This window comes from Pteronotus mesoamericanus, unplaced genomic scaffold (assembly GCF_021234165.1).
Source record: "Pteronotus mesoamericanus isolate MK-2021 breed Mesoamerican mustached bat unplaced genomic scaffold, CSHL_Meso_final contig_82, whole genome shotgun sequence".
NCBI classification, from domain to species: Eukaryota; Metazoa; Chordata; class Mammalia; order Chiroptera; family Mormoopidae; genus Pteronotus; species Pteronotus mesoamericanus.
The window spans coordinates 11,325,954-11,398,042 of NW_026555265.1; the positions used below are offsets into that span (position 1 = coordinate 11,325,954).

At 34.4% G+C, this 72,089-nt stretch overlaps 2 pseudogenes; both read left to right on the top strand.

Moving 5' to 3' along the window:
* The first annotated feature begins 21,911 nt into the window (after positions 1–21,911).
* Positions 21,912–49,450, top strand: LOC129079801 (cyclin-dependent kinase 4-like; annotated as a pseudogene).
* A 1,155-nt stretch (positions 49,451–50,605) lies between these two features.
* LOC129079802 (ADP/ATP translocase 3-like) lies at positions 50,606–57,163 on the top strand (annotated as a pseudogene).
* Positions 57,164–72,089: the final 14,926 nt, after the last annotated feature.

Below are 72,089 nucleotides of genomic sequence, written 5' to 3' on the forward strand. Positions count from 1 at the left end.
AAAATCTACAACAAAATGTTAGAAAACTGCATCCAGCAATATATTAAAAGAAAACTGCATCCAGCAATATATTAAAAAGCAACAGATCAAACATATGAATCCCATGATTGAATGGGATTCATCCCAGGGATGTAAGGATGGTAAAATATTCGCAAATCAATAAATGTAATACATCATGTAAACAAAACAAAAAACAAAAACCACATAATCATATCAATAAATGTGGAAAAAGCATTTAATAAGGTACAGAGCCCATTTATGATAAAAAAAACTCAGCAAAGTGGGAGTAAAAGGGGCATACTTCAATGTAATAAAGGCCATATATGGAAAACCTACAGCCAACATCATACTCAATGGGTAAAAACTAAAAGCTTTCCCACTAAGATCAGGAAAAAGACAAGGATGTCCACTTTTACCACTTCTTTTCAACATAATATTTGAAGTCTTAACCACAGTGATCAGACAAAAAAATATATAAAAGGCATCCAAATTGGAAAGAGGAAGTAAAACTGTCATTGTTTGCATATGACATGATAGTGTTCATAGAAAATCCTATAGATTCCACCTTTACTACTTTACTTAATAAATGAATTTGGCAAAACAGTGGGATACAAAGTCAATAATCAGAAATTAAAGGCATCTTTGTATACCAACAATGAACTATCAGGATCAGAAATCAGGAAAAAAGTCCCATTTGCTATAGTAACAAGAAAAATAAAGTACCTAGGAATAAACCTAACCAAGAAGGTAAAAGACCTATACTCAGAAAACTAACATAGATGAAAGAAATTAAGGAAGACACAAATAAATGGAAACTAGGCCATGTTCATGGATTGGAAGAATTAACATCATCAATATGTCCATATTACCCAAAGCAATTTTTATATATATATATGAAATCATATAAGTATATATGATTTTATTTATTTATTTTTAGAGAGAGGAGAAGGGAGGTAGAAAGAGGAGAGAAACATGAATGTGTGGTTGCCTCTAACATGCCCTTACTGGGGGCCTGGCCCACAACCCAGGCATGTGCCCTGACTGGAAATTAAACCCATGACCCTTTGGATCCCAGGCCAGCATTCAGTTTAGTGAGCCATACCAGCCAGGGCCCAAAGCAATTTATAGATTCAACGCAATCCTTATTAAAATACCAATGATATATTTCAAGGATACGGAACAAACGTTTCAAAAATTTATATGGGACCATAAACAACCCCAAATAGCTACACAAGTTTTGAGAAAGAATTACAAAGTAGGAGGGATCACAATACCTGATATCAAACTATATTACAAGGCCACTATAATTAAAACAGTCTGGTAGTGGCATAAGAACAGACACGAAGCTCAATGGAACAGAACAGCAAGCCCAGAAGTAAATCCATGTCTTTATGGTCAATTAACATTCGACAAATGGTGCAGAAACATAAAATAGAGTAAAAATAGTCTCTTCAACAAATGGTGCTGGAAAATCTGGGCAGATATATGCAAAAAATGAAATTCAATTACGAACTGACACCATACACAAAAATAAACTCAAGATGGATAAAAGAGTTAAATATAAGTTGCAACACCATAAAAGTCCACAAGGAGACCACGGGCAGGAAACTCTCAGATATTCCATGCAGCAATATTTTCACTGATATATCCCTTAGAGCAAGGGACATAAAAGAAAGAATAAACAAATGGAACTTTATCAAAGTAAGAGGCTTCTGCACAGCTAAAGAAAACATCAGAAAAATGAAAAGGGAACTGATCATATGGGAAATTATATTTGGCAATGATAACTTGGACATGGACTTGATCTCCAAAATATATAAAGAACTCACATGACTCTGCTCCAGGAAGACAAACAGTCCAATTAAAAAAGGGGCAAAGGACCTGAACAGACACCTCTCCAAGGAAGAAATACAGAGGGCCTAGGGGCGTATGAAAGGATGCTCAGCATCACTAGCCATCAGAGAAATGTAAATTAAAAGCAAATGAGATACTACTTCACATCTGTCACAATGGCCATCATAAACAAATCAACAAATAACAAGTGCTGGTGAGGTTGTGGAGAAAAGGGAACCCTAGTACACTGATGGTGGGAGTGCAGGCTGGTGCAACCACTGTGGAAAACAGTTTGGAATTTCCTGAAAAAGCTAAAAGAGGAACTGCCTTTTGACCCAGCAATTCCACTGCTGGGATTATACACTAAGAATCCTGAAACAACAATTCAAAAGAATTTACGAACCTCAATATTCATAGCAGCACAATTTACAATAGCCAAGTATTGGAAGCAACCTAAGTGCTCAATAGTAAATGAGTGGATCAAAAAACTATGATACATTCACACAATGAAATATTACATAGCAGAAAGAAAGAAGGATCTACTACTCTTTGTGACAGCATGGATATCTAGAGCATTATGCTAAGCAAAATAAGCCAGGCAGGGAAAGACAAATACCATATGATGTCACCAATAAGTGGAACCTAATCAACAAAACAAACAAGCAAGCAAAATACAACCAGCAACATTGAAATAAAAAACAAGCTGACAGTAACCAGAGAGGAGAAAGGAAGGTGATAATGGGAAAAGAAGGGGAAGAGTCAAGTCAAAGAACATGTATAAAGGACCCATGGACAAAGCCAAAGTGGGGAAGGATTGAGGGTAGGAGGTGGGGGTGAGGGGCAGGGGACGGTGGTGGCCGGAAAAGGGAAACAATTGCACTTAAACAATAATAAAAAATAAATTAAGCCAAATTTTTAAAGGATATATTGTTAGATTTTAATAGGTGTTAGTAAATTGTCTTCAAGGAAGTTTTATCAGAAATTAAAATATACCTTTTGGTGATATAAGTTTTAAAATTTCTAAGACCCAGAAACATATAAATAGTTTCATATATACTCTGACATATGAGCTACATTTTAAGAATCAATTATATATATAAAGGCTTTACAAAGTAAGGAGAGTCCATCTTTGTGTATATTGAGGATTATAAACTACGGCAAAACAAATTGACAGCAATCTGAGCAAATGCAGTTGAAACTGCTAATTAATGTAGTTGATAGAGGATATTGTAAAGGTTGACATTCATTCACTAGTGCCTCTAGAAACATGATGTAAAAATGATTATTATTTATTTATCCATTATCTCTACTTTTTAAGAATTCTATAGACTGTATCCATAAACTAAATGTTATACCAGTTTTCTCTTTATCATATTAATGAAAGCCATTGTTAAGGGCTGAAATGTATCCCCTGCACCTCAAATTCATATGTTGAAGCCCTAATACTCAGTACCTCAGAATGTGATTGTACTTCGAGTAGGGCCTTTTAAAATATGATTAAGTTAAAATGCAGGCATTAGAGTGGGCCATAATTCAATTGGACCCGTGTTCTTTGAAGAACGGAAAATTTGGACACACAGAGAGACCAGGGATGAATACAGGCAGAAAAAAAGACTATGGGAAGACACAGCAAGAAGGTGGCCATCTGCAAGGCAAGGACAGAGGCCTCATAAGAAACCAAACTTGCTAACATCTTGAGCTTAAATTTATAACCTCCAGAACCATGAGAAATTAAGTTTCTGCTATCTTAAGCCATACAGTCTTTGATATTTTATGGCAGCCTTAGCAAACTAATACAGTTTTTAAGAAGAATGAATTTAAGTGAAAATTATTTTTTGACTTGTTAATATTTTAGAAACTAGTGTTAACAATTTTAAAGCTAAATTAATTCAAATAAAATTTTATTTAATTATGTTATATTGTATTACAATATGACATAAAACTGTATTGCAATTTTTCAATTAGAGATTGTTGACCCTAAAATCATAATACTACATGTCTGCTAACGATGTTACTAAATTTCATTGTCTTAGATTTAAGAGCTGCAAATGATATTACAGATTATTTGGTCCATGTTAATCTATTTTGGGTTTTACAAGTCCTAAAACAGTTTTTATTTTTCTTATTAAAAATGAAAACACCAGGCAGTAATTAAATTGTTTCTTCAATTATAAAAACAAAACCACACATTAAAAATTATTTCCACCTGTAAAAAATAAAAGTTCTATTTAAAAATTATCTAATGATATCAAAATAGTTTTAAAATGATACACCTCTTAATAACTTTAAAGACTTCTATCATTTTATTTTATTTTTCAATAATAGTTGACATTTGATATTACTTTGTATTAGTGCCAGGTACAACATAGTGGTTAGACAATCATATAATTTACAGTGACCCCTCTGACATTTTAAGTACACACCTGACACCATACAAAATGATTACAATATTATTGACTACATTTCCTGTCTATGCTTTTCATCCTATGACTATTTGTAACTACCAAATGCGATAAAACTATACAATACAGTGCTTCACTCACTCGTCTTTTTTATCTATTATATTTTTTTCTATTCCCATTTATTCCCTGTATACCCACCTCCCTCCAGCAATCACCACACTGTTGTCCATGTCTATGAGTCTTTTTTCCTTTTTGCTCAATCCCTCCACCTGCCAAATTCTCCCTGCCACTAGCTGTCATCTCTTCTCCGTCTATGAGTCTGTCTTTATTTCACTTACTCTTTTTTTATTAAATTTATTGGGGAGACATTGATTAATAAGACTACATAGGTTTCAAGTGTATATTTCTATGATATGATCTGTATATTGCATTGGGTGCCCACCATCCATCTTTTGTCACCATACATGTAACACCCTTTACCTCTTTCTATCTTTTTCACCACTTTTCCTCTGGTAACCACTGTACTGTTATCTGTGTGTACGAGTTTTTGTTTGTTTGTTTTTCTTGTTTGTTCATTTGTTACTTTCAGTTTTATATCCTGCTTATGAGTGAGATTATGTGGTTCCCTAGAGCATTATTCACAATGGCCAAGACACGGAAACAACTAAAATGTTGTTTTTTTGTCCAAAAGATGATTGGATAAAGAAGATATGGTACATATATACAATAGAATACTATTCAGCCATAAGAAAGAATGACATTCTGCCATTTGGGACAACATGGATCGACCCTGAGAATATCATGCTAAGCCAGATAAGTCAGGCAGAAAAATCTTTGAAGTTTAAATTTTCAAGATAACACTATTTCAGTTTTTCAGCAAAATTTTCTTGATTTCTTAAATCATGTAGAGACATAACAAAATAGGAATATTAGTGCTAAACTGCAAGCTAATTAAATTGAGGATTCATATACTAGAAGAAGGTAAAGTACACTTAATGGGCTTTAGATTGTGGGTTATGGAGTCAGGCTGCCCAAGTTTTAACTAAAAAAAGTTAAAGTAAATTTCTGAAGATTCTGTAACCATTAGAAATTTACTTTAGTGTCTTTATGACTCAGTTGTTTCAAGAGGAAACTGGATAGTTAAAATAGCTCTTTTAAAGGATTAAATGTAGACCTATAAAGAGCTTAAAACAGTGACTTGTATGTGGTTAGCAGTTTATACATGTTTCCATGGTCATTATTTATATTAATGTGAAATGTATGGCATAGTTTAATCTAGACATAATGCTCATTTAAAAATGTTGAATGGATAACTTCCTCAATTTTAATAGGGTTGTATAATATGATACTGAATAGCAGGAGAGAATTACTTTGTTTTCATTAATTTTTAAATAGCATACAATGTTTATCTCATCTTGTTTCACTTAAAATTGACATTTTTCTATGAATAAGAACTATGTTTTTTTTTATTTTTATAAACTAGTTTCTAGCTTGGAGGCTCCTCATATATGGTAGGCTTCATACTTTTTTCAAATTTGCTAAATAAAATTAATTCCATGTACTTTGAAATAAAATTGACTATCACCAAATTCAAACATACTGTGAAAAATTATTTTCCATAAGTAAAGAAACACTACAGCTTTAATATAAATTCATTATAAACTATGAAATATATAATTGGGGAAAATGGAAAAGTAAATGTTTATTCAAAATTTGTATTTATGCTTCTTTTATCCTAATAAGAATGTCCTTTTCTATATTTATTAAAGAGCTTCTACCTTTATTGGAGAAAAATACATAAGCTCAGCTATTACCTAAAATGTTTTATCTGGCAGCTAATTAATATAGATAAAATATAAAGTAATTTTACAATATGTATGCTCCTTCTTCCAGGTACATTTTGTGATGAGACTTTGTGGTTCCAAGATGAAATCAAAATGCTATGACTGGATTCAAGGAAAAATTAAATGATTGCTGAAAATACCTCTAGTTTGCAAAGTAAGCATGATAAAGATTTAGATAATTAAATCTGTGGCTTAGGGCAGGAGATAACTAACTCTAGGAATAAGGAGAAAATAAGCTACATACTCATCGCACAGTTTCCTACTTCATAAAATAAAAACAAGCAGATACATTATGTATCTTAGGAGGTTATTTGTAGTAACAATACAAAAACAGTTTTATTGAAAAGGCAGAAGGGACACTGCACAATTCATTTTTTAAGCCAATATTACCTTGACACTAAAGACAGGTAAAGATACCGCAAAAAAAGCAAACAACGGACTGAAATTCTTCGTGAATATAGAAATAAAAAATTATAACAATGTATTATTAATACACTAAATCTAGCAAAATTTAAGATTACACATCAAGACCAAGTGGGATTTATCCTAGGAATTAAGTTTGCTTAATGTTTAAAATTTAATTAATTAAATACACTAAATTAGTAAAAAAAAAAGTCACAAAAATCTAAATATAGAGAATAAAGCATTTGATAAAATTCAGCATGCACTTATGATGAAGAAAACTCTCAATAATCTTAAAACAGAAAGATTTCTAAACCTGATAAAGGACTCTAAAAAAACTACATCTAAATTAATGGTGGAAGGCTGACTGCTTTCCTCTTAGGCAGGGAAGGAGTCTCAAGGATGTCTACTTTTGCTATTTCTTTTCAACTTTGTACCTGAAATTCTAGCCAGTGCAATCAGCCAATAAAATAGAATAAAATGTATTCAGTTTGGAAATGAAGAAGTAAAAAGCAAAGAAAAATTATCAAATGAATCAAATTTGTTTGGTTTTGTTCATTGTTTCAGGTTATGGGAATACATTATACTTAGTGTATAAAATGTGGAAGAACAAAAAATAAAAGTAACGGACATTGGTCCTGTCTCAAACACCCATAAAGACTTTTGGTTTCTGCCAAAAGATTTTTGATATAGGCAATACAACAACTACGTAATTGTTGAACCAATTATTTGTATAATAAAAAATAATAATATTTTTACTTGTTCATTCTGTAAACTCAAAGTATAAAAAAATGATATGGGTTATTTGCACCCAGGGACATTTTCTAAGCATGTTTTTTTTTTTTTTTTTATAGGATCAAATTTCAAGGACCTTCTTTGTTGCAGACCAAATTGGGTCCCTAGATGTTTTAGACAGGACCAAATGTCCAGCAAGAAAAAAGAATAATGAAGAAAAACAATCTATATTTATACTGCTCAGAATATGCCAAATTTAACATTGTGACATGACTTAATCTGTTCCAGCTGCTATAACAAAATACCACAGGTTAGAAGGATTAAAAACAACAGAAATTTGTTTCTCACAGTTCTGGAAGCTTAAAGTCCTAGACCTGGGTAACCCCATGGTTGCATGAGGACCCTCTTCTGAGTCACAGACTGCTTTGCATCCTCACTTCCCAAAGGACTCACATGCTAATACTATCACTTTGGGCTTCAGGATTTCAACATGTAAATTTTGGAGGAACAAAAATGTTTGGACCATAGTAGACATGGGTCAGGGCTCTTCAAAATTTTTTTTTCTGCACATTCAATATCATTATGATATATGTGCATTTTCCATACATAATAGTCAAAAGTATATTAAAAATGCAATTGTCAGTTTAGTAAATTCAAATATTCTATATTATTAGCCATTTGATTTCACATGCAACTTCTATAATCCATTTTTTACACAGTTTTATCATTTTGGATTAATTCCTTATGATTTCTAGAATGAAATTGGAACTAATATACAAAAGCATTTGCCAAATTATTATCCAGAATTTTTTTTTGGACCAGCATATTCATTAACAATATTTGATAATACTGATGCGCCATCAAACTATCTCCAATGTAGTGTGTAATTTAATTATTTCTAAGTTAAATACACAAAATGTCTACTTTGTATATTTTATCAATTTAATATTTTGATGACTAATGAGGCTGAAGTTTTAAAATACATGTATTAGAAATTTTTACATTTTAATTTTTGTGATATAACAAAGAGAAGTCCATAAAATTGGTAAAGTTTAATAAGTTATTATAAAGTGAACACACATGTAACCACCAGTCAGTCCAAGAATAAGAAATCACCAGCCCTCCAGAAGTTGTCCATCACAACGTCTTCCTTTCAGCCTAAGAATATCAACTAATCTGGTGGTTAAGGTGATTAATTCTTTTCTACTTTTCTTTATATTTTTAATATTTTTATCCTGGAATACGTATCACAAAAACTAAGGTTTAATTTGTTATGTTTTAGGTGGAACTCAACATACTGGGATTACACAATCTAATTTTTTATATTTGAGCTTCTTTCATAATGATTGTGAGAGTCATCCATATCATGCAATACTGTATTTTTATTCTTGTGTATAATTTTATTATATGTAGACATTATTTTTCTCTATTTCTACTGTTGATGGACATTTTAATAGTTCAAATTTTGACTTTTACAAATGAAGAAACTAGTAGTATTCTTGTAAATGTCTCTAGGTGCACAGATATTTTTCATACTAATATACATAAGTGTGGGATTGCTGAGTAGTAGTAGCTATACATGTTCATCTTTAGTAGATGATGCCAAACTTTTTTACAAAGTGAGTGTGTCGATTTTCTCTGCTTCCAGCAATATATGACTTTTCCTTGGTCTACATCCTTGCCCTGTTGGCTATTAATGACAGTACATTGTTGCTCTAATATACATTGTATGGGCTTACACATATTGGCTACTTGGCTATTCTTTTCTTATATAAACAAAATATAAAATCTTTGTTTCATGTGCTGCTAGTATCTTCTCCCATTCTATGACATATTTTCTGTCATTGAATTATATTTTTGATGTTATAATACTATCAAACATAACAGACTATTTCATTAAGATCAGTATTTATTGTTTTCCTTTAAGAAATCAATCCTACTAACAATCATAAAAATGTTTTTTATATAAAGTTACAAAATTATTATTGTTTTCCCATTTTTACTTGTTAAACAAGTTTTTAAATGCTACACAGAGGATTTAGAGCCTGAATGCACTGGTATAACTTTCAATTGCATGATTTTGCACAAGTAGGGTTTACGTTCTGATAGTTGATTGTTTGACACCAGTGTATTGTTCCCTTAATTTTTAACTTCCACAATTAATTAATAAAATTCCATTTGGTATCCTTCACTTTTTTTTTGGGGGGGGGGGGTGGATATTAAATCAGGAACAAGAAAGATGACTGAATATTTTCTGTGTGTGTGTGAAAATGTTTCTTAAGCAGTAAGAACACCTAAGGTTTAATGAAGTACAGTTCCAGGAAAGAATAAACCACTCTGTTATGCCGACACTCGTGCTGTATAATCAATGCCATCCATAATGAGCACAGACAGCAGTGTGAATGTCATACTGCAACACATGGCAGGGAGAACAATTTTTAAAAGAATACCCATTTTCTCTAATGTGTTTCTATAGAAACTAAAATTGGATGTCAGCCTGATTCCTGTAAATAAATTGTTTTTGAATATGAAGGTCTATTCTGGAAGGAGCCACCAGATCACAATCGTAAACAAATCATGCTGGAGCATGACTCATCATGGTCTAGTGATGAATTGATCTGTTTCTTGTACTTCAGAATCTAAAAACTATTGGAGCAACAATCATGATCAAATTTATAATTAAATATCTCTTTATTCAAGCCCCTGGTGCAGAAGTCACCTTATTTTTCAGTCAGGAACATAATCTGAATTTATTTATTTATTCATTCATCATCAAACATTCATTTAACGCTGCCTGCAGCCACCATGCTGTCCATGCGAGCTCCAGAAGCACGTGTTATTGCCTGTAAGGAACTCTTAGTTCACTATAAACATATCATATATTTTCCAAGCTAGAAAAATTATATTTTCAATAACCTGTCAGCAATTACATGTGTGTACACATGCATATGTTTTCTGATGATGGCCTGTCCGTATCTCTTGATATAACTAAGATTAGATTAATAATTGATTTTATTTTTCAGGCCATGTTGTATTTATATAAAATAATGTAGGACTTCATTTATTTTCAAAAGTGATTTTACAATAATTTCATTGTGCAAGATAAACCACCAGCCACTTTACAGATCTGAAAACATATATCGAAGGACTATATTAAATATTTTAATGTTATTAAACAAATTAAATATTTAAAACTCACTGAGGCGTCTGTGTCTAATCAAGCAAACTTATCCTTTCATTTTTTCATAACATAATTATACTATGTAAAATGACCTCTTGATACTCTAAAATATAAATTTTTCTGTGTGCTTCTGTGTGTATGTGTGTGTACTAGTCAATCGATAGCAAAAAGTAAAGAAACTTAAACCTAAATGTTCATTCAGATGATTGGATTTTTCATTTTTAATGTTCAAATTTTCTTTTTCTCTAAAAATGTCAGCACAATTCAATATAAAATGCTAATAATAATTTCAAATCAAGAAATGACAATTGTTTGAATTGATTGCAAATGTGTGATTTGTATTAGGTAACAAAGAACCAGGGTTGTAATTTTGGCTTTGTTACTGTGTACCTAATATTTGTCTTCCAGTTTGAAAGAGATATATATATATTTTATACACACACGCACACACACACACATATATATATATATATATATGTATAGAGAGAGACAGAGATTTTAAAAAAACTTATGTTTAGTGACACTGTAGGTTTATTTAATTTGAGATCATCACAGAGTGAGGCACAAGGCCTTGGAAGGACCCCATTTTCATAATGAGGGGTCCTGTACTTACCATTCTTGTAATTCCCTGATTATAAATAAATGGTAAGACTAAAAAGACAGAATCTTACTGACCTTGTGCTGTACTGAGATTTCTAAATATCTAAGAGTAAAATCCGAATGAATAAGGATTTGTTCAACCTATCTTATCTCATTAACAAATGAGTGGTTATCTGATTTTAGGCTTGTGTAAGTTACCTGGGCTGTTTATTAAAACTACTGTTTTGTCTAATATACAACTATTTTGATTCATCAAGTCTGCAGTGAATCTTGGAAATCTACAGTACTAATGAGCAATCCAGGTGATCATTAAAAGCAAGCAAGTGACTTGGAAATACTGCTTTATACAAAGGTTAGTAACTATTAGTCGAGCCGTACTAAACAATCCATTTGTGAAAGGTTTAAGTACATTCTCTGATTATAGATTTGTTGGTAGAATTTAAGAAATTTAGAAATGTTGGCCTGCAAGATAAATTTTTAACATCAACATCAATTTATTCTAAAAGTTAGTTCTAAAATCAACATGGACTCATCCAAAACAGGCCATTTAATGCAGGCCATTTAATGGTCTAATTTAGAAAACTGTTTTTCTTAAAATTTTGTACAACCCTACAACAACCCTGTTACTGTCTTCCAAGTCCACCCTAGGCCAAGTCTTCAATATATTTTGATTGGATTATTGAAATATCCTTCTGTTTTCCCTAGTCCTCTTTTTGCATTAATCTTCATCTTGCATAATATATACTTCACTTATTTATTGGATTTGTAGTCAGTCTCTTGTCCCCCATTAGAATGTTATTTTTACTGAAGCAGAGAATATTGTCTCTTCATGCACTGCACTTATAAAAATGGCTGGTAATAGTGAGAGCACATTCTGGTTTTAATTTGCATTTCTCTGATGATTGGTGACATTGAGAATCGATGTTAGCCATCTGTATGTCTTTTTTGGAAAAATGCCTATTAAATCCTTTGCCTGTTTTTTTTTTTAATCAGAATGTTTGTTTTTCTGTTATTTAGTTCTATGAGTTCTCCATATATTTTGTATATTAACCCCTTATTGGGTGTATTATTGGCAAAAATCTTCCATTCAGTAGGTTTTCTTTTCATTTTGTTGATGGATTTGTTCACTGTGCAAAAATGTTTAAGTTTGATGTAATCCTATTTGTTTAGTTTTTCTTTTGTTTCCTTTGCCTGAAGAAATATATTAAAAAAATATTACTAAGAGTGATGTCAAATAGTTTTTTTATCCCCACCCATGCATATTTTTTATTATCGATTTTAGAGAGAGAGGAGGGGAGTGAGAGAGAAAAACATTAATCAGTTGACTCCCATACACACCCGAACAAGTGACTGAATCTGCAACCTAGGTATATGCCCTGAGTGGGAATCAAACCTGCAACCTCCAACAAACTGAACACACCCAGCCAGGAAGATGTCAGATAATTTACTACCTATGTTTTCTTCTAGAAATTTCATAGTTTCAGGGCTTAGATTTAAGTCTTTAATCCATTTTGAGTTTGTTTTTTTATATGGTAAGAAAATGGTCTAGTTTAATTTTTTTTTTCATGTATCTCTTCAGTTTTCTTAAAACCATTTATTGAATAGATTGTCTTTACCCATTGTATATTCTTGTCTTCTTTGTCATAGATTAATTGACCATATTGACATGGGTTTATTTCTGGGCCCTCTATTCTGTTCCATTGATCAATAGGTCTGTTTTTATACTAGAACGATGTTGTTTTAATTACTATACCTTGGTATATTCTTTCATATCAGGTAATGCAATATCTCCAACTTTGTTATTATTTTCCAAGATTGCTGTGATTATTCAAGTTATTTTGTGCTTCTTACAAATTTTAGGATAATTTGTTTTAGTTCTAGAAAAAAATAGCATTAGTAATTTGATAGGGATTGCATTAAATCAACAGATTGCTTTGGGCAGTATGGACATTTTAATAATGTGTATTATTTCTAGTACAGTACATCCTTCCATCTAGTTGTATGTTCTTCAATTTCTTTCTTCAGTGACTAATTTTCTGATTACAGGTCTTTTATTTTCTTGGTTAAATTTATTACTAGGATTTAAAAATATTTTTATAGTTTTTACATAATTTTAAATTGGGGTTGCTTTCTTAATTTCTCTTTCTGATAGTTTTCATTGGTATATAAAAATGCAACTAATTTCTGAACATTAATTTGTACCCTGTCTTACTTTATTGCATTAATATATCAGTTCTAATAATTTTTTTGTGGAATCTTTAGGGATCTCTCTATATAGTATCAAGTCATATGCAAATAATTAGTTTTTCTTCTTCTTTTCTAATTTAGATGCTTTTTTGTGTGTCTATATCTTATCTGATTGCTGTAGCTAGGAATTCCAATATTATGTTGAATAAAAGTAGTGGTGAAAGTAAACATCTGTGTTTTATATCTGATCTGAAGAAAAATGCTTTTAACTTTTCACTGTTGAGTATGATATTAGCTGTGGGTTTGTCATATATGGCCTTTATTATGAGGTATGTTTCCTCTATTCCAACTTTGCTGAGAGTTTTTATCATAAATGGGTGCTGGTTTTTGTCAAATGCTTTTTCTGCATCCATTTATATGATCATGTGGTTTTCATCCTTCATTTCATTTATATGGTCCATCACGTTAATTGATTTGTGGCTATTGAACAAATTTTGCATGTATGATTTTTCAGTGTATTGCTGAATTCTGTTTGCTGATTTTTGTAAAGGAGTTTCGCATCTATGTATATCAGAAATATTTACCTAAATTTTCTTTTCCTTTATTTGTGGGTTATTTTTGGATTTGGAATCAGGGTAATGCTTTCTTGTAAAATGAGCCAGGGCATTTTCCCTCTTTTTAAATTTTTGAATAGTTTGAGAAAGATGGGTGTTAATTTTCCTTTGGATGTTTGGTAAAACTCACCTGTGAAACCATCTCGTCCAGGACTTGTTCGTTGGGGGATTTTTATTACTGCTTTAATTTTGTTGTTAGTAATTAATTTGTTCAGATTTTCTGTTTCTTCTTGAATCAGCCTTGGAATATTGTATATTACCAGAAATTTATTAATTTACTTCAGGTTTTCCAGCTTGTTGGCATATAATTGTTTGAAGTGTATACTTAAAATTTTTTGTGTCTGTGATGTCAGTCATCCTTTTGATTTCATTTGTGATTTTAATTAATTGGAACCTCTCTCTTTTTTCTCTGGAGAGTTGTTTAAAGCACTCGTTGTGCTTTATCAATCTTGTTTATATTTTCAAACAACTAACTCTTGATTTCATTATGTATTTTGTAGACTCTATCACATTTATTTCTGCTCTGATCTTTATTATTTCATTTTTCTATCCACTTTAAGCTTTGTTGTTCTTTTTTTCTTGTATCTTTAAGTGTAAAGCTAGATTATTTGAGATTTTTCTTGATTCTTGAGGTAGGCCTGTATTGCTGCGAAATTTCTCTCAGAACTACTTTTTCTGTGTTCCATAGATTTGAGGTGGTTGTATTTTCATGATCATTTGTCTAAAGGTATCTTTTGATTTCTTCCTTGATTTTATTGTTTACCCATTTATTTTTCAATAACATGTTATTTAACTTCTATGTGTTTTTGTGTTTCTTTTATTTTTCTTCTTATAATTGATTTCTAGTTTCATATCATTGTGATAAGAGAAATACTTGATATGATTTTGTTTCTTCTAAAATTTAATGAGGCATCTTTTGTGGCCTACCATGTGGCCTATCCTGGAAAATGTTTTATGTGCACATAAAAATAATTTTTATTATGCTACTTTGGGGTGAAATGTTCAGAAAATATCAATTAAATATATCTGGTTTAATGTGTCATTTAAGGCCAGTGTCCTTTTTTGCTCTTTTTGCTCTCTTATATTTTGATGACTTTCTGTAATATTGTCTTTAGATTCCTTTCTCTTTATTTCTTCTATATCTCTGGTAAAATTTTGGTTTGTGGTTACCAGGTGCATTATATATACCAAGCTATGCTTATATATAGCACTGTACTTTAGGTTGATGGTTTCTTAAGTTTGAACACAGTCTAAAATAACTACCATTTTTAATCACGTCCTTGACATTAAGGTTCATGTCATTTTTTTCCTTTTCTGTGTGCATATGTATGTGTGTATGGTTGTAATTACATATAATCTTCATCGTTGTGCTTTTTTAACAACTGTACTAACTTTAGTGTTGGTTGATCCACTGCTTTTAATAAGTGCTTGCCTTTGTCAGCAAGAGAGTTTCTCCCCCCTCTGTGACATTTTCTTATTTATATTTTTATCTTTTTCTTCTTCCTCTTTTTCTAAAAAAAAGTTCTTTTGACATTTCTTTTAATACACATTTGATGGTGGTAAACTCTAGCTTTTTCTTGTCTGTGAAACTCTTTATCTCTGCTTTAATTCTAGATGATAGCTTTGCTACATAGAGTAATCTTGGTTCTAAGTCCTTGCTTTTCATCACTTTGGAAGTTTTGTGCCAGTCCCTCCTGGTCCAAAAAGTTTTCTGTTGAGAAATCAATTGACAGTCCTTATAGGTAATGAATCGATTTTCTCTTCTTGTTTTTAAGATTCCTTTTAACTTTTGGCATTTTAATTATGATGTGTATTCATCTTGTTTGAGATTCTTTGCACTTCCTGAGCTTATATTTCCTTCACCAGGTCAGGGGGGTTTCCAGCAGCTAGGCTCCAGGCGGTTTTCAAGGGTGGCTGTCTTGTTGTATAATTTAGATTTAATTTTGATATGATTGTGGGAGAAGGTGTAAATTTACCTACTTCAACTTCTTGACTGGAAGTCCTCAGCAGTCTTTTCTTTAAAAAGGAGATGCTAAAAATCTTCGGAGAATTTCCATGATCATGAATTCAACTGGTCAGTATCTCATTTTTACTGTGGAGTGGTCAGAGAGTGAGAGCTGGACCATTCTGTTGAATTACCCTCAAACATCAATATCTTCAAACCTATTCTCTTGGGCCAGTTCCTTAAAGGATTCCTTAATGTTTGGCTTGATGAGAGTGAGGAAATGTAATTCTACCTTCTAGAATCTGCAACCAGTATGGAGAAAGCATGCTTGAAGGTCTCACTCTTCATTATCTAGACTTTCCATTAATCCCAGATTTTTCATAATGATAACCCACCTTGATTTGCCATGTGGAGTACCTGTCCCTAAATCCAGTCTATTTGGGTCAGTTTTTTCCAGAGAGTAGATTCCCATTGTGTCCTGGGTTGCAGTAGAGGTTTTTCCTCCTTGGGTGAAGTGGGAGGGTAAATCTGGAGATGATACTGCTTTTATACATACATTCAAGTAATCCATACATAGGTTTAACACCACTTCTCACCACACTTCAGAGTAGGTTGCAAATTTAGTATATAACATTAGAAGGTGCTGAGGTACATTTGAATTTCAGAGAAACAGCAAACGTTTTTAGAATAAGTATGTTCCATGCCATATATGGGACATATTTCTGACCAAAAAAAAATGTTAATTAATTTTCAAAATTAACTGAATGGTGCCTGTTTTACTTGGCAGCTCTACAAGAGGCATGGCACCTGTTGCCTTCTATTTTTAATCTCTTCGTGAATATATTCTGTTCATTTAATTGAGTTTTATTAGCTTCCCCTTCACCTGGCATCTAGATGTCAGCATTCTCTATTCTGAAAGTCAAATAGCATTCATCCATGCACTTTTCATCCCCATAAAATAATCATTGATATACCTCATATGTTTTACTTTCCATTCTGTTCTTATGTGTTCGAGAATGTGTTCCTGTTATTCATTTACTTTTTTGTTGTGAAATTTTTAGACAGAATGTTGAAAAACATGTATTTCATGACAGGTTTATCTGAAAGTCTTTGTAATTATTTTAAAACTTTAAGATTTTGTTTCCAAGATATTCCTTTACGTAATAGTTTGCATTTTTTTAAAATAGTTGTCTAGGAGTGAATAAGTAAACAGAACTAACATTTTTGATCCTATGTTAAAATATTTCTCTTGGTTTTAAATACAAATTGTAGAATAACTAAAGCCTATAGGAAGCTTTTGCTTTCACATCTAATTAAATTATTTAAGGTGAATAATTAAATACTTTGATTTGATGTTGTTTAAATAAATCTGATATTGATCACTAAATCATATGATGTACAATTGTGAAATACAGAAATTACTTTGGTTTGTGAGTCTCTTACCACAGAAATAAAGATGCAATCAACAGTTTCAAACCTAGACAATAATGTCAGGGTTGATTTTACACTGTCAAAGAGATTTTATCAACAGAAATAGATTTTCATATATTTGCACCTATTAAGCTCAAATATACAAGGTCTGTTGGAAAAAAAAATCAAACATTGTTAATATAAGGAGAATGATTTGTGCGACATCAGTATTATCTAACAGCCAAGGAGAGTGGACTGGAATGCACATGTGTGAATAATGATGACTTCACTGTACTAGTCAGTGGGGGCATTAGAGGGTATTGAGTAAGCATGTGTCCTGTGTGGCTGTTGCATTCAAAACTAATGAGTGAGTAGAGCAATGAGTCTGCATCAAATTTCACATTAAGCTTGAACATTCATTGGTGGAAGCTATTCAGATAATGCAGAAGGCCACAGATAATGGGCAACTGGTGTTTGACAGATTCATCATAACAACATGCTCTCTCATGCATCATGTCTCATGAAGAGTTTTTTGGTGGAATATCAAATCACCTACGTGACTTAGCCTTCCCTACAGTACAGATGGCATCCTGCAACTTCTGTCTTTTCTTAAAACTAAAATCACCTTTGAAAAAGAAGAGATTTCAGACTGTTAATGAGATTCGGGAAAATATGACAGGGCAGCTAATAGTGACTGGGAGAACTGTGTGAGGTCCCAAGATGCCTACTTTGAAGAGGACTGAGGTGTCACTGTCCTATGAACAATGTTCTGTGTATTTTGCATCTTCTTCAGTAAATGTCTCTATTTTTCATATTACATGGTTGGATATGTTTTGGACAGACCTCATACATGAGCATGTTTAGTGAGTTAAATGAAAAAATCATTTAATTTTCTTAAAAGAGATTATATTACATGTTCCAAATGATAAATGAAGAGAGTTGAAATACAACTCAAGACTGAGCATACGTTAAATTAAAAATGAATGCAGGAGACAGTAAATTGGATTTTTTTTTTACAATAACACATAGCCCCCTTCTGTGACTGTTGTGTTACATACTTTACACAATTATTGCAAATTATTTATCTATTTTTGTTGTTAAAACTTTAAAAATAAAATGGGACTTTATTGTTACTGTGCCACAAATCACTGTTAAGTGTCCAAAGTTTGTTTCTTTAAGGATATGTTTTTTCCACAGAGAAAAAATTAGCCATCACATGTCACCTCAGATATAAAATAGAAAGCATTTTGAGATTCAAGTTAGGCTCAAATGAGTATTATGTGTGATGTCAAGCCTGCTAGAGGTGTTAGTCATTTCTCAGAGCCTGGCAATTCCAACAACAGGGAGAGGTGCAGCTTGGATATTTCACTATATATTTTTTTCAGACACTAAAGAATAAATGTAAGAATGAGGAAAATAATAAAAATCCCTCTTTCATCAAATGACAGAAATTATCTCCTAACTCAGATGATGTGTAAGAATAAATTACAGTTAAGTAAAAAAAAAAAAAGAAAAAGAAAAAGAAAAGAAAAGAAAAAAGCCTTTCTCCAGAGTTTTCGTAAAATTTATTGTAATTTTTGGTGTTTGAGAAAGAGAATGAACTGACCTGATCAATGATGGAAAATATCTGAAGACTCTCACCTCTCCTTCAAGAGAGAGAACATGCAGTTTTCTTGGTACTGCATTCTTATTTAATGAGGTATTTTTTGCACAGAATTCTAAAAGTTATCATAGCACCCAGTGCTAAAAGTAAAAAGCATACATTTGTACGGGATTATTTGCCTTTTTAGAGAGGAAGCATAGTATGTTTATTGAGCTTATACTGTGATGTAAAGTGTAATTTTCTGGTTATTTCATTTTATTTAACTCTCACAATACTCCACACAAGGGGAGTATTTTTTACTGCTATTCTACAGACCAGAACAATGAGATTTAGAAGTGCTGCAGAAGGGATTGGAGCCAAGACATCCTGACTAGAAAAGCATGCTTGTCTACTGTAATATAGAGAGTCACATTTAGAACATGGAACCATCAATTATCCATTCACCCATTTCTAAAAAAAGACAAATAAACCAGTATTTATATAACCACCTGTCTGATGATTAATAAGGATACTTTTATATTTATCTGAAAACTTTTGAGGTATTAGTTTTGATGATTGGAATTTTAAGATATTTTAAAAGATCCTGAAGGGGAAAAAAATGTACCCATTTATTGAGAAACTAAGTCATAATATGTAGGAGAGAGAGAGTCAAACAGATAGACAGACAGACAGATAGATGCACAGAGAGAGAGAGATGATATTTGGAGTGACTGTTATGAGGATTTTAGAGACATGTTCATGAAAAACAATTGCTCACATGGTGCCTCTTCCAGAAACTTCAGTAAAGAATTAAATCACTTTATAACATTAATTATTTTTAAGTAATTCATAAGGAAGCACCAATTTTATTAAGGTAATATTGAGTGCTTTTTATATTCCAAGGATGATCTTAGATGCTAGGTATGCAAAGGAAAATAATAACCCTTAATCCTTGCTTTCATGAAAATTTCAGTTTAGTAAGGGAGACATGTACAGTAAATAATCATGCAAAAAACAATAAAGTCACAATTTTAATAAGGCTTGTGAAGGAAAAAAATGACAGCACATTTTAAGTAAAGATAGTGCAAAGGGAGTTATTTTAGGTTAACAATGCAAATGCCATTAAGGAAATTACATTTCAACACAAAACTGGAAGGGTATAAAGAGTTACAGGGAGTAGGAAGAGGATCCTGGGCCAAAGAAATTGTTTGTGCAAAAGTCCCTGAGATAAGAGGCTGAAGAGTAGTCAAGTATAGATGGAATGTAAGCAGCAAGGAGGGTGCGTCAATAAAAGAAGCTGCTTACTGGGGTAGAAGTCAAATACAGCAGATCCTGGAATTTATTCACAGGCTTTCTTCCTCTTCTACCCCTTATTTTCCAAACACTGCTCCAGGTGCTAGGAATATAACAGTAAACATACAAAGTGCCTGCCCTCATGGGGCTTCTAGTGCAGGGGGAAAAAGCCAATAAAATATATGAAGAATATGAATATGAATATGAGTCAATATAAAATTGGTGATGAAGAAAACTACAGCCAGAGACTGGACTGGATTGGGGCAGAAGTGTGGCCAAATGTCAGCCAAAGGAGCAAATGTGGCTTACAGCCTGAGTCTGTGTAACCTGCAAGCTAAGAACGCTTTCTATATTTTAAACATGTTGTAAACATCGTCCTGGCTGGTGTAGCTCAGTGGACTGAGCAGTAGCCTGGGAACCAAAGGATCGCAGGTTCAATTCCCAGTCAGAGCACACACCTGGGTTGCAGGGGAAGTCCCCTGTAGGGGATGAATGAGAAGCAACCACACACTGGTGTTTCTTTCCCTCTCATTCTCCCTCCCTTCCCAAGTCTCTAAAAATAAATAAATGAAATCTTTTTAAAAAAGTGCTATATAATAAACAAAAAATAATGCAACAAAGACTTGTGTGGCCTGTAATATCTCAAAAATTTACTACCTTGCCCTTATAAACAATATTTACCAACTCAACTCCTGGATTACAAAGAGGCAGGGGGTAATTGCATGGTGAGAGAAGTCCTCCCTGATGTTTGAGTCTTCACACTAAGAAACAGAGAGAAGAGCAAATATGAAGACGCTGAGATGGAAACAGGATTCTGTACACCAGAAAAGTTAATGAACCAATGACAGTGGAACAGAGAGTGATAGATGATTTCAGAGATGAGGCCAACAATAATATTATGTTGGGCTTTATCAGGACTTTGGATATTATTCCTAGTGTGACGGGAAGCCTTTGGATGGTGGATAAAAGGAAACTCATAGGATCTAATTAAATTTTTAGTTGTCTGTGGATAAGAGGCTCTAGGGGCCAGGAAGGAAAGAAGAAGACTAGATATGGGGCTGCTATGATTTTGAAAAGAGAGGTGATGGTGGCTGTCCCTAACCTGGTAACAGCAAAAAAAAGCTAGGAGGTAAAAAGTGGTTGGTCCATGCTATATATTTTAATTAAACATGGTAGAATTTTATTATAAATTAAGTGGGGGGGCACGAGAGAAAATGTAGTATGTATCAAAAGTATGGGAAGGGAAGCAGAAAAATATGGCAATGACTCTAAGGGGATGTGTGACTGTGGATATTTTATTTTCTTTAAGAGGAAAGCTATTAAGCATGTTTTTCAGCTGGTGAGAATGTATACAGAGGAGAAAAAATGAATTTAAAAGAGAGAATGGAAATAATTTTTAGGACATGCATTTTTCAGTAGGTAGGAGGAGACAGGATGCATTTAAAAATTGGTGAAGTTCATCTTAAATGGTAGCATAAGCAGTCCATCTGTTTTAATTGAAGAGAAGGGAGATACATATGTGCATGTGTTACTAGTGGATGGTAGGTCAGGGCCAGGGAGTCTCCCCCTGGCCAAGATGGTGGTGGCAGTGGTTCTTACACTGAGCATGAAAAAACCCTTCCTCCTCCCCCCCATATCTGATTGGGGGCAGGACCAAGAGAAGGCAGCCACATGTGTCATGGATGTCAAAGTTGTGCAAGGAGAGGTGTTGGACCAAAGAAGCTTGTCAGTGTAGCCTGGAAAAAGAAAGGATAAATAGGAGGTGGACCTACCTGAAGTGTGCAGAAGTTTAAGAAGTTGATTGATCATCTTGGGAAAGCACTTGGTCCATCCCACACCCAAGCTAATATAAACCCAGTGTAACAAAGAAGGTTGTCGTACTCATGGCTCTCCAGCTGATGACCTGCATTGGCACCGTGCATTGGCCTGTTCTCTCCATGGACCATGCAGAGGCCATGTGGCCTGTGACCTCCAGGAGGGAGCTTCTCTTGCTTTCTTATCCACCTGGTGATGCAAAGTCTGGTATGTTCAAATGCTCTCTCATCTGGGAGTACATGACCTTCCAGTCCTAGCAGCCACATTGCCCATGGACTCCAAGAGGGAACCTGAAATAGACAGCAGCACAGAATAAGCTAAACTACCTGGAAGGGGAATATACTTAGCGGCTGCCCACAGGCTCCAAAAGACTACACTTTAAATTTAAGCGGGAACTCTGGACACTGCCTTTTGTTTTGTTCTTGCTAAAGAAATGGGCACTGAGACAAGAGTCCACCATTCTGCAAGATCTCACAGCATCTGAATAAAACCTCTTTCCTTTTTCACCAGCAACTGCCTCAAGAGTTTGGCTTTGTGGCAGCAGGCAGATAACCCCCTTTTTTTTCTTTGATAACACATGTGATTATTGATAGTGAGAGGATGGACAAGGGAACATATTGATATTGTATTTCTATGAATTATTAAGCAAGGTCATTAACAGAATGGTGTGTGAAGGTAGTGCTAGCATTAAAGGCAGTAAAAAATATGAAATGTATAGTCTGGAGTAGAGTAGAATGAATTTGCTAGCAGCACAGAGTAAGATTAACTGTAAGGATATCAGGAATATTTTTCTGAGCTGACATAACAAAACATCTGTTCCCCACCAAGTTTAAATTTGTAACTCTAACACTCGATGTAAACTATCTTTCTCATAAAGTGATATAGTAGGTGGTAGCTATATGTAGCTACTGAACACTTGAAATGTGACTAGCACATGTTATGACTGTAGGGAAGGGAAGATTTCAGGCATATTGTATATAGTATGTATGTTGCATTTAATTCTCAATTGCATATGCCAGGTTACTTTGCACCAAAGTAAAACTTTAGAGACACAGTGTGTAGGAGCACATATACAGGGGAATAGAGAAAAGGAGATGAACTGACATCGATACACTTACTGAGTGCTTACAATATGTCAGGTGCTTTATGAGTGGTGTGTTTCATTTAGTTCTCACAAAACCCCTAAAATAGGAGTTGTTATTCCTTTTTTTAATTGATTTTAGAGAGGGGGGAAAAATAAGGAGGGGAGAGAGAGAAAGAAACATTGATTTGTTGTTCCCCTTATTTATGCATCCATTGGTTGATTCTTGTATGTGTCCTGACAGGAGATGAACCCACAACCTTGACATATGGGGACACAGCATTCTACCAACTGAGCGCTGATCAGGGTCTGTTATTCCCTCTTTTAAAAGCACAAGAAAACTGCAGTTTAAGAGCATAGAGCTAGTAAAATGGCAGATCCAACATTCAAAATCTGTCTTTCTCCAAACACTCTATGCTTTTCAACTATTTCATGCTGCAAAATTATGTTCCATAAAGACAAATGTTAAATGTGTCTAGATGCAAAAGCTCCCCCAAAGCCCAGGTTCTCCATGCATAAGGAGCACCAGTCTCACTTGGGGGCCCCAAATTTTGCCCACATGGTTACTCAATGTCACTTTTTCCTATGACCTCTATTAAAAAGTAAAGAAAATGCACAATTTGATTTCAGAACTGTCTCTGGGCACATGCACAAAATGAATAATATTGAGGGTAAAGGGAAGGTCTTGTTAGAACCATTCCCGCCCCTTGCCATGGGCTTCCCTGGGAGGCTGGGTTTTGAACTAGGTGAAACTCCACATCAAGTTCAAAACAATTGTTCTTTGAAGTTGTGTGTGTACAGGAACATGTCTTTCTTCCTTGATAGGCTTACAGAAATGAAAATCTGTTGGATGACACGCAACCTGCCGTTTCAAAACTTCTCAAGAACCCTGGGGATTTTGCAGCCATCTGGAATTTGTTGTCATGCTATGATTTCTGCAGGTTTATTTAACTTTTAATCTTTCCAGTCACATCCTTTATTGTTTGCTCTATGCATAATTTTTGCATTATATAGTCTTAAAAAAGAACAGTGGGCTAAAACTGCTCAACTTAATCACAAACATGACTGAAAGAATCCAATGTCTTAAAATTATTTCCCTCTTTCCTCACATTAAAACAAATGTTTTGGCTGCAACATATTTGTTGTTCAGAAATTAAATCCTATCCTCTGGAGGAACACAGTATAAAGCAGGTTTGAATGAAGGCTACATACTTTCAGGATTCATTATTAGCAGTGATGGTAACTGTAGTTTGTGTTTAGTTGCTATGTATTTTCCTAGGTGTTAATCTCCTTGGATTTTAGCTGTTTCTCATGTTTCTAAACCATAGAATGTTAAGATCAGAAAGAGAAATTCTGATTATGTAATTACGAACAGGATAGCTGACCTAAAAATGAGTTTGCTACAGCTTAATTTAGTATGAGATAACGTTTGCCTAAAATTCAATCTTTTTTGAATACTGTTGTATTTTATTTCCTGTTTTCTTAATAATAATTTTTATTTTAATACTTATGAGTCTGGGGCAGTTTCTAGTTTCTCCACAGAGGTTCCTGTGGTCTCTGACACATCCTGCCACTGTGAGGGGCCTGTGCTGAGTGCTGCTGCCTTATGTCTCACACAGGCAGCTCTGCTGAACCCCTAACCCCATGAGCTGCACACTAACTCATGGTCTTTTCTGCAACGATTGTTATGTTTGCCTGAGTTCTATAACTAGGTGTCTCACTACTTTGTTTCCTTGTACTCTGAGTCTCTCAGAATGCTGTTCATAGCCTCACAATAGAATTCTTAGGGATGGATACTAACTTGTAATGCAAGCCATGAGTAGAATGCTACTCCAAGCTGAATAGAACATCCAAAGTCACCATTCTGGGGTCCGTCTTAGTTAAAGTATTTTTTTTATGTCTTAGAATTGTGTTTTTTTCCCTCATCTGCAAGATATTTCCAGTAGTTATTATTATGGCATGTCCCACTTCTTTCCCAGTTACTTTTATTTATTTTTCTGTCACCTGCACCAGTGAACACCCTGATCATGGCAGACAGTAGGTGCTTCAACTTTGTTGCTCCCTAGTCTGTACTCCCACTGAGTTACTTGTTCATCAATTATCTTTGAAGGCCAACTATGCACTGAGCACTTTGTGATACTAAGATGGACTACACAATTTGTAGATATATAAAAAAATTAAATGAAGAAAATATATAATTTTGAGATTAAAATTCAAAAAGTCAAACACATGAGTGAAAACTTCCGTAAATTTTGTTATATCAACTTCGCAAATATTTTATATGATGAAGAAAACCCAAACTTACTATCATAACAGTTATAGGACAAAAGAAAGCCTGAGAATATATTTATATCAAACATATGATTAGTTAAAAAACAAAAAGAGAAATCTACAAGCAAATAAGGAAAAGATTAATAATTGAGTAAGTACAAGGAAAGACTACAAACAATACAAAAACGTTTGAAAAGATACATTTACTTATTCATTTATCATATGTTTATTAGTTTATGCATGATGTGTCAGGGACTATGAAAACACTGATAAACAATAGTGGGGGAAAAAAACAACAAAAAAAATTCATACTCTCCTGTAGGGCAGCAAAAAGAAATAAACAAAAGTTAAAAGCAAAAATGAATTGAAAGGGAACACAGTGGATCAGTTTTTGTTTTTTAATCAGGAAAAAAGACCTTACCCAAACGAGCTTAACTTAATATTACTATTATTTGAGCAATACAAATTAAAACAATGAGGGTAACTTTTTAATCCACCAGACTGGGGTAGAGAAATTATGTCAAAATGTGGGGAGTATAATTTTGTATCCCAGAACACATGTTGGAGTCCTAATCCTCAGTACTTCAGAATGTGGTATTATTTGGAAATAAGTCTACATAGAGGTAATCAAGTTAAAATTAGATCATTAGGTCAAATTCAATGCAACTTGTAAAAAGGATAGATTTGAAAACAGAATAGGTATGCATTGAAGGAAGGCAATGTGAAGACACAAAAAGAGGAAATGGCCCATAGGAGGGATGGCCACATGTCTGGAATGATACATTTATAAGCTTAAAATAACATAAATTTATTTTCTTACATTCTGTATGCTGAAAGTCCAGTTTGAGTCTCACCACTTCTAAAACTGAGGTGTCAAAAATACTGGATTTCTTTCTTGATGTTCCAGGGGAAAATCTGGTTCTGTGTGTTTTCCAACCTTTTAGGTGCTATCTGAATTTCTTGGCTTATGACCCCTTCCTCCATCTTCGGATCCCTCAACAGTGAGTAGAGTCTCTCTCACACCACATCGCTCTGACCTCTTCTGTTTTCTGCTTCCACTTTTAAGAAACCGTGCCATTACCTTGGGCCTACTCAGAATGTGTAGGACAATTTCTCTATTGCAATGTTGATTGACAACCTTAATATCTGCAACCTTAACTCACCTTTGCCATATATTATATTATTAACAAATTCCTGGGATTAGAAGGTGAACTTCTTTAGTGGGCCATTATTTTGCCTACTGCCTTAGTTTTGACTCGGTGGTTTAAACAACACACATTAATTTCTCATAGCTCTGGAGGCTGGAATCTGACATATCTTCTAGATTTTTTCTTTTCATTTCACTCTGATTAAGAAATATGTATTTAATCACTTCCAAGTGGGCAAAACATATCAGCTATTCAAAAACCATCTTGTCTCCCTTTATGTCCCTGAGTAGGACAATCGCACATAGAGGTGTTTCCCAGTTAGGCTAACAACCAGTCCGAGACATTGTCCCATGTGTCACGGTCCTGCCAAGATCCACTGCAGAATATCTTATACTCCTTATTCAGTATGTCTGTGAAAATCTCTTGATAATAATTTAACACACTTTTTAATATTCTTATTTTTTTGACTATTTAATCTACCCATCTTTTATGTAAGCACTTTTTAAAGTTCTCTCAGATTTCAAGGGTTTGTTTACCAATTGCTCTCATTATTTACTTGATACATTAATTGAATCTGGGATCGCTCTAGATAAATCATTCCATCCTGACTCACTTCGTTTTTTTCAATAATTACCCTTTTGGTTCTGGTGATACCTAAAACATCTTTCTTTTGAAATCTTCTCTTTAAAAGCACTCAGACTCAGCTTCATTTCTTTTTTACTTTCATACCTGCCTATTTGGTTCTCTAAGATCTTAAATGTTCTCTTAAATTCTCTCTCTTCTTCCAGTTTAACAAGCTTGTTTCTCTTTATAATTCTTCCATACCCACACTGCTTCACACTTCTGTTTTGAAAGTAAATCTAAAGAAACATGTCTTTAAAGCAAATTCAAATATTCTTTGATTTCATATGAAAATCTGATTTATGGAAAAGAGAGTCTACCAGGCACATATGTTTCAAATTATTTTCATTGCCTTTGGTTTACAATGACTTCAAGAATTTTTTTTCATTACTGTATCCAAGAAGATGGCATGTTACCTTTATAATTAGGAGCCCCGGTTCTTTTATGTAGGTTTTCCTTTTTAAACTTTACCATATATGTAGTAGTCACAGCCTAGGTCTCTGAAATCTAAATTCAAGAATAGAGCCTGTATGATTAATATATGCAGAGCCAAGTGAAATCCTTGTGGTGGATGGCAGACCATCAGCCATGGGCCAACTGCAGGAATCCCAGTTTAGTCCACATGGTTTAGTTCCCTCACTTGGAAATAAATGAACTAAAAACAACAGAAAGGAAAATATAAATTTAGATAGGAACCTAATGTTTCTCATTAATTATAGAATCTCTTATTTAGAGGCACAGATGACATGGTTAATTATTAGCACATTTTATTTCAAGGCATAAATCCATGCAGCATTTAGTTCAGTCCTGGCCTTCTACCTGGCTGAAAAATGCAATAAGAACAACAGCAAAAAAATTATTCTCCCCAAAGAACACATCAGTTAATGAGAAGTTGGGGAAACTGAGTATAGCAGTGCATTCCCATCATAGAAATGACAGATGACAAGTTGCTGCATTTAAATAAACATAATTCATCTGAAACAATGCAGCATGGCTGGACTGTGGATTGCATGTAAAGAAATAAAGTGAAAGCAAGGAGAGAGGACAGCAGAGGAAATATCACCGAGGTCTTATAATTCATGATAAGCTATTTGTTCTTAAATCCAATCTCAAGAACATGATTACTGACATATTTTAAAAAAGAAAGGAATATAAGACACTCATTTTAGAAAGATCACTCAGGCTGCACCATGAGAAATATATTGAACACATACAATCCATGAGTCAAGAAGTTCCACTGAGGAAACATCAGAGTCATCCAAGTAAGAAATGACTGTGGTCTGCTTTTTTAAAACATGTAGTAAAGATGGAAAATAACTGAATGCACTTGGGAGATATTAAATAAATGGAATCCACAGGGTCTGTTAAAGTACTGGACTATCACAGCACTGAATCATAATGCAATATAATTATTTTTTGTAATCATACCCTTCATTAGACTGAAAGCTATGTGATAGCAAAGGAGCAGGTATCAGGGATAATTTTATCTGATTAAAATTAAAAAGCAAGTATAATGTAAATAAAGTCAGTGAGAGAGGTAGAAGTAAGGGACTTGGAGTCAGAACATGCAATGTTTGTAATTTCACTGATGAGATTTTTTTGTCATAAATTCTAGATTATGATTCTGGTATGGTATTGATATACACTAAAGTTGACAATTTTTGGAGTTGAAAGACTAAATAAATTTGAGATTGATTTGCTAAATAAGGTATACAGATAGACAGATACACATGTATGTATATGTATATCTTTTATGGTAATGGTAGGAATTAGAGTAAGGTGGAGAGCTTGAAGTTCATCACACAATTCCTCAGTGAATGAACAGTGAGACAGAGGTGATGAGTAGGCAGCAATGAGGAGTACTCCTGTATGCACAGTACTAGAAATAAAGATCTACAATATTGTAAAGAAAGATAATCAAAGAAGTAGATATTTAAATATGGAATAGAAAAGTAATAGTATAAAAAGGTCAATAAACATTAAAGGATCATACCATTACATATGATCTTGGGAGTATAAATAGTCAATTAGTAAGATAAATTTCTGGGGAAAGTTTTTCCTCAGCAAAGCACTAGATATCAGATAGATCCTTAATGCTTTTGCAGATAAAGCTCTGAAGATTCCACAGATGTTGATACAGATGAATGAAGGACCATGAATGAAATAACAGGGATTACTTGGATTAACAAAATTGGTTATAGACTGTAGCAGTAGAGACATGAAAGGGTTAAAGAAAGGACACAGTGATGGACCAGGGAAAAATATTGTTAAAAAGAGTTCATATCTCCAGAGCATAATTTTTGCTGAATTTATCTAAAAATATTTCAAGAATAAACTCTGAACCAAATCACTCCCAAGAGTCATGAAATATATATATGGATATTTGTCTTACAGAATGTGTATCTGAAATAACAGACTAAAAAGCACCAAGTGTATTCTGTCCCTACACAAACACAGAAACACAGAAAAACACACAAGCTCAGACAGAATCAAATGACATACAAGTACTTCAGAATGAGAAGAGTATATTCTCCTTATCCAAGTGCTTTGAATAGTTACTTCAAGAACATTTAATGAAATAAAAAAAAATTTGATCAGTTTCAACATTTCCACAAGCCATTTTGTTCTAAAAATATTATTTTAGTCATTTGAATAATTTTACCTATTCTACTCAATAAAATAGTCCTTCTATCAAGAGTCCAGCAGTACACATTCATTTTCATTTTTGTAGCGTGAAGATAGCTGATATCAAGATTGCTTTAGTTTAGAGAGCACCCAAGATAATATCTTTTTTTGCAAGCCAATCAACTGTCTTCATTGGTATGTGTCAAACTGTATTTCTTCTAAATGATTTTTAAAAATTGGTTCATTAACTTGTTTTTGGAAATTGTGTATGGAACATTGTGATATCAATGACTTAGAAATGCTCACTTGGTTCATTAGCATGAGCCAAGTTGAATGAGAAAGTTAAATTGCAGTAAATGAAATGGCTTTTTGTTCAGCTCTCCTTAAGGCTCAGTGTGTGTGTGAGTACACATTAATTTAAATTTTGCCAATATCTTGAGTCCATTGTGTTGCCTTTCATCTCATTTATGATTTTGATACATCATTTTTGGTTTATAGTGGTTCTAAAGGGCAAGGGAGATATAAATAGTGGCAATTCTTGGAGAGTGAAGATGGGAGGAAGCTGATATGATTAAGTGGGGAATAAGTGAGATTGTTTACTACCATAATCATGAGGTGGGGCTCAACAGATTAATACCAAAATTATTTGATACAATTTTGGTTTTATTCATAATAAATAAAATGATATGATGTAAAAGTTTGTACCCCACCAAAATTCATATATGGAAATACGAACCCCCCTAGGTGATGGTATTAGGAAGTAAGGCCTTTGGGAGGTGATTTGGTTGATCTTATGAATGGGATGAGTGCTCTTATAATGGGGGCCCTGTGGAGCTCTTCAGCCCCTCCACCACGTGAGCACACAGTGAGAAGACCATGTCAATGGGGAAGCAAGCTCTCACCAGATGACGAATATGGGCCTTGATCTTGGATTTCCCAGACTCCAAAACTACAAGAGGATTGTCTCACATGACTATAGGAAATACAGAGTTCCACAATCTTCTCTCTGCAAACAAGAGATCAAGGGAAGCCAGTAGTATATTTCCAGTATGATTCAAAAGACCTGGGAAACAGGGTAGCTGAAGGCATAAATTCGAGTCCAAGAGTAAGAGAAAACTGAAGTCCTCCAGCTCAGGCAGGCAGATGTGCAAGAAAGGGGACAAACTCAGTTTTGTTCTAATCAAGCACTTAACAAATTAGATGAGGCCAACCCACAATGCGAAGGACAATCTACTTTATTGAGTCTATGGAGTCAAATGCTAATCTCAGAAGCACCCTCACAGACTACCCAGAAACAATGTTTAATCTGGGTAGTTTATGTCCCAGTCAAAAGTGACACGTGAAATTAGCCCTCACAGCTTCTGAATGATTTACTGAATTAATTGGTTTAGCTTCTGTCTTCATTTTAGGATTTGGTCTTTAGCACTATAAAGTATCTTTTTTGTGTCTCACAATGCTTTTTGTCTCACTTAATGATTTGAAGTCTACCTTGGATCTGTCAACCTAAGAAACATTCCAAACCTGTAGAAAAATTTTATGAGTTTATTTGAGCCAAACTGATTACAATTATCAGGAAGGAATATCTCAGTAGATTGAAAAAATGCTCCAGACAATGGCATTTTTACCACTTATTTTATATATTAGAATCAAAGGAGCAGGTATAAGTAGCTTTATATAAAATCCATTGGTGGTAGATTAGGGAGGTGAGAGAAAGATTAGGGAAATCCCTGAGAATGGATAAAAGTAAAATGATACACAAACACTCCTTTTACATTGGTGGGTACAGGATAGTTAACAATTAACATATACAGCACATAGAGATGGTATGCTGGAGAACAAGATAACAATGAGGGATTTTGTGGTTTCCTGTTCTGCTGAGAGACTGTGCCCTGAGGGGCCTGGAAAAAGGGAATTACTCTGACATTCTAAAGGTATGATATTGTAGATGCAAAAAGACAGTAGACAGGCTCTAATAAAGAGGAAGACACTGTTCCAGGTCAGCATCTTCCCAGACAAATGTTTACCTTTACCTTACCTGAGTCTGTCTATTGTCTTTTTACATCTACAATAACATATCTTTAGAATGTCGGAGTAATTCCCTTTTTCCAGGCCCCTCAGGGCACAGTCTCTCAGCAGAACAGGAAACCACAAAATCCCTCATTGTTATCTTGTTCTCCAGCATACCATCTCTATGACTACCCACTCTCACTCACTCTTTGTTAGGAAGTTTCATTCCAGATCATCCTACATGTTTACTTCAGGTCTTTGAGTTTGTAGGGCACCGTGCAGGCCTCTCTGAACTTGTTGGATTTAGTATGAGGCCGCTTTCTCATCCACACATGAGATGTGTAAGTTCTGTTTTCATTTTGTAAGCTTTATTCATTTTGTTATTTTCAGCTTAATTTAAATTACTGCATTTTAAGTGTGCTTCTTATACATGGCTTAGAGTTACATTTTTTTGAAGGATCAATTTTAAAATATTTTTCTTTAAATAGACAAGTAAAACCCATTTCTATTTGTTCACATGAGTCATGTTCAGACCCAATTTTGTCACATTATCCTATGTTCTAAATTCTGTTGGTATTTCATATTTACTGTGTTTATCTGTTTGGTTGTCTTCTTTTTCTCTAATTTTTTACTGGCTTTTAGAAAAGCTTGTCTTTCCATTCTAGCATTTGTTTCTTAAAATACTATTTGCAGAAACTTAAAACACTTTTTCTTATTTAAACTTTTACTTTCTGAAAGCTTTCAACAATATCCTTTGAATTCCATCTATTTCACCTCTTGTTTTCTCTCCTTCCATTTGATTTCTTGTGTTTTTTTCTTTTTGTCCTACAAAATAAAAAATGCTATTAATAGTGGCACATTATTATTTAATCCAAGAGCCCACCCTTTCTTAAATTTTAGCTCTGCAATTAAATGTATGAAATACTTAGTAAGTATTTCTTTACATGGTTTTCAGTTATCATTTGGTTGGTTGAAGCATGTCTTTTAGTAAATTTCTTGTACACATTTGTAAAGTCTTTCCAAAGTTCTGGCATATTCAACACTGGTTTTATGCCCTTGAAATTTGAAAGAGAGCTTAGTCTGCACTTTAAGTTGTTTTTCTTTTTATTTTTTAAGTTTTTACTTTATTGTCTAAAGTTTCTTAAAAATTCTATTCCTTATTTCCTCTCAGTGCATGTTTTTCAAAGAATAGGATGTCATTTTGGCTCTTTTGCCTTTGCAATCTATTTTATCTCTTTGCCTGAGGCCTTGTGATTTTCTTTTAACTTTTAAAGACTTTTAATTTCACTGTAATAAATGAGGTCTGCTAAGGAGGTATGCAGCCACGTAATATGAAAAATAGAGACATTTACTGAAGACGATACAAGATACAAGAAACATTGTACATATTAAAATGACCCCTCAGTCCCCTTCAAAGTAGGCACCTTGGGACCCAACACAGTTCTCCCAATTGGTAGCAGCTGCCCCAACAGTATTTCACTGAATGTCATCAGTGGTCTGAACCTCATCAGTGGTCTGAACTCTCTTTCCTCTCAAAGGTGACTTTAGTTTTAGGAAAAGAAAAAAGTCACAGAGCGCCAAATTCTGGACTATAGGGAGGCTGAGTCACGTGGGTGCTTTGAGGTTTCACCCAAAACACTCTGCACAAGACGTGATGCCTGAGTAGGTGCATTGTTTTGACGAACATGCCAATCACCAGTTGCCCATAGCTGTGGCCTTCTGAATCATATGAATAATTTCTATGGTGGAATGTTCAAGCTTAATGCAAAATTTGATGCAGATTTATTGCTCTACTCACTCAGTCATTTTTTAATGCTATAGCTACATAGGACACGTGTTCACTCAATGGTGTTTACTGCCCCTACTGACTAGAGTAGTGAAGTTGTCACTGTTCATGCAAGCGCATTCCAGTCCTCTCTCCTTGGCTGCCAGGTTACTTAGATGTCTCACAAACTGTTCTCTTTATATTAACAATGGTTGAACTTTTTCTGGACATATCTCGTGTCTTAAAGTGGTGTGTTCGTAGTCAATTTCCCTAGTAACCAGTCGGATTTTTCAAAATGGAGATTAATATTGACTTTTTTCTGGAAAATTTTCTTGAATTTTATTTTTTCAGTATTATTTCTATTATATTGTTTTGACTTTGTTCATCATAGTCACTATTTTGCATGTCTTCAACCTGATCTGCCCATATTCCTTTTCAACCACTTTTACTTCGGATTGTTTTGTTTCTTTATCTCATTTTTATTTTTTTGGCTGATTTCCTGTTCTTATTCCAAGTCTTTTATTAAGTTTTTGTTTGAATCCACCCCAACACTCTGCTACTTGGGAACCTTCTAATTAAATCTTTATTTCTGAAATGATTTTGTCTTTTTCTTATTTCGTTTCCTAAGTTCATTCAAATCATGTTTCAATTATTCTTGGTTTTTTTCCCACTTTTGTCTCTGCATTTTAAGCTCTGATTTAAAATTGTTTTTAATATTCTCAAATTATTAAATATTTTTAATATTTTAAAGTCTTATTTGAGATAATTATTTCATTTTGGAATATACTATTATCATTATTTTCAGTTTTACTGATAGCATTTTGCCAAGATTTTTCATCAGTAGAAAAGTTTTTATTCATATATTTTGCTTTTTGTCAGTATTGTTTGTTAATGATTTCAGTCTGCTTGTTCCTACTCCTATTTTTTTCATAGTCTCTGGTTTGGGAGTGTTCATTTAGTCCAGCTCAAGGATCTTCTGTGTGGGTTCTTATGGAGAGTTCGCGATAATGGTAGGGAGTGTCTGGTTCCTGTTTCATTGCTGCAGAATGGATCTTTAATTTTTGTCTCTTATATGCTTCTTACGTTTATTGCCTCATCTTTAAGATGCACATCATTGTTGTTTTTTATTTAATATTCACCTCTCAACATCTCATTCTTTCCCAGAAGCAATACTTCTAGGAAGCTGTCACTTCCAGTGCTGAACACTTCATGTTCTGGTGGTTTGTTTGTGTTTCTTTACGTCCTCTGTCTCCACTGTAATTCACTGAGTTTTTAAAGACTCCTCTATCTTTCTTGCTGCACTTATGGGTTTTCAATAAATGAAAGACAGAGGGTTGCAGGGTATATTAAAATTTATTTTTTTCTTTATTTATAAGTAGTTTGAATGTTCTCTGCCTCCTGGTATAGATAAAGTTACTGCCTATGATGTTACTTGTTCTTATTGATTTTACATTTTGGGGGCATAATAAGGAAGATATTAAGAATTAGATTTACACCAATTTTCATCAAACCCCAAAATCCTTATAATAAAAAAATGTAAACATTGCAAAGAAGGTAAAGTCTCATTTGGTTTCCCTACTGCTAATTCTCTTTCTTTGCACTCCCTAGGCAAATATAACTACTGTTCTTAGGTTGCTATATTAGAGTCCAGAATTGTGTTTTAAGATGTGGAGAAAAAAGTAATATTTTAAATATATAAAAGACACCATACATATGCTTTACTATTAACTTTCACGTAACAATGTCTCTTAAAGAACTTCTCTTAATATACAGATCTATATCATTCTTTTAAAAAGTCCCATGCTACCTCATCATGTTTACATGACACTAGATATGCCTCAATAGCAAAGCATTTAGTTTGTTTCAAAGTTTTCACTAGTACAATAATTCAATAAAGATTATATTTATAAATCCTTAAGAACCTAATATTGTAGATGATCCAGATCTATGAGTGTGGTTCTGGTTTAGATGATTTTAAAAATATAAAAGAATTGCTGAGGTATGGAGAATGTCTATTTCTAAATTTAGCGGACACAACCAAATTTCCATAGGACATCTTAGCTGTAGCAGTCTGTACTCCCTTTACCAGTAGACATGCACACACTTGAAAACATCTGGCATTTTTTTATCCTCACCTAAGGACATCTTTCACTGCTTTTAGAAAGGAAGGAAGGAGTAGGGCAATAGGGAGAGAGAAACATCCATGTGAAAGAGAAACATTGATTGGTTGCCTCTTGCAGGCCCCCTGACCAGGGATTGAACCCACAATCTAGGTATGTGCCCTGACCAGAAACTAAACTCACAACATTTTTGTGTACAGTACAACACTCTAACCAACTGAGCTACACCAGCCAAGGCAGTTTTTGACATTATTCACCTTAGAACTATTCATCCACCTAATGGGTGATATATATCCTACTCATATTTTAATTTTTGTCTCTCATGTTACTACTTTAAATATGTTCCTTTTGTAGCTCATTTTCAATTTTTATCTCCTTTCCTAGGTACTGTTTCTGTATCCTAAATCATTTTCTGTTTAAAATTTATTCTTTGGTATAAAGCAATTCTTTTATATATTCAGAATAGTAAATTTTGGTCAGCAATATGACTTGGCATATTTTCTCCTCCTATTTTTCTGTCAAAGTTGAATTTTATTTTGTCAAAGATAAATTCTAAATACATTGCTAATAACCTTTATCAAATGTTCCCATTTTTGATATTTATTTGTGTGTTCCAGTATATGTGTGTATGTAATCATCAAAGAAATCTTTCAACTGAAGTTTGTAAATGTAGAATCCTATTTTTTAAAAATAATTTCTTAGCTTTGTTTTACATAGAGAGGTCTTTAGTCCAAGTAGATATTTATTAATGTGTGTAATTGGTACCAAATAATGACACGAGATTATTTTCTTTCTTTAATTTCTAAATAGTCAAATTCTTCAAAACTCTTCATTGAGTAGACTGTTCTTTCTCAACTGATTTTAAATGTCACCTTGATCATGAAATTCACCCTCAGATATGTTTGCTTTTCTTTCTTAGCCTTTTATTTGGTTCTATAATTAATAACATTTGATATCGTAATAATCAATTAGTTACATTAGATTTTGTTTATGGTTCAGGTGGACAAATTCTCTTTCTTTTTCAGCATACTTTGATTATCCTTATTCCTTTATTTTTCTGTATTAAGATTAGATATTTCAAGGTTAATTTTGTTGAGATTTTCATTGAGATGCATTAAATTAACAGATTATTTTGAGGGGAAAATTCACATCTTCAAAACATTTATTCAGTGTACTTGTGAACATAAATCTTCATTTATATCTACATATATAATTTATTAAATGTATACATTTGCTTTTTGATGAAGGTTTTATGCATTTTATTAGATTTACTGATACACATTTTTTTAAAGATCATTTTTTTCCCTAGATTTTATTTATTCATTTTTAGACAGAGGGGAAGGGAGGGAGAAAGCGAGAGAAAAAAACATCAATGTGTGGTTGCCTGTCATGTGCCCCTTACTAGGGACCTGGCCCTCAACCCAGGCATGCGCCCTGACTGGGAATCGAACTGACAGCCCTTTGGTTTGTAGGTCAGCACTCAGTCCACTGAGCCACACCAGCCAGGGCTGATAAATATTTTTAATAGTTTTGTTACCTTGAATATGTTTTTACCCTTTGGCAAATTATATTTGTTCCTTTTCTGGTGTATAGAAAAGCTATTTTTATATGTTTCTATTGTATTTAAATTCAAATACATTTTTTTAAAATTCCAGGGGCAAGTCAAGGAATATATAGCAAGGACTCATGGACAAAGGCAAAGTGGGGAAGGATTGAGGGAGCGAGAGCGGGGAGGAGGGCTGTGGAAAGTGGTGGGGGGAAAGCAGAGACAAATGTATTTGGGGAAAAAAATATAAATAAATAAATAAATAAATAAATAAAAATGAAATTCCTAATACTTGATCAAATGTATCTCTTAAATTCATGTATATATATAATCAAAACTTCTGACAAGAGCGTTAATTTGTCTCTTTCAATTTTTTTTATTTCCCATTTTAATAGTTTATTTTTATTGTATTTTATTTCACTTACTATTTATCAACCTCCACCCACCACTCCCCCCAACCCTGCAATCACCACACTGTTGTCCGTTTCTACGAGTTCTTTTTCTTTTTTGCTTGATACGTCCAACCCATTACCCCCTTTCGTGTCAGCCTGCTCTCTATAAGTCTTTCTTTATTTTACTTGTTAGTTCAGTCTGTTCATTAGATTCCACATTTGAGTGAAATCAAATGGTATTTGACTTATTTCACATAGCATAATTTGAAAGAAAATAAGATTTGTCCAGAAGACCAGCCATTGTTGATATAATGAGAATGGTTTGCACAACATCATTGCAACCTGGCAGACAAGGAGAGCAGACTGGGATGCACATGTGTGAATAATGAGAATTTCACTGTACTAGTCAGTGGTGGTGGTAGATGCTGTTGAGTGAGTATGCGTCCTGTGTGATGATCACATTCAAAATGACTGAACAAGCCTTGGTTGGTGTGGCTCAGTGGGTTGAGCACTGGCCTGTGAACCAAAGGGTCGCTGGTTCGATTCCCAGTCTAGGGCATATGCCTGGGTTGCAGACCAGGTCCCTGGTGGGGGGAACACGAGAGGCAACCACACAGTGATGTTTCTCTCCCTCTCTTTCTCCATCCCTTCCCCTCTCTCTAAAAATAAATAAATAAAATATTTTAAAAACCCAAAATGACTGAATGAGTAGAGCAACAAATCTGCATTAAATTTTGCATTAAGCTTGAACATTCCAAGGTGGAAACTATTCAGATGATTCTGAAGGCTTTCAGGGAAGATGCAATGAGTGCAGTTCAAATAAAAATGTGGCACAAATGCTTCAAAGATGGTCGAGAATCTGTTAAAAGTGATCCACATATGGAAGGCTTGCAACAAGCAGAACACCTGAGGATGTTTAAAGTATATGGAATGCAATCAACAAAGATTGGTTATTGACAGTGTGAGACCTGGAAGCTGATCTGGGGATTCCAAAAACTACCATATCCCATATTTTGAAGCAGGATCTTGGAATTAAATGAGTCATGGCAAAATTTGTTCCCTGGCTTCTGCTACCAGAGGAGAAGGAACATCATGGTGTAGTTGCTAATGATTTGATTCAAACTGCTACCAATGAACCAGATTTCCCCAAGAAGGTCATGACCAGAGATGAATCGGGGGTCTATAGCTATGATCTGGAAATGAAGGCCCAGTCATCGCAATGGAAGTCACCTGGTTCTCCATGCCTGAAGAAGACATGGCAAAGCTGCAGCAATATCAAGGCCATGTTAACTGTGTTTTTTGATTGGGAAAGTGTTGTCCATCATGACTATGCCCTTCCAGGCCAAACAATTAATAAGAAATACTACTTCAATGTTCTTCGTCATTTGAGAGATGCCATATGACAAAAATGGCTGCAGCTATGAGCAACTGATGATTGGCAGATTCATCACTACAATGTGCTCTCTTACGCATCACATCTCATGCAGAGTTTTTTGGTGAAACATCAAATTACCCAGGTGACTCAGCCCCCTTACATCCCAAATTTGTCACCCTGTGACTTCTGGCTTTTCCAAAACTCAATTTACCTTTGAAAAGGAAGAGATTTCAGACCATTGATAAGATTCAAGAAAATATGACAGGGCACTTGATGGCAAATCTAACAAAGGCTTTTGTAGAGTGTTTTGAACAGTGGAAGCAACACTGGGAGAACTGCGTGAGGTCCCAAGGTGCCTGCTTTGAAGGGCACTGAGGCATTATTATCCTGCATACAATGTTTCTTGTGTCTTGTATATTCTTCAATAAATATTTCTATTTTTAATATTACATGGCTGGATACATTCTAGACAGACCTCCTCATATATGTACCCCTATATTTAATTTTATTTCTTAAATTGCTATATAATCCACATGGTTTTAGGATCATTTTATCCTGCCCTTAGATGAAGATAGCACAATCATTTATTTGTCCTACTTTTAATAAATATTGAAAGATATGACTGAAGGTCATTACATCTGAACACATACAGCTTACGAGTAATAGCAAAGGACTAATTTCACATGGTCCTTGATCTCAAAGATATCCAAGGCTTAATTATTTGTTTCTTTTTATTCTTCTTTTTTTTTTTTGTTTTTTTCCTCTGATTTCTTTATCATTCTATCTGTGTAAAACCAGTGTCATGTAGGGCAATTAGAGAACACTGCTGAGAAAAAAAAAAACCCAAAAAGTAAACAGTACCTCTTTTAATTTTCCTGCCAATATCTAATCAAGGATGAGAAGACATAAACTATTATTCTTCAAATTTTTCCATAGATAAAGATCGAAAATATAACATTCCCTCTCAGAAAGCAACAATGGTTTACCCTTTGAGTTAATATGTTGGAGAGCCTTTCTTTGACTGCTCTAGAAACTACAGCAGCTGCTTTTCTTTGCTGTTTTGGGATTCTTTGATGATTTCTTGCTCTCTTCTTAGAACACTCTAAATTGTAAGTTGTTGAAATAATTATAATGATGTTTATACATGGATAATGTTAAAATGTAGCCTTTGAATATATTCTGACCCATGTGACTCCCCTGTTTCTGATCTGAAAATTTAATGCCATATACTCAGGAAAATAAGAAAAAGCCTTCCTCTGGAAGAAAAAATAATTCTTTCCCTTTAATATTTACCAAAAAACATATAAATAGTGTTCATTAAATTTTCAGAAAGGTAGAATATTGATTTTAAAAATCATTGCACAGAATTAGACTTGTATTTTTTATGAAAAATTTTTAAAGTACCATTGTACATGAACACTATTGAGTTTTTTATTTCTAAAATGTTCATAAGAGTGAATTACAAATATGAGAAAATCCAATATATAATGATTTCTAAAAAATTATCAAGGTTAAAGAACAAAGGCAGAAATAATTTTTAAAATGAAAAAAAGATGGAACTATTCTTTAAAGAACTAAAAGACTGGACTTGAAGAGCCCTTTGAAATAGTGTCTTATCAGGACCTTAAGTCAGGTGACTTGATGAATGAATTAGAATGATCTTGAGTGAAAATGTCATTTTGCAATCTGGAATAACAATGACAGAGACAAACTGAGAAGAATAAACCTCCCAAAGAAGGGCACATAGAAAAAAATTAGTTCAATGTCTATTTAATCCATTATATCAAGTCTTTCATTTGCCAAGACAATTAAGAGAATTTATGAAATAGCGAAATTGTGACCCTACATCATATAATGATTTTTCCTAATGAAAATGACAACTGATTATTCATCAAACAAATCAGATAAGGATAATTCTCTATAACTGACTTCTGAGGAAGAAATATTTCTCTCAAAAACCTGACCTTACTAATTATGAAAATGTCCACAAAGTGAAGAAAATCCATCAATCTTATAGGTATGGTAATGGTTTTATATAGAGTTTAGGTCTTCACAGCCAGTGAAGAAAACACGGAGGGGAAGAATCCTTACGTATGTGGTACCCGCTTAAGTAATAGAGCATCACTTAATAGATACAAAAGAATCCCTGCAGGAGAGAAACTTTATAAATATTAGGCCCTTCGGCTTTCATAGAGAGCTTTTAAGTGAGTAATCCCACCTGTTAGTGTTTGTAATAATTTCTTCCACTATAGTTTAACTCTTTACCCCACCAAAGTCCACTCAAGAAGAAAACTGTACCAAAATTATTGATATTAAAAAGTGTTCCATGAGAGATCAACCTTTGCATCCATCAGGATATCTCTATAATTTAGATACAAATAGATGCATTGAAAGTAAAAAATTCAAATATATAAGTGTTTAGTAAAGAAATATTGTATGTTACCTTTAGCGTGCTAAGAAATATTTACCATCATCCTTCTGAAAAGTGTAATTTTGGGTCTTAGGTGATTATGCTTTCCTGTCACTGAGTAGAAAACCTCTTTAAACATACATCAAAGCTAAATGTCAGATTTTATTCAAGGAGGTGCATATATCTTATTATACCTTTCCTATATCTTTCTAATTAAAAATGTTACTTGTAGAATCTGAGGTTCTGAGGTCTTCTTTTATATAAAATTTTATTGCATAGTTGGCTATAGAAGAGAGAAAAAGTTGAAATATAATTAATAGATTGATTAATTCAGGAAAGATGAGTTTCATTGACAACTCTATTGATATCTATAGATGCCCATTCACTTACTACTTGACATCTCCAAACTCAGTTTTCTGGCAACAAAGTTGTCATTACACCAAATAACCTCCCAATATTCTTCCCAGTTCTATATTTCATATTTTTATAAAAAACTATCATTTTATTATTTTTCCCTTAGAAGACTAAGACTAATACTAATATGGCTATTCTAACATTGTCATGAATGAGTGGAATGGGATATTCTCAGAAAGTTCCACAAAGTGGTGAGCCTGGTGGGAGTGCAGATGGATTTAGATAAAGAACACTAAGGAACAATTAAAACTTCAATAAACCTCCAAGTGTGCATAACCAAGTTCAATAAACTTCATGTCAATTTCTTTTAGAAAGTAGTTTTATTTAGCATCATTTGACAAGGCAGTGTCAGTGGAATAGACACCTATTTAAAAATTCTGCCTTCCAGGGTAGAGGTCACTTACAAAAAAATTTATATACATATATAAAATCACCAATACAATCTCAATGATGTTTGTACTTATGTTTATCACTTATCTATCACTTATTTATCTATATCTATGGTCTAATTATTATAAAGACCACAAGTTCAAACTGATTTGTCAAATTCTAATAATCCACAGGTTTATTCTAGCTGCCCTCTTGTTGTTATGTGTAAGAATTTCTTTGGTAGAAGAAGAAAGAAAACATAACAGGCTTGCTCATTCATGCCCCCAACAGAGTTTATTAACTAATATATTCTTCTTAGTTTTAGCCTAGACAAAATGCTATTTTTTAAGTTACATAAGTTGGTTCTTTTGTTCTCCATCTCTAGAGAACCCTGATTAATACACTGTGCAGTCTATTTTGGTTTTGTTCACATCTTGCTGATTTTAATTATGTATTTGTATTTTGGGGTATGTGAAACTATCAAAAGCTACTTAAAGTTACTCTCAAAGAAACATTTTTTTTCTTTTTTCCTTAACCACCTTATTTCTCCTGGTTCTACTTTTTCACACCCACTTTATTATAGGTAACTAATCTTGTAGGTTATATTTTCTGTAATTCTTTTGCACCAATGAACAAATACATCTTTGTTTTCCTCTACCCCCCTTACTTTTCATGAAAATTATACATATTCTTTTGCACTATAGCTTTTCACTTAATAGTATATTCTGGAAATCGCTCTAAAGCAATTCTTAGAGGCTTTTCTTATTCTTTTTATAGCCACATAGCATTGCATTCTGTGGGAGTAGCATACTTCCTTCACTATTCTTCTACTTAAGTGTATTTATGCTGTATGCAATATTTTCCAATTACAAACAACACTAAAATAAATAACCTGGCTCATATTTTTTCTATATTCTTGGTGGTGCATCTTTAGAGTATTAGATGTGGGATTGTTGGGTCAAAATATTAGCCCATATGGCTTTGTTTTTGACAAATTCCCATGTAGAAACATGATATCAATGTGCGTTCCCACTTGCATTATATGGGAGTTTTCGTTTCCCCATAGCGTTGCCAACAAAATTTGTTAATACTTTGATTTTCCCAACCTGATATATGAGAAATAGTAGTTCAGTGTTATTTTCATTTTATTTATCTATGAATGAGATTACATGTTTTTTATATGCTTTATATGTATTTATATACACATACCATATACATATATTACTATTTGCATCTTTTCCCAATTTTTCTATTGGGAAGTGGTAGCAATTTGGGGAAAAAAGATGAAATTAGATCTATACACACATCATACATACTAACAAACTCTAAATTGGTTGGATACCTAAATACAAATAAACAAATAAATAAAAAGAAAGAAAGGATGGAAGAAAAGAATCTATGGAAACACTAGAAGGAAAAATATGGGTAAATTTTTCTTTAATCTTGGTGTAGGGAAAGACTTTCTAACTATAAATGAAAATTCAGAGGAAATTAAAAAATAATAAATTTGATTATATAAAAATAGAACACTTTTGCATAACAAATTTCACCACAAAAAATCTAAGGACAACTGATGAAATAAGAGAGAGTATTTGCAATATATATCAAATAATTTCGTGGGCTGTGAATTTATTTGCTCTTCTGTTTTGATGGTGAAGAAGGGTTGTGAACCCTTTTATTTTATCTTCACCACCCAACTGCCACTTTTCCTCTCTTTAAGCTCATTTTTCTCCCTTAGGAGTTATGCATTTCTAACTGATCCTTTCCATATGGCTGTTCTGTAAATCATGCCTGCTTCTACTTGGTGTCTGCTTCTGCAAGTGGCACCTGCTCCTTTATACCACACACACATTGTAACCTCCTTATAGAATCTATGCTCTGATAAGTCTGAAAACCTCACCAACAATAATAGGTAGGGGATGAACTTTATATTTCTGTGGAGCATGCCAAATCACCCTTTCCTAGCCTTCATTTTCTATCTTCCCCAGTTTTCCTCCTGTGGTTCTCTCTCTTCTTAGCCTTGTGCCTCAGCACAGGTAAGGAAGTAGCATTAGACATTTCATGCTGGGATCAGAGATTTTTCTTTTCACTCACCATTGGTTTGTACTTTCAGCTTTTTCTTTCTTTCAGTTGTTCTGAGGGCATGATTTTGTATAGAATGTACTTACCTTTTCTTATTTTCTTATTTGTTTTGAAGAGGAAGTTTAGGGATGCAGATGGCTATGTCTGATGAATTTTTATTTGATTTAATCAAAGAAAGTCAGATCCACACAGAAGTAAAAGTGGTGAAGATTGACTTGATTAATAAAAGCTATTGTAATAAAGGAAAAGAGACCTCAGTATAATACTGGGCTCAATTCCAAATACAATAAGATAGAAACCATTCCCTAAGATGGGGGTGACAGTGGATGGAAATTTACTAAAGGAAAACTTAGGGGTTAAAGGGGATTCTGGTTAAACTAACTTAACAGGATCCTTGACACAGGCAGATAGGATGATTGGATACCAAGGATGAGGGATGAGGAAATCGATCAAGTATCTAGAGAGTGTGAGAATTCTTGTTAAACTGACAAAGTAGGGTTCTTATTAGAACTGGACTTCTCAAGGAAAGATGCAGAAGCCCAGTATATCAGGACTAGTCAAAACAAGAGCTCAGATGAGTCAAGTTGATCAAGGAGATACTCTTACCAGTTTCCAAATATTATTAATTTTACATAAGTCAATGGGGAATTTTATTTCGTTTATTTAAACAATGTGGACCTGTGTTCTTTCACACAAGTAAGTAATTTGAGATCACTTTGCTCCTTTGAAAGGTTTTTGACTCAAGTGAATACAAAGCTATCTTAATGTGTTGTGATTTTTATCACCACCAATAAGATGAAACCGTTGGAGGTTTCTATCTAATACAGTGTGTATAACTAGATCTTAGCACTCTCTGTCGACTCAGGTATTTGCCTCCTTAACTGCTAGACTGTGTTTCTACTGCCCTTCCTGAGCTACAACTTGAAACTTTTCTCTAGGAAGTGAAATGGTACAGTCACAGTCCACCTTTGGTTTCCTTCTTTCAGGGGTCAAAGCCTTCTTCTGGCTATTGGGTCATATCAAAAAACAGTTGTTTCATATATTTTGTTTGCTTGTCTAGTTACTTATACAAAGAGAGGAATTTCTATAGCAGATACTCCTTCAATAAGAGATGTGACCATCTTGAATCTTACTATAATATTCATTTTGATCATATGCACTGTTGTTTTTCAAAACTTGTGACAACAGTGGACATGGCTAAAGGAATTCATATATCTTTAAATTATAATTTTGTTTTATATTATTTTTAAGTAGAGTATGTGCCTTATATCCAGCTGTCCCAATATTCTTCAAGATAACACATAAGAAATAGAAGAAAATGGCCATATCTATCATATATAGTATATTTTTCTTCCTTTGCCCTTATTTGAAAGTAGAATATACTTTCAAAAAATGATGATTAAAAATTGATAAATTTTTAAATTTCCAAATGCTGAATTTTTTAAAAGATCCAAAACCCTGAAGCACATTTTATTTTCAAATAATTAATAACTACCACCTGGAAAATACAATTTTTATAATGTACAGAATATATTTAAAATATAGAGTATAAAACATGTAGATTTTAGAATATACAAAATAAAGCATATCTCATTTCTTCCTGAAAAAACACATCATGACTTTTATCTAATGGCATTGATTTAAAACTCGTTAACTGAGTCTTCACATAGAGTAATATATGTGAAATAACATGAAGGGTATGATGCTTCTAGTCAAAGAGATGGAATTAATATGTACCATTAAAAATATATGAGGTATAAAGTACAATAACTTTTTTGACAGTAAGTCAAAAGGACTTAGTGAGCCTCAAAATTGTGGAAAGATACCACAGATTTCTCAATTTTCTTTTTTTATAGTTTGAAATTTTATGAGAATCCACATCATTTATTTTAATTCCTTAACTATCCTATCCTTTTATTAACTTAAAATTTTAAAAAATGAGAATAGAACTGTCGAAATGACCATGAAAGTACTTAGTCTTTGTACAAATATATTACTTCTATGTGATTCTATCTCTAAATTATTGATGGGTTACTTTCCAAATTGCAACTTCTTTGTCCCTAACATACACTTATACACAAATGAAGACACTGATTCACAATCTAAAATGTATGCATTTTTACCAATTAATATGATCAGGGCAGTATAGCATGCAGATTGAATATATAAATGTTGACATGTATTAGATCCTGCCTATTAATAGAGTTAGTTAATAGTTAAAGTAGTACAAACTGAACATATTGTACATTGTATTACCCACAGATTTCATATAATTGTATAAGTCAGTTTGAGGAGAACACATCACACTTTAAAACTACTTGAAAGTATTATTTTTGATAAAATAAAGTATAGAAATAAGTTGGCGATATGTAATAGTATACCTTTATTTCAAGATATGAAAGGATAAAAATGTTACATATTACCCATACAACTAATTTTATAAAATAATTTGGTGTCTGTGGTAATTTAGCTATTTTAAAGAATAATTGCTTTGAGATAATATCATTGGTAAATGTAAGTTAATTTTTAAAAAGGAAATTTAAAACCTTTCAGAAATACATATCTTCTGACTCCCATGTTTCCATATTGAAACAATTTCTATATAGTTGTTATTTGTTTATAATTATATGAATTCAACCCTATCTTTAATATCTATCTGATTATTTGGCTATTTACACACACACACATCCATGAAAATAAAGCAATATAGGTACAGGATGGGGCAATCGTACAGTTAGAGTTATGTGTTTGGAAACAGAGTTTATTCTTGTATTATTACTTATTAATTTTTATATTATTTTCCATAATAACAACTGTAAACTTACTTTTGCCCCACCCTGAACAACCTTACCTATGTTTTAAAAATCCTGATTATTTTAGCTGGTTTAAAGCAGTTTTATGTTCAATAGCTGAAGGACAGATCTTTGTTGTATTGTTTGAGAATATTTTAGCAAGGAAAAATTGATGAATTTCATAAGCTGTGTTAAGTATAGATAAGAAGTCAGAATGTAGAGCATGTGTGAGTTAAACATAAAGAGGATGGAAAGACTAAGAACACTGATTATTCACAAGGTACTAAATATGCATGCGGTACCAGAGGCACTAAATAACAAGATACATTAAATATACATAAGACATATAAAGCACTCATTATTCATGAAGTCTTAATTGAGGCACCCATTGATAATACCCATTTTGGTCTTGAGTGTTTTTGCCCATGAAACTCATACAAACCCATCATTTTTTAGCAAGTTAAAAGGCAAACTACAGCTATAAGCCAGGCAAACTTGCCCTGTGTCTGTCTGATAAAGCAAGAGTGTGTCATTTGCCCCAGGCATCTTTGCAGAGTAAGCTCCCTTGCTTGAAATTCACCTCTCATTCTGGTAATCGTGTCCTCACTGGAAAAGCAAAGAGACAGGACAATTAAACATTGCATAACACAGATTCAGGTAGTATAGTCCTTCCAACTCAACACAGATTCAGGTAGTATAGTCTCTCCAACTCATTTGTACTTTTTACTAAATGTTAACTTACTCCATCTCTTCCCCATTGCTTCATGCTGTGTATATTAAATGTACTTAGGAAACTTGGTGATTGGGATATTTTAATTTTGTCTGTGAATCTTTCTGTTTCATGATCAGGGGAAAAGTTTCCTTGTTAGTGTAGTTGGAGTTTACTATTGCAGCAAGCAAGTACCCCCACGCAACAAGGGAAATAAGCCCTACTTAGTTATTTCGTTGGTAGAGAATGAAAGCAATATTACTTTCAGGTGAATGCATACTGCAGTTATTAACTCTTCATCTTCACAGAAAATCAACCTGATTTTTCAAATGCCAATAATTTTGATATGTACATAGATTTCCCCACTATCTGAAAGCAGAGCATTTCTATAAAACCTTTCAAACCCAAATGGTGGAAAGTAAGAAGGTTAGGATACATCTTGTTAATGAATGCACGAAATAAATAGAAATAAAGCATAAACACATATAGACATGGTTGAAAGTTATGGGATCTTGATGCTGAGAAGTTGAGTGCAGTTCCCTAGCACAGAGCTTGGCAATGCCACTCTTACTACTCAGGGTGGGTACCACATCTATAATGATTCTCTGCAAAACAAACTCTGAATATTATTGATACTTTTTGTCTTTTTTCATAAAAGTGAAAATTCTCTTTGGATTTATTTTGACTACCAAGGCAGATACTAATGTAGGCATTTCATAAAGTGTCATTGTTAGTACATGTAAACCTAGGGGAAAGCCCCAAAACTGAAATCTAACTCCATAAGTGGAAAACAAGGTAAAACTGAAGAAAGAGGCCAGCCATTTCTGTCTGGAAATTAACACAGTTTACTAAGGAAAACTTACATATGAGACACTTCTTGGGTTGCTTTAAGACAGTGGATATCCCCCATGCCACTTGGTAAGAGCCAAAGAAATATATAAGATAAAAGGGGGAAGAGTCACAGGTACTAGTGCATGAATGCTTCCAGGTATGAGAAATCACTAACTGAAGTCCTATAACTAAGGATATAAAGAAAAAGCTTTGTTAAGACTCGTAGCAGACCCACTGCCCCACCCCCCACTTAAGGGGTTTCCATGAACCTCTTTGGAAGCTGGTCACATGGTGGGGATGGGGGAAAGGAGGATGCTTCAGCTTGTGGCCTGTGTCTGTGATCAGGCCTGTAACATCTAGCTGCTTTGAACAGACCTCGAAGGGTGAAGCTGATGGGTGTCTGTGAAACTGCCCAAACTGACTAGGAGACCAAAGTGACCCTGGTGTTTGAGCACATGGACCAAGACTTAAGGACGTAGCTAAACAGGGCACTTCCACCAGGCTTTCCAGTAGAGACCATCAAGGATCTTATGTGCCAGTTTCTAAGAGGCCTGGATTTCCTTCATGCCAACTGCATTGTTCACCGAGAACATTCTGGTGGCAAGTCGTGGGACAGTCAAGCTGGCTGCCTTTGGCCTGACCAGAATCTGCAGCTACCAGGTGGTACTTACACTCTGGTACTGTGCTCCAGAAGTTCTTCTATAGTCTACAAATGCAACGCTTCTGGACTTGCGGGGTGTTGGCTGTATCTTTGCAGAGATGTTTCGTTGAAAATCTCTTCTGTGGAGTCTCTGAAGCTAACCAACTAGGCAAAATCTTTGACCTGATTGGGCTGCCCCCAGAGGATGACTGGCCCCGAGATGTCTCTACCCTGAGGAGCCTTTTCCCCCAGAGGGCCCTGCTGAGGGCAGTCCATGATACCCGAGATGGAGGAGTCTGGAGCAGAGCTGCTGCTGGGAATGCTCACTTTTAACACACGTAGGTGAATCTCTGCCTTCTGAGCCCTGCAGCGCTCTTACCTACAAAAGGCAGAAGATAACCCCGAATGAGCAATGGGGTGGCTCCACTAGAACCAAAAGAAGAGAAGCTGTCATTTACCTTCCTTTGAAAACTTGAGTGGAGTGGAAACTCCTGTAGAATCAGCACACATGTCAAGAAACAGACTACCACAACCTTAGAAACCTCCCTCATGCCTGTTTTCCACAAAGGTATCCTGACTTCTAATAATATGTTAGTTTTACCTGCTTCTTTGTTAGTTTTTTCTTTGTATCCTCTTAAAAGACCCACACACAGAGTTGTCCACAGGCACTCACACTAGGCTCTGGTGAAAGGATAGTGGGTCTAAGGGCGCCAGACAAATACAAGGAAACCTTTAGTTGTGTGGCTCCAAGGCAAGGCCTGAAAGGACAGCTTCCATTGTCCCTCTGTTAAGTTCGCCACCCACACAACCAAATCTGCATCTACATTAACCTGGTAAACACCTTTTGCTCCACCCTGGTGAGGCCCTGGGACACTGCCTCACCCATTTCACACAGTGCTTGAGGTTCTTTCAGTGGCTGAGTCTTATGGACAGCCTGCAGGAATTAAATAAAAAATGTCTATTATTTAAAAGGAACCAAGAAAAAGAAATAGTTATCTCCATCCTTGTGTCGTTGCTCTGTACCAGAGTGATGCACAGCACTGTTGCTGCCATAAGGGGCCTGGAAGGGAAGTTCACAGTACACCAAATGAGGCAGATTAGTTAAAAAAATAATAATAAAATCATCTTTTCACCTTCTCTTCATCCTTCTTTCTACCCACTTATTTATTTCAAGACAATATTGAACATAGCCCGGGTCTTAGTGCCAAATGATTAATATAGTACAATATTGAAATGAAAATCTCTTAGTATTAAACTATGCAATATATAAATTATTATAAAAAAATCTCTGCATCTATTATAGCGATGATATTTTAGTAAATTTTTAATAAAATGAAAACGGTATTTCTTTAAAATGTAATATTTTAATTATTATTTATAATATTGTTATTTTATATTTCTTTATTCAAATTTCAAGTGTACTTTAATACTATATTCAGGAAAAGTGAGAGGATAAAAATTTGTGAGAGTCAAGTTTAATTTAAAAATCTTGTAAATTATATATGCTTTTTAAAAATTTTAAATTTTACCCTTTTCTATTGCTGACTAAAAAGGACTCAAGGGCATGGACAGCAATGTGGGGATTGCTGGGGTATTCACAAGAAAAGATGGGTGTATTTTAGAGGTACAACCAACAGGATTTTCTGATGAAGTTGATTTTGGGTGTGAGAAAGATCAGAGATGTCTCCAAAGTTTCTGGCCTGAGCAAATGGAAGAATGAGTTTCCCACTAAATGGTATATGAAAAGCTGTGCTTGTAGCAGGAGAGGAGGTGGGAAGACCAGAACATCAGCTTTGGACAGCTTGAGTCTCTGAGAGAGCTTAGTAAGATGCTAGGAGAATTCCTTGACATGTGGAATGAGGAAATCCAAGAGAGTTAAACTTAGAAGGTGGTTTACATGTTCCACACCAGGCCAGGGCCAACCCGCGTTGGTTCTGGTCCCTCTTGGTGACATTCTTTGAAGGTAAACCTGACCAGAAAATGGCCCTGGTCTCTCTCTATGCTCACTTTGATGAACCGACATATCAAAGGACACACTTGGAAAGCTAATGAATATTCTAATTAAATCCTCCCCTAATACCTCCCCTAAAATTCCCACCTTCAGAAAACAGGTAAAAACCTCCAAGATAAAGAACCTAGTACATGCTCTCTCTAGTAAAACCACAAATTCATTTTAATTGTTAATTCTGTGTTGACTAGTGCATATAGTATTCAAGTTGTTAATCTTTGCTGAAATTCTCTTGTCTGTTTCCAAAATTTTAGTTGTCTCAAACATATAAGGGTAAAAGTACTTCTTAATATCATCAGACAATATGCTTGCTCCTGTTTGTTTGTTTTTCCCCAGAACATATATGTTGCATTTTCCATTGTTAAACATACTTTTCAACCTTAATTGGAAATTTACGTTTTTAATCATTTTCAGAGTATAGGATTATGATTATTTATATGTAATTGAAATTTTACCTGTAACCACTGGTAAATCTCACTTTAATTTTCTTTCAAATTGACTGATTTCCTTTCTTTCCTGGCAGCAGCATCGCTGAGGGAGCAAACCCTGCCCTCCGCCCCTCTCTTCCCCTCTCCACTGGGCTCTGAGCCCACTGCGGTTCCCCTCCCACTGCACCACTAGGACTGAATGGGCCACCTCCTTTGCCAAAGACATCCCGACCCTGAGGCATTGCTGCCTTGATCTCCAAGACAGCCCTGGCCCCAATCCAGTGGTCAAGCTGCTGATACAGGGTACAACATGCCTGTAAGCAGATCACGGCCAACAAGCAGTACAGGGGCATCATAGATTGTATCATGGGCATTGTAGATTGTATCATTCACATGGACAAGGAGCAAGGCGTGCTGTCTTTCAGAAGAGACAACCTGGCCAAAGTCATCTGCTGCTTCTCCACACAAGCCCGCAACTTCACCTTCAAGAAGTGCAAGCAGGTCTTTGTGGGGGCCGTGGACAAGCACAGGCAGTTCTGGAGGTAAATATTTCACTGGCAACCTGGTCTCCAATGGTGCAGCTAGGTCCTTCCTTCTGCTTTATCTACCCCCTGGATTTTGCCAAAATTCACCTGGTGGCCGATGTGTGGAAATTGGACACCAAGCTGGAGTTCCAAGGCCTGGGAGACTGTCTGGGGAAGGTCACCAAGTCTGACGGTTCCTGGTTCCTATACCAGGGCATCATCATCTACGAGGCCACTGACTTCGCCTGTACCACACGGTCAAAGGCATACCCTGACCCCAAGAACACCCACATCATGGTGAGCTGGATGATCACCCAGTGACGATAGCGGCCAGCCGGTCCTCCTATCCCTTTGACACTGTGAGGCAGCTGATGATGATGCAGTCAGAGCACAAGGGAGCTGACAATATCTACAGGGGTCCATACACTGCCAGAGGAAGATCTTCAAGGATGAGGGGGAAAAGCTTTCTTCAAAAGTGCCTGGTCCAATATCCTCAGCGGTGTGAGCGGTGTCTTCCTGCTGGTCGTGTATGAGGACCTGAAGAAAGTCATCCAGGTACGTACTCTTGGTCCCCTCACCTAGACGGAGGACCAGGAGAGTTCTGTAGAATATTTAACTGTTAGGAACCAATGTTCTTCCAGAAATTCCAATATCCTTGTCCAACCAAATCTTCTGTAGAAGGCTGGGTTGGGGGGCTCTAGAATGGGCTGATTGGGATCCCAACCCCTGACATCCTCATTCCATGCGTTGACTAGGGAGAAGGGAAATCCTGGCATTTTTCTGGGCTACAGGCAGGGCAGCTTGCTACACAGACCTATACTTAGGTGCCTGAAGGATCAAGCTGTGTTTAAGTATTTACTGAGAGGAAATCATGTCCCCTATTTGTACCTAAGCACTGTCCTCTTTTTGCACAGCCAAGTATTTGCGATTACATTCTATGTTTGACATTATGCTGCAAAGAAAACCAGACACACGGGGCGGGGGGGTGGGGGGAAGATTGATCTAATGTTTTATTCAACTTTGTTTAGTAATACTTCAGTTTAACATGTTCAACATGAATTGTGAAGTTGATATAAGCTAGTATTTATATAATTGTTTCTAGTGTTTTCTTGAGTACATGTTTACACCCATCTTATTTATACATACCAAAGTACACATATTTATATGCATAAACATGAAATCCTTCCAAGTCACATCTCCTCTGTCCACAGAGGTAACTAACTGGACTTTTTTTGTTTCAGTTCCTTGCTTTTCCTACTATTTTTTATACAAATGAATGTCTTCTTAAACATTATATTTATTCCTGTTAATTTTAAAATGTATCAGTGCTGGTTAAATGGAAAACCAGATATGCCCATATTTTGGGCATCAGTTAATAACCATTATCCATCCTTTATTTTTCAATATAATCTGAATTGGGTTGCTTAGGTCAGCATTTTTTCTTCCTGTGCTAAACTGTCCTTGAAAAATTGCAGGTTCTGTTAACAGCTTAATTAAAAAATCATTGCAATATATATAGAAAATATCTCTTCTTTGTTTTTAACTACAAGAAAAAAAATAGTATGTAGCATCATAAACCTGTCTTTATAATGCTTATAAAAAAAACTTGTAAAAACTAAGAACTGTAAAAGTAATTCAAAGTTTTTAAGGGCTTTCTAACTGATTCTTTTACTTAATAATAATATTATCAATAGTGTGTCAATTGACATATCATTCAGGGTCCAATTAGGAAGACCAGTAATATTTAAAATAAATCTGTCAGTGATTTGAAGCACTCCTGGGCTAGCAGCAGTGGGAAACTGTTAATATCCAGTGGAGAAAAGGAAGAAAAGGGAGAAAAAATGGAGAGGGAGCTACAGCTGTAAATGGGACTGACATTTTGACTGTTGGTAATGAAACTCTATCATCAATCTGTCTTGACAGGAAAAGAGCCATGATATTAAATATACTAATTACACTGTCCTCCTATTCTCTATTTTGTATCAATGTGTCTATATTTTTTAATCTAATACAAGTCAGGGAGTAAAATAACCTAATAATTGTTGCCCATATGGTTCAGCTTCCTAGAAAGAACTAGGGTAGAAGTTATAACTTAAGAGGCAAAAAGAGATTATCTGAGGAAAAAAAAAAGGTAATATTGTTTGTACAAAGATATACATATATAAAAATTCTCTTTATTCAGTTCCAGCAATTTATTTAGCCAAATTCTCAAGTTCCTTGGGTATATTTCTATATTTCAAATTACCGCAAGCAGCAGTTTTAACAATTTTTCCACTGCTATAGACTATACATGGTCATTTTTGCAGCCTAATATAGCAGTCTTATTGCCACTTTTCTAATTATTTCTATGAACAATTTTCTTGCTGCTTTTCCAGATATTATCAACTCACAAACTCCAAAATACAATGGTTTAGGTTTTTATTACAGCAGGGCCCTATTCCTAGATAGGAGTTCATATAACAGTTAGATTTTGCTGTGTAAAAAAAAAATAAATAAATCTAAAATTTAAAAACTTAAAAAATGTATTTGGTTCAATGAAAAAAGCAAATTATCTCATTTAGCTCATGTTTTTTGTACTGGCTAGGTGGTTCTTCTGATCTGAGGGAATCATAGACAGCTGGCTTGTAATCTAGATGATCAAAAAATGACTGCCTCTTATCTCTGGAAGTTAGCGTATTGTGACATAGGGTGCTTACTTCTCTTTCTTGTGTCCCCTTGTCTTTTAGTACAGCATCACGGGCTTGTTTATATAGTTTACTTAAGATTTCAAATACAGCAAGCAAGGGAAAACCCCTATGATTCGTTGTTTCAAGTCTTTGCTTGCTTTGCATTCCTGAACATCCCCTTGGTAAAATTTAGGTTACAGACCAAGTCCAAATGTAAAGGTTGGAAGAATAGATCCCACCTTCTGAAGGAGCATAAGTCACTGCTAGCTCACGTGATACATGCCATCAGAATTAGAAATAGAAATATTGTTTCAAGCCCTTGAAATAATAACACTGCTACTATAGTATATGAATCTTATTTTATCCTATCCCAACTAACAGAGATAATGATATAGTCATTGGAAAGGAGGTAGCCATAACAGAAGCCTAAAAATAGGTGGCAATATTTTAAGGATGGCTAATAAAGAAATTGATTCCTGAGAATAAAAAGATAGCATTTTATGCTATTCAATGGTAAAACATCCAGCATAACTCATCAGTCCTAACTTGGAAGCCAGATCATATATGCTAGATGAACTTCTATTCTTGGAGAAGATATTGAAGAATTAAATTATTATAATACTATATATCATTACTAATTGTATTTGATTAAGTATTACATAAAAATGATGAGCTCAGAAAATAATCAAACTGTGTTCAAGAAAAAATAAAAAGTAATGAAGAAATTTGAAAAATTCAGAGTGTAAAAAATCAACCAATAAATTAATCCTTAGAGTAGGAAATAAAATCATAAAAATATGTGAGCCAAAAGGGCTTTTGAAATTCACCTGTGGAGCAAAAATTATATTAAGAGTATAGTCTTCTTTCTCATTGCTTAAATATTTCATCTGATTAAGATGATTTCAGAAAACTAGATTGGTATACTTTTATGACAACTAATAATACCTGTCAGTGCATAAAATGACTCCAGATACAAATCTGCGTAGGGGTATAGCTTTGTAGGAGAAGTCTGAGAGCTTAATTTGAGTGAGAGAAGCATTTGGCAAAAAAGTAAAGATAGAATATTGAAAGACTATTCTTCAAAACTAACTGGCACATTCAAACAGATATGAATTGAGACAGCAGTACTACTAAACAAATCATGAGTCTAGGCTCTTGATAGTAAACAGTCCTTGGGACCCCAACCTGTTGTGAGTCTGAAGGGAACAGAAAAAGCTGTCCATGTTATTGGGCAGGCACTGAAGGTGTGGCCACTGAGGATGAGAGAAAACCAAAATGCCCCTGTAATATCCTACAGAGCTGTCATTAACAAAATACCATAGACTGGGTAGCTTAAACAACAGAAATTCATTATCTCACATACCTGTAGGACAAAAGTCCAAGGTCAAAGTCTGGCCAGTTCGTTGCTAGTAAAGGCTCTCTTCCTTTTTGTAAACTTCTCTTCTTACTGTGCTCTCACTTGGCCTTGTTTAGTGCTGAGATATAGAGTGGACATTATGGTGTCTCCTCTTACAAAGACACTAAGTTTATCAGATCAGGGTCCCAACTTTATAATTTAATTTAACTGAAACTATTATTAAAGGTTCCTCCAAATATAGCCACACTGGTGGTTAGGGCTTCAACACATGAATTTGGGGAGGCATATAAATATTTGCTCATAACACCTTCCTACAGAGTCAGAGATCATGGAGAAAAATAAACAAAAAAGTCCGTGCTAAGAGCAGAATCAATGCCTACTTAAGAAACAAACTAACAGGAAAAGAGCCCTCACAATATCAATTCTAAAAATTCAGAAAGGTTACCAACTGTTGTGCTTTTTCACCAGGATTTCAACTGGGCTTTTCAAGGTTTTTATCATTGCATACAACATATGAGGGGACCAAGAGAAGATATTTCCAGAATGATGCCGGGACTACTTGCATTAACCAAGACCGCACACGGAGTGGACAAAGTTTGTGTTTTGTTTTGGTATGAAGGTTTTGATTTTGTTTCATTTAAGGAAAAAAAAGGAGCAAAGGAATACTTGGAAACTAGAAAAGAACATTAAGAAAGGAATATATGTACCTAGTATTCTATCTGTTCACTGATAGTTGCCAGCCCCCTTATAGGGAGAGATGGTCATGGTGAGGATAGTGGGGCTTTTTCACAGGATTCTGAGGAAAACATTTCACTGACCCACACACAGGAGACTGTGGTGTGGCAAGATTTATTCGGGTGGAAGGCTGTCCCTGTGTCCCATCTCCACCTGTCCTGACGTGGAAAAAGTTCGACTGTCTTCAGCAAGGCCAAAACAAAGGCTAGTGTCCAGAATTTCTGTTTCATGTTAAAGCTTAATCCATTCGATCTTTCAGGCAGCTACTGAGTGGTCTCAGTACCCATCCAGGTAGCTTAGCGCTGTACTTCAGTATCGAAGCTTCTGTCCCGAGTCTGCCTTCAGAGTTGACTCCAGCTGCAGGGCTGCGAGACCTGTACTGTTACTATGGAGAGAATGTGTGAACAAAAGGAGGGAAGCACATGTTCCTGAGTGAGAGTAAGCTCCTTCTTGTTGCCTGGGACTATGTTATCTGGGGCTTAGGAAGTACCAAGAGCTTCTGCAAAATAACCAATCAATTTCCCAAGCTTTTAAGGCTTCTGATGGACCTAGCCCCTAGCCAATTGATCCCTTTTCCAGGTTAGACTGACAGGACTTTATGGTGAAGCATCTCCCCCTGCACCATTTTGACTCCTGTTGTGCATGTGTTTGCCTTCCACTGCTCCCCCGGACAATCCATACCGCTCTGGTACCAGAGGATCAGCAATACTCCTGGGGGGATCCCTGCCCACTCTGAAGATTAAGTCTCCTTGGATGCAATCCCTTGGAGTATGTGAATGCATCTGTAAATGCTATTGCTTCCTAGAGAAGAAAACAGACTTAAGTATCCCCAGGTGATTATGCTTAACAATGTCCAATTCACTTTGCTTCTTTCCTATTAATGATTAGCTAACTGACTATTAGTAACAATGTGACTAATTCTGACCAATGATTTATGTGTAGGAAAAAAACGCATGCCAGGCCAACCACTGAAGCTACATGATCACTATTTTGAAAAGATTGGTATGTAACTTGTGCCACTGTGGGAGCTAAAAAAAAGTACAACTTTCCTCCTACCTTCAAATTCTTCTAACTGGGCTAGTGATCAAATTGATATAGATTAACAGGAAAAAAATGTACAAAGCTTATTATGGATGTGTATGCTGGGGTTGTAATAAGATATGAGACCCAAAAAAACTTTGGGCAGTTAAGGTTTATATGCCATTATTGACAAAAGAAAAGGAGGGGCAGGAGTCTGGGATTTCAAAGGGGGCATAGGTATTTCACAAGAAGGAGAAAGAGCAAATATGTGGTAATCCAATTCTTGTTGGGCTATCCTGAAACAGTGGGACACAGAGGAAAGTAAGCCTTGCTAGATTTCTTCCTGCTTGTCACATGGGTTAATTCATATAAGTTAAGGTGAATATAAGATTTTCTTCTGGAAGTTTTTTCTATATAAATTATTTTAGGCAGGAAGAGGAAGTGTCAAAGGTTTTTTCTGAGTCTTTTGTTTTTTTAACATACAGCTTGAATCAATATCCCAAAATTTGCAGTTTGTCTTCTCCTTACCACTATTTGGAGTTTCTAAAAGCCTGAGGCTCTGAGTGACTGTGTGGAACTGAACTCCCACATCCACCATGTGGAAAACAAGGGTGAGAAAAAAATGTTCATATGCTGTCATTGGGGATGGGGAGGAGAGGTGTTGTATAATACAAAAATGAAAACTTGTTTGGCCTAATGTAATTTACTTCCATTGAAAATTTAAATATATATTTAAAAATAAAGAATCGTGCAAGCCCATTTTTTCTTACTGCAATGAAATAAAAACTGATCATTAAAAGGAACAAAGGTAAAAATTTTAAATATAAATTTTAAAAAAATTCTAGAATTATAAAGAAAATCAAACTAAATCTGTAAATTACACTAAAATGTGTAGAAGGAATAAGTAATAACTGTGTATAGAAATATATCAGATGTAAAGTAGCCTTCAGAAAAAGTATAAGGATTTTAAAAAACTTTTGGAAAACAATGTAAAAGAATAGATCACTTAATAAACTGACATCATATATAACATGGAAATTTATAGATTATATATGTTTATATAAACAATAATCTTTTGAAAATATGATGTTGCCTTGACTGGTATGATTCAGGGGGTTAAGCATTATCCCCCAAACCAAAAGATCTATGGTTCAATTCTCAGTCAGGGCACATGCCTACATAGCAGGCCAGATCCACAGTTCGGGAGAGGGTTCAAGAGGTAACCAATCTCTCCCCCGTCTCTCTCCCTTCCCCTTACTCTAAAGGTAAATAAATAAGTTAATGGTGTGATGTTTAATCTCACTGTAATGTAAGGACTACTAATTGACAAAACAATGGGATAATTTAAAATTACATTTTTAGGAAAAATTATAAAGATTTTTAGTGTCAGTTGTTGCGGGAAAACAGACTCAGACACGATTCAGGGAACGGAGTAAGCCTTTATTCACGCGCGCATGGGCTCAGAGGACGCAGTCTCCAAATTCTAAGCCCTGAACTGAGGTTAGGCCGGGGTTTATAAGCCTTAGCGTTGAGCAGGAAAAGGATCGGAAAGGGAAGTAGATTGTACCGGTCAGGAGGAGGGGCTTATTGCAGCTGGCGGCGGTCAGCAAATTTACAGAAGCGAGAGCAGAGCTGGTTAATAGTATCGGGCTTTCTGGTTTTTGGTTTTTCTTCCCCCCACAAGTAAGCATGAGATTATTAATTCAATAGCATTAATTGAGCCTACTGTATGCCTGGCACTTGAAATAAAGCAGTAAAGAACACAGAAATAACCGCCACTCTCATGGAGTTGATGTAATCTTATTTTATGGTTTGTTAGAGGGTGAAGAGTTATGAAGAGAAGAAATATGAGAAAGTGAGAGAAAGAATAACGAATAGAAAAATGAAAAATTGTATTTTTAAATACCCAAGGGCCATGTTAACAATAATTTTTTGCTGTGGCCATTCAGAAGTGATGCTGGGTGCCCAGGGTCCTGGAGCAAGATTTGAAGGCCTTCTGCTTGGCCAAATGTTAATCTTTTTGTTACTGAGTCATGGGTGTCCCTAGCGAGAGGCAAGATGGCTGGGGGGAGTAGGAGAGCTTGATGTAAATGCTGCCTGCCATATTAATATGGGAATTATTCCCACACTTTAGAACTTTGTCTAATCATATCAGAACATACTGACTTAATATCAAAATAGTATTGAACTTTAAAAGGATCTTAGATCTTTTTTATTGTAGAAATAATATAATGTGCACAAAAATAAACACACTACAATTTATTTATATTCTGAGTATAATATATATAAATACAAACATTTTTACTTACACATGACATATCTACATATTTACAGACAGGCATGTAAACACACATTGTTTCTTGTAAACATATACAAAACTGGAAATAGTAACTGATTCTGAGAGATAAAGAATATAAAAGACAATTTTAAATTTTAACTAATTTATCATTCATTCCAAGCCCTGCATTTTTATAAGGAGTATGCAATCATTCCTGTATTACTTGTATCATTAAAAGTACAAATCTTTGTTGCACACATTTAATATGCTGTCTCCTATCTAAAGAGGAAAATAAATTAAGCAAATCCATAATTTAAATTCAAGCAAAATGAATATTTTCTTGATGCTTTTTTACTAGGACCTCACAGAATACTCAAGGATGATAGAAATGGCAGAACATAAATTTGCTGCTAAGTGGCTGCTTTTGCTACATGTCAATTTCACTTGATTGCTGCTTGTTTTGTCTTTGATGCCGGCAGTGGTTCTGAAGCTCATCAAACAACAGAACATCTGTTTTTTCAAGTGTAGAGAATCTTACAGAGATTAAATTTCAATTTGCTCACAAATATTTTATGTAATACATCTTAGATACTGTCCTGACTATGGCATATTTTCAGGACATATTTTACATTTGTCTTTTTTTTTATTCTGTTACTGTCATTAGCCTGTAAGAGCCCAATATATGCTATGCAAACAGATATTTGAAATATAAAGTAGATAAATTGTCCTTGGTCTGACAAATTTTGTTTTTGCAGTTGTGATTATTATTACTATTTATTTGCTTTTTCTGGATGGGGGTTATCGGTGTATGTTTGAAATAAAATATATATAATATTAGATATATAAATAATGTAATAGATTTCAAATTGATCTCTAACATGCACTGTGAAATTCTGTTTTACCTAACCTTTCTATACATTAAACTTCCTATTTTCTTGTCCGTGAAGTAGAAGGAAATGTCAAGTAAGAAGAGAATATCTCTTTAAAACCATGTAGGATTTTATTTATAAGGAAATTAAAAGATCTTAGAAATAGATCTTAGAAGCAAGGAGATTTGCCCTTAATTACACAAGTCTTGAACAATGACGGAGAAATCCAGACAGACCTGCATGTGCTAAATTTATCAATACCTCTCTTTCACAGAAATAAATTTAATTCTTATTTGTAAAAGATCATGTTGTGATTAAATAAAACAAAAGATATAATTCCATAAGATATGATAGTCATAAATGTTATTCAGCAAAAATTTGTGGTTATTTCTTTTCTAGACTTGAAGCTGTACACACAACTTTTAAAGCTAGTTGTCAAGGGACATGTATAAAGGGCCCGTGGACAAAGACAACGGGTAGTGGGAAGGATTGAATGTGGGAGGTGAGGATGGGTAGAGTGGGGGACAGTAATGGGGGGAAATGGGAACAACTCTAATTGAACTACAATAAAAAAAGAGAAGAAAAAGGTAATAAAATAAAATAAATGTAGTGGCAAAAAATAAAAATAAAGCTAGTTATGCTTTGAAAATTAAAACATGCAATTTGCTTACTTTTATCTGAAAATGTTGAAGCCAAGTGTGCTCCTTCCGGTCTCAGAAAATACAGAAGTTCTGTGATGAAGCCTATTTTGCCTGGGTCCCTGGGTGGAGACAAAATAAAGTAGAGCTCCCAGTCAACCCTCAGTGACGTTTATCATGTGAAATATTGATATTGATTTTGCCAGCCACTGTTGAAGTGAGCTATTTTTGAATATTCACAGACTTTCCTGACAGATGCACATAGGTTTGTTTGCTTCGTGTATGTGTCATGGATGATACAAATTATTGGGTATAAGATTTTAAGCATGGGTCTTATCAATTATGCAGTGAAATGGTACAGGACCAGAAGTGGTTTTTAGTCACTTCACTAGGAAGTTCTCATGTGTTCTAACGTTATTTGAACCTGTAGACTATTGGGTCTGCTACCCCTGTCTAATGACACATTTATCCATTGAACTCCTGGTTAGATTTAGACCATATCTCTCTCTTTAACATTTTCCAGTGAACTTCATCATCTTTTTTGTTCTCATAATTAATATTTTTTGTTAATTTCATTAGCAAACATCAGGTACAATTGGCCATTTGAAAACATCTAAGATTTTATTAACTAGAAAAAAATAAAGATCCTAAAATTTTATTTTATTGATGAGAAAAATTGAAGTTTTTTAGAGAGACTATCAGGAAGATAATCCTTTAGGTTTAGATATGTAAAAATATGTTTATTTTGCTTTTACATCTGACTGTTTTTCATATCTAATTATAGGATTAATAATAGTCAAAACTTCAAAGCACTTAATACTTTGTCAGTCAATTATCTTCAAATATTTTTGAGATTTCTTATTCTGGCCATATTCTTGCTAAGTTAAAGGTTAAATTATTACTATTAAAAATCTTAGCTTTTTTCTTAATTTTTGTGTTATATCATGATTGTCTCTCCAGCTATATGTGTAATTAAAATAAGTTTCTGCTTGAATTGGGTGGACCATATAAATGTGAGGATTAATTCAAGTTAGGTATATTTTCAAATACTGTTTACTGCTCAATATTTTCTCTGCTTTCCCCTGTTGACAGCTCTATTGCATGGATGTTCAAACCTTTGGTTTCACATCCTGTATTTCTAAAATTTTCTATTACATTTTAATATCTCTTTTCTTTATTGTTGAAACTTCTGGGAGATTTTTAAATTGCAGGTTACTGATATGTGAATTCTTTTATCTAGGCATTCTATTGACATTTTAACTATAGGGATTACATATTAATTTATAGTTATTTCTATTTTTTCTACTTTAAAATTCATTTTTCAAATTTTTTATTTTAGTTTTTATTGTTGTTCAATCACAGTTGTCCCCATTTTTTCCCCATTACTCTCCCCTGCCCTGCCCACCACCCACCTCCCACATTCATCCTCCTCCATGTTCCTTGACTTCACCATCCCCCTTCTTTCTCCAGTTATCCCCCCTCCCCTCCCCTCTGGTCACTGTCAGTTTGCTCTTTATTTCCAATTCTCTGGCTCTATTTTGCTCATTTGTTTGTTTTGTTGATCAGGTTCCACTTATAGGTGAGATCATATGGTATTTGTCTTTCACTGCCTAGCTTACTTCACTTAGCACAAAAATCTTCAGTTCCATCCATTCTGTGGTGAAGGGCAGGAGTTCCTTCTTCCTTTCTGCTGCATAGTATTCCATTGTGTAAATGTACTACAGTTTTTTGATCCACTCATTTACTAATGGGCTCTTAGGTTGTTTCCAGGACTTGGCTATTGTAAATTGTGCTGCTATGAACAGTGGGGTGCATAGGTTCTTTTGAATCGGTGTTTCAAGATTCTTAGGGTATAATCCCAGCAGTGGAATCACTGGGTCAAAAGGCAGTTCCATTTTTAGTTTTTTGAGAAAATTCCATAGTGTTTTCCACATTGGCTGCACCAGTCTGCATTCCCACCAACAGTGTACTAGGGTTCCCTTCTCTCCACAAGCTCACCAGCACTTGTCTGTTAATTTTTTTAATAATGACCATTCTGACTGGTGCAAAGTGGTATCTCTTTGTGGTTATAATTTGCATCTCTCTGATGGCTGGTGATGCTGAGCAGCCTTTCATATGTCTCTGGGCCCTCTGTGTGTCCTCCTTGGAGAAGTGTCTGTTCATGTCCTTTGCCTATTTTTTAAATGGATTGTTCGTCTACCTGGTGTGGAGTAATGTGAGTGCTTTATATATTTTGGAGATCAAACCCTTGTCAAAGTATAATTGGCAAATATATTTTCCCATATGGTTGGTTCCCTTTTCATTTGCTGATGTTTTCTTTCACCATGCAGAAGCTTTTTAATTTGATGAAGTCCCACTTGTTTATTCTTTCTTTTATACCACTTGCTCTAGGGGACATATTGGAGAAAATATAATTATTTCTGTTTTTTAATGTTTGTTCTTATTTATTTGTTACTCCTATAAAATCTCATTTTTGACTGGACTCAGACTTAGAGGTAGAAGCTCTCAGAAAGGAGTCTATATCTCTTGATAATCTGTTCCCAGCTTTTGCTGTAGCCTCTTCATGCTCTTAGCCAAGATTTCAGCATATTCTATAGCATTTTCCTTATTTTTCTTAGTATGTTTTTTCTTCAGAGCAATGTGCTGACAGTTGTGTTGCAGGACACACATGGAGTAACAACACGCTGGAACTTGGGCGCTCTGTGTCCTAGGTTTTATTACCTTCTCTGTTTATGGGCTTTATCACAACATATTGGTGAACATCATCTTTTTTGGAGAGATTGAAAAGTTTGAGGATTCTGCTAGCTCTTTTGGGCCTAGGCAATGAGACACAGTAGTATCAGCGAAACCAGGAATATCTTCCCCCTTTATTTTTTTACAGTGACCAGGTAGAAAATCCTGAGATTAGCACCCACAATACAACCTCAAAGAGATTCGCACTTTCTTTCTTCAGCCCTCCGTGCTCTGTAACAGGAATGCCCCTTGCTCAGCAGCAGGTGGACATGGTCAAGTTTCAAGACCCCCTGCTTCATGGGGAAAATTGTCATTCTCACTACTAACTTGAACCACATAACCCTTCCATTCTTCACCCAGATCATCAGCAGTAACTTCTGTAGCCATAGGCTTCTCATAAAAGGTACGAAGTTTGCATTCATTGTCCACTTCGATGAGTTTCTGCCAGCCAGTGGCTGGGAAAGAGATGTTCAGCTTCATCCTGAAGTAGCTTATTACCTCTGAAACACCACAAAAAAGAAATTTTACTTCTTCTTAGCCCAGGTTACATAGTATCTTCTCTATAATTATTTCTTATTTCCTGATTGCTCTCATTTCAGATAAGTTAGTTCATCAATTTTTCTAAATATAACGTGCTCTTGATTATTGTTCTAAAACTGATTACATAATATTATGTTTTTGTCTTTGGATTCATAGATTCAGCTTTTGATTGGACCAGTTGTTCTCATTGTTCATAGTAAACTTTTTCTTAATGTTGTTTGTTTCTTCAACATTTGGTAGACTTTTGTTGTGCTTTTATATTTGAGAGCCGCATTATGCGAAGTACTATATAGTCTTTAGAGTTTTGCTGGTCTATTTATTCTTCTGAATTAGCTGCTCCTGGGCTTCCTCTGAGCATATGTGGCATGCCATGAGCAGACTAAATAAAATAGGAATGGTCTTATGTTGGAATGTCTTAGGGTAATGTTAAGTTGCTGAATGAAGAGACTATAAGCTCTTTTCATTTTCATCTGTGTCCCCTTTAGAGGTCTGTATTGACAGTGGGCTATGGCTATGTCCTGCTTTTCAACCATATGAACTCCCCATGCAAATAATTCACTGTTGTTAGAAAACAGTTTTCACAGCTGGAACTTGAGAGCAAATGCTGCCTTTTTTACTTGAGGGAAGGGTTGGTTCAGCCCCAGTCTTGGGCAGTGGTCCATTGTTTATTTAACTATGTTAGCAATTTTCAAACTTTTCTTATCTTAGAAGTTATTTTTATACTTTTATTTCTGTTTTCATTCTAATATTACCATATTAATAATTAAAACTAAAAACATTTAAAACCCAAGAATATACAACACACATTCTATCAGCCTTTGGAGCAATGATGTCATTACATTATGTAGTCTCTCAATTTCCCACAATACATTGTAAAAGAATGAAAGTGAAAAACACATTGACAATACTGAGTTTACATTATTACAAAAATTGGCCCTGGACCACAGTTTGTAAACCACTGAACTCTATTATTCCTTTATTTAGCTAAGGTAAACAATGCTTCAAATAAGAGAGCATTTTCCTGCACATTTTCTTTTGTTATTGGCTTTGCTAAAATTTAGTCTGGAGCTTTACAAGTGAGCCCTGAGTACCAGCCAGAGGCATATGCCATCTCTCTATGCCATTTTGTTTTATCCATGACCTAAAAGTTGATAGATACCCTTCTCATTCCTTGTTTGATATGTGTTCACTTTGATTAGATTCTGTTGGAAAAATCACAGATAATTGGGCAACAATCTTAGCCTGGTTTGCTCTTCCACTTCTCTGTGTACTCCAGCAGTGTCATTGCATCTGCTTCCTGTGTTCCTTTGCAGCCAGCCTCCCGCTCTCAGCCCCAGACCCTGGAAACCACAGATCTGCCATCACTATTGTTTTTCACTTTTTTTGCATTAAAAAAAATACAGTCATACAGCACAAAGTGGTTTCTTTCACTTAACATAAAGCCATTGGGATCCATGCATGCTTCTTGTTATTGCTTAATAGTTGGACCCATTTTATTGCTTCTTCATAGATATTTTGATTATTTATCGATTTTTGTCATTCTGAATACAATTGTAATGAGATTTGCACTAGTCTTAATATGGACAGGTTTTCATTTAACTAATCTGTTTTAAAATATATTACTTGATTATTATTTTGATCTTTAAGTGATTTGCCATCTGCTGCAAACATAAGTCATTTTGAAAGCTTTAATAAGGGAACAGAAGATAAAATGGAGATATTAAATATATTGAACAGAAACAAAGTTTGATACAAGGTCATTTGAAATGGAGGAATTATATTCAGTGCATTTTGAAAAACACGTTACTGAGAATATTTTATTATAATAAGAGTTCACCACAAAAAAAGTCTTTTAAATAAATTGATTTCTATAGGTATATGTGTCCTAAAATTGGTAACAGACTAATATAATCAAAGTTTTTGACTTAAAAATATCACAGGTTTGAGAGAATGTTTTAAAAGTATACTATCTAGTATAGAATTATTACTAAATGTTTCAGAATATATTAGGCTTTCTTAAAACTATTGAATTCTTAATTTTCATAAATTGTCATTTTACAAAGTATTTTAGTTTACTTTCCTCATTAACAAATAGTTACTGAGGATCATTATGTGTTAGTACTATCTTAGATTCAAAAGTCAAAGAGAAGAAATATAAATATGCACAGAATATTTCACACTCAGCTTCAGACACAGTTTCAACTGTATCTCTCTAACCATGGGCATAAAAACACAAAAAGAGACCACTTTTTGAGTGTCCATCTTAATTCTAGTCATTTTGCTTCATAGCCAGTTTTTGGGGTTCTGTATTCAACAGTAACAATTTGCCTCTCCAGTGGAGTTTCACATATGTAAATAACTCTATTCTCTGAGCGAAATATTTTACTCTTCATCGTGATTAATTAACGATAATCTCCATTAGTACTGAGACTTCTGAATGCAGAAATTCTTTAGTCATAGCTTATTCTTTCCAAATAAATAGGTGTTTTTAACCACTACTTACTTACCAGAGACAACCTACTTACAAATCAAAATACCAGCCTTTTTTTCTTATTATCAAATCAGGGAAGGTTCTTTGCATTTGTAACAATATACCAACAAACCATGAATCTCAAAAGAAATAGAATATGGTGAATAAATTTGGATTGAGTTGATACATAAATAAAAAATAAATGAATGAATTAAAGAATGAATAAATGAAAAACTATTCTTTATATTTAAGGACAAAATTGTTATTTTCATTAATTCTTTATTTTTATTTTTTTCATTAAGTTATTTAATTATATTTTTTAAGAAACAAAAGAATGTGGAAAATATAAACAAGATAATAATTTATAAATCAATTTTAATAATTGAGTAGATCCAGGACCACCAGAATAATAGAATACAGTGGGATGCCCAAAGGAGTTGATTCTACTGGCTTAAAAATGTAATTGTTCAAAAAAAATAAAATTTAATCTTTCATTAAAAAGCCTGAACCTTCGTGTTACATTTATATCAATTTATTCTACATATATTTAGTTTTTCTGAACTTAGAAACTAGGTTAGTTGTCCAATTGTATTCAACTATGTATTTTTAAAATAGTAAGATTTATGCTGATTCTAAGTATATTCTATGGGAGTCCATTGGGATTGACAAATCATATGTAAAATACTTATAGAAAATACTAACTAGTAATCTATATAATGCCTTAATAAGTCTATAAAAAGAAAGATTAAAAGGCTATATTCCCCTTTTCCCTACAATAGGTACAGTATTAGAAAAGTCACACTCAAGTATGTTATATAATAACCTCTCCCCACCCCTTTTGTTTGGAATTAATGCTGTTGCATTGGAAGTCATTTTAGCACAAATATTACTAGTGCTTTTAATCAAAATACCTTATTGAGGGAGCATTTGTGATCTTGTTCTCAGGCATATGTTGTTAGTTTTTGGCTCAAATAAACTATAAAAATTCTCTACAGGTTTGGACATTTCTTACATCAATATTTAGTTGGGTTAGTGTGGCAGAATCCTGAAGTGGCTCTCTTGGAACAATCCTGCATGAATCCTGTCTGATTCAGAATGATTCTGATGTACTTTTAAGTATCTTATGTCATGTAGAGTGTTGACTAGTAAGACATGTCAGTTGAAAATAATGACATGGCCATTACTGGTGTCAACAAAGGGAAGTCAGTCATATCCCTGGCTCTTCTTCAAGAGAAAAATCAGTAACGTGACTGGATTATCAAAGTATAATGAGTAACATGAGCATCATGATTGTGGTTGATCACAAATATAACTAATCGAGATATTATTAATTTTTTCCAGCCTTAAGTATATATAGCTAAGATCTTCATAAAGATCTCACTATAAAATATTTCAGTTTTCATGTTTTTAGGTGATTTCTTTGTACAGTCAGGAGAAGCAGAATATCCTACCCCACAATATGCCTCTTAGACATGTGTTATTTTTGGCTGGTTATTTTTAAGAGCCTGGGGATATAGCACAATCTCTGAAATCAAAGAAGTTGCCATTTTGAGAAGTAATTTTTCATTTATAAAGGAAATTGCCATTTGTATGTGTCTCCTTCTCTATACCAGGAACAGAAGGATGACTAAATCTCTAGAAATTCTTATTTTTCTCCCCTACAAAAAGTAAATAATGAAGGGTTACATGATCTGTTTTAATTTTCATTGCAGATGACACATAAGCACACTTCAGCATGCTGTCTCTAATATCAGCTCTTCCTCTACAGTATACAATCATATGAAGAGTTTACTTGACTCACGAAAATTTATGTACCAAGGTGAAGAGAAATAAAAACAGTATATTCATTTGGTAAAAGTAAAAAAAAAACCCAATACATCTCAGAGAAGAAATGTAATAGGGAAATTATAGAATTTGATGTGCAAATTTTTTGACATGGACACAGTGAATATTGTGTTGTTCCTGTGAAAACAAAAATTGCTTAATCATTAGCCATGACCTAAATGTTGTTTCAGAATGAAAAATATAAGAAACAGATTGGTATTAACCTTCAGAATTTTGTTTTCTTAGGTAAGTTTTCTCCCACTATCCAAAAGTAGAACATTCCTATGAAACTTTTCCTACCTGAAATGCATAAAGTGAAGAAGCAATTACCTCAGGACATGTGTTGCTAATGGAGGCACAAAACAAATTGAGAAAGAGAAGATGCTCACAGATAAAGGAAGCGATGGCTTGATGCTGAAATGCTGAGTGTGGTTCTCAGGAAGGACTTTGGCAATGTCACTTTCGCTGCTCCCTGCACACTGATCGTATATTCAGCCAAGCAAATGCTGAATGCTATGTTTGATTTTCACCCTTTTTTTAATGAAAGTAATTTTTTTCCAATTTCTCAGCAAGAACAGGTACAAATGTAAATCTTTTTTAAAAGTGAAGTAGTATAAAGCAAATTTTCAACAAGTGGATGATACCTGTACAATCAGAGTTTCTTTGTATACAACTAGAAATGCATTATTGAAGGGGTTCATAATGAACCTCCCCCAAATGTGACAATTTAACATTTGAACTGCTTTGAGCTGAACACAATCAAGACCCAGCAGACTTAAGAAAAACTAACCTATCCCTTAACTACCTAAAACAATTTAGATAGAGGACCTTGACAAGACAGGGGGCTATTACCACAGAAAATTTTTATCTGGATGACCAATTTGTATGACAGGAAAAACATCTAATTACCAAATATGTGCTTTTCTTATTTTCTTGTCAGTTACTCTCCTCACTTTTGAAGTCTCAGGTTCCAATCACATTTTTTATCTCTGGCTTGCATATAAGCTTCAATGGTCTGAATTGCCCTGTCTGAGTCATATATTCTTATGGGGACCCCTTGTAGACATGTAATTAATATTTTTTTCTCCTGTTATGCTCTTATATTAATTTAATTATTAGACCAGCTGAAAAATCTAAGAGTTAAATAAAAAGTTTTCCTCTCCTACACTATCAAAATGGGGAGTGGTTAGAGCAACTAATCGAGAAACATGTATAAAGGACCCATGGACAAGGCCGAAGTGGGAAAGGATTGAGGGTGGGAGGTGGGGGTGAGTGCGGCAGGGTAAATGGTGGTAGGAAAATGGCGACAAATGTATTTGAACAGTTAAAAAAATAAATATCTCTATGAAAAAAAAGAGTTCTTTAACTTAAGATTAACTAAATAAACCAGAACTTGGATTGAGAGAGAAAATATTCCATTTCAGCAATGTGATCAATAATGAATAGGTTGTTAAAACACCAATGATCACATCTCTTTATCTGGCTTGTAACACAAGAGCAAAGGGATACATAATGTTAACAACTTACAGAAAATTTAAAACTCCTGGAAGGAAATAAAGTGTATAAATTAGCACAGTGTTATAAATCTGTAGAGCCTACAACCATGTGGGAAAATGCTAACAAGTTGATTAGAGAGATTCAAAGGTAGCTCGCAAGTACTCTGTGAACAGCTAATCAGCAATCCGAGCCAAGGTACCACAAAAAGTCCTCGGTAACCCCTGCCTTGAAAATCAGTATATAACCTGATAACTGGAAGAGGGCAAGGGGAGCAATATTGTCACAGACCAAACAGTGGGTTCTTGTTATTTTCCAGACAGAAATCATGGGAGGAAACAAGAGTTAGAACAGAAAAGGCTTATTAAATTTTAGAGGGAAGAGACCAAAACTTCACCCACCGTAGCAGTGCACACTGAAAGGGCACGTGGCTCCTTAGCTTCTGCTGAGGCCCTGTAAATACTGCTGGAGGAGGCCTGTTTCCTGGTTGACCTTCCGGGTCTCCCTTTGGCTGAGCTGGCTACATGCTCCAACATCAAATGTATGGCTCATTAGCATTTTAAATCTCTTCACAGGGGTGCCTTTTTCACTATGATAATGAGCGTAAATCATCAAAAGGACAATCCCAAGAGCTACTGTGCACATGCAATTTCACGGACTTTCTCTGAGCTTGATTGCATCTTTTCCGTGTTCCACAGCACTACTAACACTGTGTTGTAACTAGCAGAGGGCAGACATGGTATACCTATTCTGATTTGAAGCAGGATCCAGTCCCATAGCTTTCTTGCCTGTGGCTTCCTACAATATCCCCTACTCAACTGCAAAAGAGAATTAAAAGAGAAAAGATAATTCTTAAAAGCTTCATATTTAAGTCAAAACTAAATGCATTGATTTTTTTCAGTAAGTTTTTAAAATCACTAATTTTTATGAAGCCCATAAGAGATATTATATTAATGTAAAGTTATTTTTCATAATCTTTGCTTTAATGCTTTATTTAAATTCAAAATGCAAAGTAAAATCTAGCAGATATAAACATCTAAAAAAAAGGGCAAATGCTTTTAGGTCCAAAGGAGTGATAAAAGAAATTCAGTTTCAAGAAGCTGTATTTTCTTAAAGATTTTATTTATTTAAGAAAGGAAGAAAGAGAGGGAGAGAAACATTGATGGGAGAAAGAAACATCAAACAATTGCCTCTCTTACTCACCCTGACTAGGGACTGAATCCACACATGAAGCGTGTGCCCTGACCTGGAATAGAACCAGCTACATTTGCTTTGCGAGACAGCACCCACTTGACTGCGCCTCACTGGTCAGAGCATATGATTTTTGTTTTAAAGTTTAAGCAACAGAAACTAAGGGTTTAAAGGCAATGAATTATTAAGAGGGTTTACAAATGGTCTCAATTATAAATGTTAGGGGAAAGGCTGATGTGTGAATAAAATTTAACTCATTTTTAACAAATAATA